At 38.3% G+C, this 62,760-nt stretch overlaps 5 protein-coding genes and 3 long non-coding RNA genes across 11 annotated transcripts in view; 3 read left to right on the top strand and 5 right to left on the bottom strand.

Moving 5' to 3' along the window:
- Nucleotides 1–13,025: 13,025 nt before the first annotated feature.
- On the bottom strand, nt 13,026–35,821 carry LOC133319216 (uncharacterized). Its single transcript, XR_009752900.1, has 3 exons — nt 34,774–35,821; nt 34,529–34,637; nt 13,026–13,174 (listed from the first exon to the last, which is right to left on the bottom strand). It is a non-coding gene; the product is annotated as an uncharacterized LOC133319216 (long non-coding RNA).
- LOC133319229 (uncharacterized) lies at nt 25,456–25,741 on the bottom strand. The gene is made up of 2 exons (XR_009752913.1): nt 25,630–25,741; nt 25,456–25,562 (listed from the first exon to the last, which is right to left on the bottom strand). It is a non-coding gene; the product is annotated as an uncharacterized LOC133319229 (long non-coding RNA).
- On the top strand, nt 29,801–41,084 carry LOC116766197 (delta-sarcoglycan-like). Of its 4 annotated transcripts, XM_061522797.1 has the most exons (7): nt 36,683–36,973; nt 38,061–38,254; nt 39,182–39,471; nt 39,548–39,737; nt 39,840–40,032; nt 40,286–40,409; nt 40,498–41,084. In XM_061522797.1, exons 3-7 carry the CDS (start codon nt 39,223–39,225, stop codon nt 40,681–40,683), a joined length of 942 nt encoding a protein of 313 aa, XP_061378781.1. In that variant the 5' UTR covers nt 36,683–36,973; nt 38,061–38,254; nt 39,182–39,222; the 3' UTR covers nt 40,684–41,084. The 4 variants fall into 4 exon arrangements, with proteins under 4 accessions (XP_032511845.2, XP_061378781.1, XP_061378783.1 ...); XM_032655954.2 differs by lacking the exons at nt 36,683–36,973; nt 38,061–38,254 and adding an exon at nt 29,801–29,822; XM_061522799.1 differs by lacking the exon at nt 38,061–38,254.
- LOC133319215 (uncharacterized) lies at nt 38,479–40,402 on the bottom strand. The gene is made up of 2 exons (XR_009752899.1): nt 40,273–40,402; nt 38,479–40,179 (listed from the first exon to the last, which is right to left on the bottom strand). It is a non-coding gene; the product is annotated as an uncharacterized LOC133319215 (long non-coding RNA).
- A 14,768-nt stretch (nt 41,085–55,852) lies between the features above and the next one.
- On the top strand, nt 55,853–57,818 carry LOC116766518 (DEAD-box helicase Dbp80). The gene is made up of 2 exons (XM_032656398.2): nt 55,853–56,010; nt 56,295–57,818. The coding sequence occupies exon 2, from the start codon at nt 56,308–56,310 to the stop codon at nt 57,706–57,708; it is 1,401 nt and encodes a 466-aa protein (XP_032512289.1). The 5' UTR covers nt 55,853–56,010; nt 56,295–56,307; the 3' UTR covers nt 57,709–57,818.
- LOC116766520 (ER membrane protein complex subunit 10) lies at nt 57,811–59,085 on the bottom strand. Its single transcript, XM_032656402.2, has 5 exons — nt 58,898–59,085; nt 58,635–58,802; nt 58,264–58,538; nt 58,081–58,177; nt 57,811–58,009 (listed from the first exon to the last, which is right to left on the bottom strand). Exons 1-5 carry the CDS (start codon nt 58,943–58,945, stop codon nt 57,926–57,928), a joined length of 672 nt encoding a protein of 223 aa, XP_032512293.1. The 5' UTR covers nt 58,946–59,085; the 3' UTR covers nt 57,811–57,925.
- A 244-nt stretch (nt 59,086–59,329) lies between these two features.
- LOC116766517 (coiled-coil domain-containing protein 22) lies at nt 59,330–61,823 on the top strand. Its single transcript, XM_032656397.2, has 8 exons — nt 59,330–59,584; nt 59,688–59,859; nt 59,941–60,205; nt 60,399–60,676; nt 60,802–61,029; nt 61,124–61,263; nt 61,339–61,504; nt 61,573–61,823. Exons 1-8 carry the CDS (start codon nt 59,535–59,537, stop codon nt 61,789–61,791), a joined length of 1,518 nt encoding a protein of 505 aa, XP_032512288.2. The 5' UTR covers nt 59,330–59,534; the 3' UTR covers nt 61,792–61,823.
- The window catches only part of LOC116766519 (small ribosomal subunit protein mS27), a 1,738-nt gene continuing 798 nt past the window's right edge, over nt 61,821–62,760 (bottom strand). The window contains exons 2-3 of the mRNA XM_032656401.2: nt 62,246–62,760; nt 61,821–62,110 (exon numbers count right to left, since the gene is read on the bottom strand). The exon at nt 62,246–62,760 is cut by the window's right edge and continues 589 nt beyond it. Of these exons, the coding sequence (XP_032512292.2) occupies nt 61,838–62,110; nt 62,246–62,760 (788 nt within the window). The 3' untranslated portion in view covers nt 61,821–61,837. The remainder of the gene's footprint in view (nt 62,111–62,245) is intronic.

Here is a 62,760-nt window from a genome sequence, read left to right as displayed (position 1 = left end):
ACGAGATCACCGTGATTCATTCATGAGACTAATGTGCCAGTTCCAGGCGCCCACTTCCACTGTCATTGGGAACATTACCGTTCACGACCACCCGATGAATCTTTTATTCTTTCTCACTAACGTCGCACCCTCCTACGTCTGCTCTTCCCGTATAGTCCTTAGTTCACATGTACTCGTATGTTAAGTATCAAGCACACGTGTCAGCATAACACCGCGGACGATGGCGTATTCAGAGTAATTAATAAATGAATAACAGTGTATGAAATGTGCCGCATTAATAATAGAAGCAGCAGTTATTCAAGCGCCTTTCATTCCGGCCACGGCGCTTTTGTTTAGCATTCGATGGTAGACGCGGAGGCGCAAATGACGCGGCGCGCGGTATTGTCGCGGCATTAATGAGCCCGCGCGACTCTCGACTTCCTCCGAGTTCCCACTACCCAGCGACGAGCGACGAGCGACGGCCGGCGGACAGCGGAAGAGGAAAATTAAACACCTCCCGAGGCTTGTGTTCATTGTGAAGTAATGAATACGAGCCACGAGAACGTTTATTTTACTGTCTGTGACGCTCTGAATGTCCTATATGTTGAATTAGTGCTGGATGATTTTTTGTTTACAATAATATTTTTATTTTCGGCGCTTGTAGTAATAATTCAACATAATAAAAAAAATCTCAAATTTCGGGCTCAATCTTATTTTTTTTTTCAGTTTTGATTTATTTGAAAACTTGCACTTAAAAGTGAAGTGACTTTTATGATGTGAAATTTTCACCGTCAGTGTAATCGGGGCTCTTGCGGGCTGTACATTTACATTTCTCGTTAATTTTAAACCTATGTGATGTGTTCGCCGCTGCCTCACCTAGCTCGATGGGCATAACTCAGATTTGTTTTTCATTTTCCACTCTCCTGGCAGAAATATAGTCCGGGGGGCATTGCTAAGATTTCAATTTCCTTTCCGGAATTACTTGTGCTCTAATCGAACACGCGTCGAGGGATCCGAGGGGAGTCGCAGCCGCAAATTACTCCCCGTTCTGCGTGCAAATGTTTAAAATGTGTAATTTAGAAATGTTCTTGTTATACTCATAGTAAATACTTAATGCTCGTCAATTATTTATTACTCTGTGGCTTATCGATCGCTCCGTGCAGACATTTTTGGTGCTCACCGCATCCAAACCAATTAATCATTACACATAAAAGGTGTTCAATAGTTTTTAACGAATCTTTTTTAGACAATTTATTTTAACAGTATAATATAAAACGTACCAGGCGATAGAACAGATGTAAGTTTTTATGCATGGTGAAGTCAATAAGTTATGTGTAGGCCTGCCGGCTGGTGGCGGGAGGCGGGCGACGGAGGGCGGGCGGCTGCTGATTGTGCTCACAGACGAAGCCTATTCGATTTCACGGCTCGGCGCGTCTGATATTTATTGTCATCGGTGCATTTGTACGACACGGTGCTATTGAACCGCGATGAAAAATCTCTATAGCCCAGGTTGAACGAAAACATTCCGACTGTCCCGCGTCGAATTCCGTCACTTTTAACAATAAATGCCCCCACCCCGTTGGAGCGACGCGTTGGCTTGTTAACAATAGAAGATGAATGTCAGGCGACGTCGCTCGTCTCGTTAGTAGACGTCGTTAGGAGATGGTAATCATTTGCTGCATCAGACAGCTCGGAGACGAGATGGCGACACTCACAACCATACTCATGTAATGTGGCAGAATATTATCATTGGGATAAGATAAAATTTAAAGCAAAATTACCACTAAACGGAAACTGATAGCAATGACCTCGATGAATATAGGCCATGAAATGTACTTAAATTCTAATATATCCTATACAGTGAAAGGAGATCAGGGACCAGAGGACAGGGAACTGGGGAGAACTTCTATAAAGTCGTTTCCATAGAGGAAATAAATTATGGTTGGATATATTATAAGTTGTCATTGACCGCTGTTGGTAGTGAGCCAAGTCGAGAGACATTCCACTGGTCGAATATTTTCCTGTCTGTGCAAATCAACTATTCTAGATGATTTTTGATTGGAGTTTTTTAAAATACGACATATATGACAAATTTACGTCTTAAAATATAATATCATAATAATAATATATATTTGAAGTTAATTTATGTAATAGTAAACATAGTTCTCCACATTTACTTATTTTACAAAAGCTGGATTTATTTCACGGGGACGCAGCATGGTTGTGTTTAATGATAAATAAAAGTAGGCCCCCGCCCGCCCAGACTACTTCATCTCCATGACGGAGTTGCGATGATTGTAACTTTGAACCAATAGACGTGTGCTTAAACGCTTAGTTAATATTTTAATGGAACAGCGAGCCTGTTCAACTATGATCAACCACGATCAGCCATTCAGGGGGACAGCTGCGTTGCGCTGAGTTACATTACGTCGCATTGCATTCTGTTATGTTGTGTTGCGTTGCAAACTTCTCCCTGATCACAACACGACTCAGTGTTGACACTGCAGGAGCTGTCTGTGATTGCGGCTCAGTTTAGTCATTCCCTTTATCTGTGTATTGAATATATGATACCCGATTAGTCGGATTGTCTTTGTGGTCGCTACACAAATCTACCAAGACACAATCAGAGCTGGAATGGCTGAAATACTTTAGACAATTAGTCCTACTTGCCGAGTAATATCATGTTTATATATTTGAATTTTAATAAATATAGGAGTGTTGTAAGTGAGCTCCTGTCAGCCTTCTCACATCGCGTGAACTACTATTATTAGCAGTCGTAATATATTATAATATCTGTGTTTCGTGAACAGTCTAGCCCAGTGTTCTGTTATATCGTGTGAAGGCCGAGCTCGACCGTTCCCTCACACCCTTATTGCATTATCGTTGCATACTCAGCCAGCTGCGACCGATTAACTTCCCCACTCAGCCGACCTCGCGCTCACCGCCGACTCAAACTCACACTGTACTCACCGACGGACTTGAGGGAGCACTTCATGTGATATCTATAACAATTATTTCATAGTATTGTTTTACTTTCATATTTTTTTCGTGTATTATTTTTATTGATTCAAATAATTAAATAATAACTAGGCGGTGAATGGCTGGTTCCAAGTCACTGGCTCTGTTTCTTCTCCTGTTTAAATGAATGTTATAATGACGTTAACAAACTGTTACGAATTAAATTCCATACAGCGCAGTCATCAGATCTGGAGATTGTTTCTACAAACTTCTAATTATCATATCCAACTGAAACTCTGTCGTTGTAGTAACAAGTGATAACTACTCGTACATACTCTCGGACGGAACGCGCTTGTTAAGATGACTCTATCGTTTAGTTCCGTTCGTGGAGATGTCAAACGGACAGCAATTATATCATTTGTTTAACTATTAATTATCATTAAGATGTGCTCTTACATTTTTAATACCAATTTCACAAAAACCTGATCTAATTCCGACTTAATGTTGAAAACGATACCGGACCGCTTTCGGAAACCTACAAATTGTTTTAATATTAAAGCCGGAACAAATGATCTTGTTTTCTGGCGCTGAGATGCGAACTAATAACGTTACAACGGGCTCTTTGAGAGTTAATTATGCATGCATTCTCGGATCATTACCGGGGCCTGTTAGCTTCTGGCCTGCATTCAAAACATTTCAAGTGAACTAGCGAAAATCGAACAGCCGAGCCCTAGTTATTAATAAGGGAAATAATTGTATCCTTATAAAAGGGCATCGGGAAATAGACAGTCGTATACAAGAAGGTAAGTTGCTCCGCGGCGCTGGGACTAGCCGCATCTTCCCCGAATTAAGGGTAAATGTCTGGAGGTCCCTCGAGACACCCAGAGCCGGCTAATATCAAATTATATCTGAAAAATCACAATTGATCCAGTTCGTGTGTATGTATGTCTGTTTTATTGAAAACGGAGTAAGGAGTATTACGACTGAACATACTCGAAATTATAATAAAATATTATATTTCTAACTAGAAAACTGTGAACGTCTGTATGTCGGGGTAATTTCGTGTAATTATTTATTTTTGTATAAAACGTATTCACCTTGTACGTAAACAAAATTTGAATTCAGAAACCCGGCACCAGAGCTGCTAAGATAAAAGCCGCGGCAATCCCAGCGAGCGCTGAATTTCTTCGGGCGAGTTTGAGAATCGTCTTTGCGCGTCGGCCGGTCATAAAAACGACTCAAATAGGATTTTAACCGCGAGTCCCTCGCTTTAATTAAATTGGATTTGTAGCTAAAGAGATGTACATGGAAAACTGTGTCTATTATATCAGTCGAGTATATCTCGGCAGATAAAAATGAAAAGATCTTTGTTTTATTTTGAAATAAGTGTTGCATAAGAAAACGCGAAACGTGACAGAGGAAGCGACAGCCTGCTCTCTGAGACTCCCGCTCCTCACGACGAACCGAGTGTTCCATGAAGCGAAGTGAAATGAGCAAAAGTAGCTTCAATAGTTAAAACAGTTCATAAAAGAAGTCCTTACTTCTTCCTAAATACTGTGGTCTCAATAAAGCCGGCGGATTGGCGAGGTAACAGCTGTAGAGGGGCTTTGATTATTACTCGCAATGACTTTCATAAGCGCAAAATTACAACTATGAAACGTTTAAAACAATCCAAAAGATTTAAAAAGCTGTGTCACTCTGACACCGGCCACTCTGGCGTAATGATATACAAAATACATTACTTCTCGCTGTAATTTATTGTTAATTAACGTCTCGATATTCAACGGCGGGACCTTCTTTGGTCTCGGGGAACTGACATAACTCAATAATAATCAGTAAATCCATATTCGCCCTGAATTTTTTCGTAATAATTAAATCAACGATCTAATATTGAATAATATTATGTAGTAATTAAAATTCCGAGGTGTCTGTCGGCGGGCCGTAGTCGGGGTAATAAAAGCTCTCGTCCCTTATCCGTCATCCGTCATTCAGCCCTTAGAGATTTCTTCTAGGGGAATAATTTACGTTGATCGTCTATGAGGGGAGCGTAACTGCCTCACTGAAACTTGAAGCTTTCGCTCGGGATGGCTGAGATTCGTGGACCGCGGCGTCTCAACTTTGTCTAATAAATTTCAATAGACAATCGACAAAATCTCCATCTTAATTAAAAACTTCAAAGTGGTACTGTTACTTAACATTTTTAACTCTAATTTTATGTATTTTAAACTATTTATATCAAATTTAATTTATTACGATAAACAATATATGGGAAGCGGTAAAAAAGTTACACTTGTATTAAGAAGTCACTTAAATGACGAACCAGTTCAAGACAAAGTCAGTCGGAGAAAAGACAAAGTCAGTGAATTTTAATTACTATTTTGGTCTGTATTGATTTTTTAACACATACATGCACGTAACGAGGAGCTTTACAACTTTACAACTACAAAATTATGACAATTATGATTTCTTCTAGATATTAGAAAAGCTGAGTTGATATAGAAGAGAATGACATCGTCATAAATAGTTATTTAATTTAATTTAACAGCGCAATATAAAATATACAAACGACGGCGTCACTTGCATTTTATTGAAGGTAAAAAACGAATGTAATCTTGATACTAACACTTCGTTGTTGTTCCCATTTATTACATTATTATAATTAGTTATAACGCACTAGCAGGGCCGGGGCCGGGGCCGGGCCCGGGGCCGGGGCCGGGCCGGGATGTGAGGTGGAATTCATTTCGACTGTTGCATAATATTCGTAACACATGTGCTGGCAATCCTTTTAAATGTAGCAGCAGAGCTTCGCTGATGGCGTTACGTGTCGATGAATGTGAATAAAGCCTTTGACGCCTTTTGCCGCGTTTCCAGCGAGACACTTCAATTCCAGTTAACACGCAATCGCCGCCCGACAACGCTCTCGCTCACAGGCCTGTTTGTTTTAAGCATTTCAAACAAAAATGCTATATATCCCTTAAAAAGTACACAATCTAAACTCTAACGTTATTCTGTATATCAGAGAACTATTGAGCTATGATTATCATGCTGATGGTCGACGGCAGCGCCTCTGTAACGCGTACACTCGTGTATGCATATGGAGGATGGAAATGTTTCCTTTGGATCATTTGGAGTTTATGTTCCACTGAGTGATGAATTCTGCGATACATTGAATGGATCGTCCCTCTCACGGTCATTAGTCTTTTTGAATATAAAATCCAAACCACACCAATATATTTCGGGGGCGGTCTGTTTGACACGGAATTGCGTTATTAAACCACTAAACTGAATGTTTTCATCACGTCTATAGAGTGCGGAGAGTGTGGTCAGTGCAGGTTTGTCGCTAATGCTCATGGAGATCCGCTTTCAGTAGCTCTGTATGTGTTTCACTACGTGTCTGATGCGACCCTCGACACGATCCGATACTCTCAGCAGCTTAAGGCTTCCGATGCTTTACAGGAACGAGGAATACATCCATTAACTGTAGCAGCCGTTCTGTTTTTAGATCACACTGTGACGTTACGAGTGTTCCGAAGCAACTTTAAAAACAGCGACAGTAATATTTATACCACAATTTAATATTAATTTAGTATAAAAGAAAATCTCCCTCTTACAGTCATCGGTCTGGAAAATAACGGATGTACTTAGAAGAAAGGAACCGTGTTTTGAAGAGGCCAGAAAAATAATTAATCATTTCCCTTTTTGTTCAGCGAAAGGTTGAACATGACGCCAGAGCCGGCGTAGACCTTCCGCGGAACATCGGCGACGCGGCTTACAACACTTTGGATTGACAAAGCCTCACATGCACTACGATATTAACAGGGGCACCGACATTGTCTTTTAATACCAAATGGGTACTGAAGTTTTTGTAAACATTAAAGTTGTTTGCGTATTTTTATATATAAAAATATTTATTATCTGTACTTTTTCGACACCAACTGACACATTCAGAAGCATTGTTTATTTATTCTTAATATCTTTTCAGCTAAGAAAAATTACAGGGTCGTGTTTTGAAATGTTTGTGAGCGCATTAAAATATTCCCTCCGAACCGAAAAATTACAAAATCCATATTAACGATTGTTCGCTTCACATGAGTTGAACCACTACTAAGGATTACATTAATTCTGTATAACAAGTGTAGAGCTAGGAAGGAACACAAACCGATCACTCCACCTCATTTATATTATTATATTTTAGTTAAAATATTATTATTACTTTTAGTAAAATGAAACAAGCAGATATAACATCCGTCTGGTGAGTCCTCCCACACAATATAGACAAAGACGTTTTGAAAGCGAGCAGTGTTTAGATAAGACGTTTAAATAATGGATGCTGCGATGCGCGTTAACATTGAGGTAAATCTTATTAGGACTGCGTGAATGAGATAATATCATATTGTTTTGAATCAGACCATCCGCTCCGCGTCGCTCATGCTTCGAAGGAGCCCACCCTCGGGACCAGCCCCGACGAGCTCCACGACGAGTTCACAAAGCGACTTACGGCATTACAATCCCATATACTCTCATTGTATAACGGAATTAAAATATCTGCCAGTAAATAAACCTTTAAGAGCGGAACATGTCAGCGTGGTAGCTCCAGACCACTGAATAATAATACTTCAAGTTATAATGTTATACAGATGTTGTTAATATTGCTGGTTATTAATGTCGGCGACGTTTATTACCTCACCGCCGCAAACAAAACGCTCCAAACAAAACCTTATTTTCCAAAAGCTATAATTTACACTAACACATAAAAGAATGTTGTCTCGTGATGACAACTTCCAACACAAAAGAAAATTTAATATCATAAATTAAGATAATGGAAAACATAGGGACAGTTCCCGTCGATGGCGGCGTTGTATTAAAATGTTCCCGGCGTTAGGACCCAAGGCCCAGGACCCAGGACCCTTTAGGCCCTCTGTCTTTCTGTTTGTGTGTTGTACGGGACGTTTGCTACGAGTGCGTGTCGGTGTTGATTTCCCACGAGACATAACAGACTTCTCCGAACTAGCCGGCTCGTTGGCTTTCAGTGATTGTGAGCGATCTTATTTACAATATATTAAGTACATTTATTTTCAATGTTCCTCTCGATTGTTCCGTTCCGTTCCGTTCCTCTGTTTGCTTCGTTTTGATTTACTCTTCATACAACGAGATCATTTAATATTAATCGCTCAACAGCATTCCTTCCATAATTTAGAACAAATGGCGCAACTCTCTGTAAAACTTGTAAATGATCGGTCCGCTTGTGCTCGCTGTGCGCTCTCTGTGTGTGTTGTGTGTACTGCGTGTGCAGGACTCGCAGGCTAAGCATAACTCACATACAATTGTATGCAACATTTGGAGTAATTTCAACTATTTCTGAGATTTATTGCTTTCTTCAAATAACAATTACATTTCGGTTTAATCATTATAATATATTAAAATTAATTTAACATTTGTCTGATTCATATTTAAAATGAACTAAATTCATCAGAAGACACTTAACATTACTAAAACAACGGGGATACTACAACATCTTAATGTTCACTGTATCACCGTCGTGTCAATGGGTCACTCTATTTTTTAAATATCTAATTTTTCCTCGACACACAAACTCGTACGTAACATTTGTCATATTCGTTGTTTAACGAGTTAATACCTGAGCGTTCATTTTTCTCGTGGCGTGTTCTCGTATCAGTCAACTCCGTCAATTGCCCTAATATCTCGCGACCTTTGACATTCGTCATGACTGGCTCGATATAAACATGATGTATGTCCGCGTCCCTCGTTTACAATCAAACATAAACACACACATTAGGGACGGGGCGATGTGCGATGTGCGTGGTGCGAGTGTCATCACGCCGAGTCTAGTTCAGTACAGGCCGGATGATTGCATTACGTTATATGCGATTGGCTTCATTACTGTTACTTGTTCAAGTAACGCGACATTGTTAGAGCGTCACCGTTGAACATTGAATGTTTTGATTTTTATAAATTTAACTTAGTATTATATTGTTTTATTTACGAAATGTATAAAACCCGAAATTGTTAGTTTCCAGTAGCAGAGGATGTATCGGACGAATTAAAACGTAATCATTTGTCGCGATCGGTCCATCCATCATAACAACAATATCGAAGTTCCTAACACACGTACCTGAATAATTTGTCAAGCGTGTCGACTCTGAGCGTACGACGAACGTTTAACAACTTACAATATTTCTCGACACTCGCGCCACGTTCTTTATTAATGTCGAATGTCCTCTACTATTGTTCAGTGGAGTAAGAATCGCAATAGATTTAGCGATCGACAGTGATGGATGCTCGTGTTGCGATGACTGAACAGTTCCTTTAAACCAAACCGCTCTGTGTTTTATAAATCACTTTTCGCTGTCGTATTTTTACAACAAGAACACCACACAGCGTACAACAGACAGCATAGGAGACCGTTACACTCATACCACGACAAAATGACAATTATTACAGAATGAAAAGGCTCGACACTCAGGACTCACACATGAAATAGTTTAAATAGTCTTATTTGAGACCATTACACAAAACTATTAGATTTAGAGCAAAAACAAAAATGTATGATTTCTTACATGATAATTTAAGGTGTGCCTATAGTAACGGTGTAAGTGGTCCCATAACAAACGTCGAATCGTACACATTAATCAACATAATAAATGCTATCGACCTTCCTTACCTATCCATTACAAGTGTAAACGAATATAAAATGAAAAAAATAATAAGTGGGCTGTCGAAGCAATCAAAGTTATAAGAAGCTTCAAGAATCATTTAACAGAGGTTACTAAATGATACATCACAAAACGAAATGTACTGGTCAATCATCTCACGTGACACGTTACACATCACATATCACACATTACACATGACACCTCATGTATCGTACGCCATATATCACAGATCGCTCAAGACGAACAAAAAAAACACGTGAAACGTTACACATCACATATCACACGAGCAACATCACACATGATATGTCACAAATGACATGTTACACATCAAATATTAAACATCACACATGGCACGCCACGAATCATACATCATGACTCATCAGATGTCACACACCTTACATGACAAGTCACACGTCACGTATCACCAAGCCCTCGTGATATATCATAGGTCGCATGTCAAACATCACACATGACTCATCACACAACACATGCCACATTCACATATGATATATCACACATCACACCGGACACGAAAGGTGACGAATAAGCATGTCTGTCTGTCTATTTACATATTCACCGCCAGCGCTCTAAGACTGAGCCGTCAAATTGAAAATTATTTTTCTGAGCAATAACTTATTCCAGCCGCGATCCTTCATACCGTCCCCATCATCGTCGGCGACGAGGCTCTCACATGAAAATATTATCCTATTAAAAACAAATCTCTAAAATATCTGGCGATGCTGGGAACACTACTCAGTATTCATACATGTATTATGTACCGGATTTCTGTTGCTCTGCATCACCAGCGCATGCATCTTAATCAAAATCCGCACGGAGCCGTTGAATTTTTCGCCAACTGAGTTCCAATATATTTAAACACACATCAAGAACAATTCCTCATTAGACTTTACACATTCCCTGACAGTAGTACAAGGACTTCCAAATATTTCTGATTTTTGCATCGTAACATCTTGTTGTCTAACATAAGTCATTTGTTCCAAGTTTGTAAGAGTGAGTTTGATATAATTTTTTTGTATCACAAACACTTGTAAGTCCGAGGCTCATTTTTGTAGAGTAATTATTTATGTTATTGTTATAGTTTACAGTCGAACGCGTCTCCCGGGATCGGGAGGGGGGGTCGAGGGGGTCGCTGGGTGCCGATGGGGGTCGAGGGGGTGGCAGGTGTAGTGGAAGGCGCTCAAGCTGTTTACCCTGTAAGTATTGCGAAAAGATCGAACTTAATCCCAAGGGGTTGGAACGCTTGGATATGATAGATACTGAAAATTGCATAAAATCCATCAACACGACCACTTATGTTCTGTTACTCCACTCTACACGTAATAAACATTACTTCACTCGGGTTTTAATATTTAGAGAGATCTGTATTTCGATCCTATTACATTGACAGGAAGGAAGAAACGAGTCTTTGACGGCGAAATCCTTAAAACTTATTTCCGCTTTGTTTTTTAATATGATATGTGACGCACACGGATCTCATGAATCTTTCATTTTAATTTGTTTTCTAAAATGGCAAGTGTCTCTGTTAATTGACGTAATCAACCAAACCACATGTGAATAAATATGATCCCAAAAAATCCCTACTGTTTAAATATTAAACATTTTTTGTAAGGGGGCCTCTATCTAAGTTGATTGACACTAAAGCTGATCGTCTCCTACAGGAAGCAGATCGCGTACCTTCGCGGTTACATCTTTTCATCGCAAGAATCATTTTAAAATGACATATCTCTGAACATAAAGTCAGAAACCTGGCTTCAACTTGTTGTTATGTATGTTTCATCTTTGTGTAATAAAATTGTTATTATGATAGTTTGTTGTACAAAAGCGAGGCCATAAAGTGTTAAGTGACTACAATACAGCCGAGGGCAATTATATGATACATGACTAAAGAAACGCGTAAATCATCTTTATTGTTAATAACCTTACACGAGAACCCTTCATCCATTCTTCTTCAAAAGTCAGTTGATAAGGTGATGTTCTAATACTACATGTATACAAATATATTTTCAGGTTTTATCCATTTGACAGACATCCTGAATGTGATCGCAGTGAGAATCGTAGTAAGTAAGAATTGCACAGATTCCTGCCGCAGACTCGCTCACGACTGATTAAACTTAATATTCTTTAAGGTTCTCATGAAATCGTTTCGATATTTTCATCGAAAAACAATCTTCTGTCGGAGTAAACGCAGACGCAGAGTTGACGAGGTCGTATATCATGGCATAACCAGAATAAAACACATTTAAATAAATGAAGCAACTGACTACGTCGTTAATACAGATATTGAACAGTGAGGCACTGGAGAGAGAGTCGTGGACATACATCGACTCTATTAAAACGAAGGCTTGAGATCTATCCCTGAGGTGGTATATCAACCATTGAAGCAGACCAACATGTCAATGAGACGCCCGTCACCCGTGGCTTCTAAAGCCTCATTATGGAATTCGGATAAGTTGGATCGGTAGATCTTTGACTAATATAATCGTGTTGATTCTCAATAACGACCGTTCTTTATTGAGGAAATGTCACATAAAATAAACTCATCTCATTTTCATTCATTCAAGAAACTTTCGGAATGATTTTTGCCTGGTCGGTAGTTTTACACAGCGTTTTTTGTGAAGGTTACACCCTTCTATGTCATTGAATTTCCACTCGTCAGAGCTGAGCTCTTGTTTTGATGAATGTATAATTGACATCGTTATAGTTACTAAATCATTTTAGAAAACTGATCGAAACTCGAAGTTCTTCGTGAGATATTTTTTTTACGCTTAAAAGAATAGCAAAGAGGCATTAAGTTCAACTAAATGTTATTCTACTTTATTCCATGAAACGAGACATTGCTAATGGTTGGCAGCTTTTTGTTTTTTTTTTTAATTAGTTACGATTAACTCTTGCTACTCAGGTTATACGTAGATCTCTTTATGTTCAAGTCGAGTATCCCAAAGGTAATATGTAATGAGTGGTTATCATGAGCCGAGCCTGTAAATACATAAGCAGGCCATAAGCACCAGCTCTTCTGCAGAGTTCAATATATTGAAAACTAATGACTACTATTACTTAAAGTCTGTACCGCTCTATTAAGTGTTATATCTCTGAATAAAATATATGATGTGGAATAAAATATAATAAAAAAATATAATTTTTATAAACTTTATGGCGAAGTAAGGAAAAGTTTTGTTGGACGATAGAACGATACGTAGATACAAATATCAGAATTAAAAATAGTAATCAGTGTAAGGCAGATGTTCTTCTAATCGCCCTCATTATAAACAGCATTATAAACGTAAAACAATTTCAATGGATGGAAAAGAAAGCTATTGAATCCTTTTAAAATGTTGTGAAATTAATTTTACAGCGAGAATAATGGCAAAAGAAAAATCCCAAGCTGACCAGCATTAAAAATATAATAATGATGTCAGTCCGCAAGTTGCTTTGAGTTCAGACACTTTGAGTTCCTGATCACGTTGGACAAGGTGACGGAGGTGACTCGGATACGTCTTCTTCACCTGGTACAAGACTCTAGCAGTGGAAGCAGGCTGGTAACGCTGGAATTATTGATAGTGATTCAACTTCAATACAAAAAGGAATGTGGAAATTGGAGGCCATGATCGTTTTATAATTGTTAAAAAGAAGAATTATAATATTGTTTTAACACTAAATACTAACTTTGAAAAGAAGATCAAAATTCTGGATGAGAACCTTACATATTTTAAATATTAATTTCAAAATATAATATAATAAAGTGAATATTTTGGGTAGCATTTTTTACAGCTGATTGTCACAGGAAATGCCTTTAATTGGTCTTTTACATACACGCATCCGAGTGTGTGAGGTGTCTGTTTCAACCTTAGAGAAGCTTGGATTTTCATGTTATTATTTAAATTTGAAACAAAACTAAAAGGAAAATATTCGACAAACTAACGAGTCAACTCCTATATAAGTGATAATGCAAGCCCAGCTCCAAATCAGAATATAGTTTTATGGAAATATATAAAAAGAAACTTTTGAATGATACAAAAACATAAATAATTTCCTGACACGAGACAGGACACTATAGTTAAGTTGGTGAGGCAACTGAAAAACAAAATGACAGAGGTTACAGGTTGGAATCCTACTCACGATGAGAAATTTTACAAGGATAACTTATAAGGTAACATAAAACAGAAATGGGCTGAATGTACCTGACTAAGAAACCACCGCCACTATAACACTTATAGGGATAAATAGATGATTTTATTGAATTTCTTTGAACTTTAATAATTGTTATTCATACGTTCTTGTAATGTCTGTGTCAAACAGAGGACCTGCTACGGTGTATGATAATGACGACTGACGCAGGGAGAGCCTCCCAGATGCTTGAACTATTTATTCCATTAATAAAACAATTATCTATGGCATCATCAGAGGTTCGTAGCCAACCTAATGCTTGTACTAATAAATCACTTATTCACTTTATTATTATTTATTCACTTTTAAATCTGTTCAATAATTTTGTGTCTTAAATTGATTCCTTAAGCCGTCAGGAAATAATTTTATAAACATGAAATTACACTCCCTGATGAAGTGACTACAAGAAAGTTCTATAGAACATTTTTCTACTTTGTTAAACATGAATCAATTAGTTTAAATACATGAAGATAGTGTCCATGGTGAATTCTACATTTATTTTATTATACCTCAGTGAAGTAACGTAAATTCTCACTTATTTTTCAAAAAAATTTTAACTGAAAATTAAATGACAACAGAATTAATTCCAATTTGATGTTCTCTATGCCGCTATTCGCGACGCACAACGCGGCACTGACCGACAAATATATAACTAACATATATTGGACAAATAATTTCATAAAATTGATTGCCTCTTGTATATAGTTCTACGTGTAATTTTAAACGGGCCCGGCTGTATCGTGGTGTTATAGTAATAAATGAATCGCAGAAAATTAAATTAAATTACCATAACAATCATAAAAACCTAGAAAAGTTTTCCTCGCTCCCCCCCCCCCCTTCCCTACTAAGGAATGTGGACTTGTAAGATTTTAATTGACAAATTTAAGTTTTAATTAATTATAAGAAGTAAAGAAACATCGGTGTGATAAAGGAAGGAAGTTAGAAAATATTAAAAGTTTATTTAGTTTGTGGACCGGCCGGCTTCAAAGAGTTTGGAGCACGTTATTGTATTAGGGATGATCGATACCACCACACACGACCAGAGAGGACGGCGGGCTGTCCGCCGGCCGCCGTGATGGATGGATGGATATCAAAATAACACTCTGCACGGCCATCAGCATCAGGGCAGTACGAAATATGCATGTACGAGTCGTGTTTGAAAATTAACCTCAATAAATTCTATCTTGACATCAGTTTATATTTGTATCAAAAACATGACGTCGTACCTCCCCCACCTAGTAGGGCTATAATGAAATATCATGTCAGTGTCAAGATGTAATGTTGAAGAATGTGGTAATTCCTCTCATCAGCGCCACGGAGGTGATCTGTCGCAGGTCGTGATCGATGACGCGCGGTACGCGTCTCACGTGACTGCCTTCACATCAGAACATTCATATCCGACAATCTCTTCAATATGAATATTTAATGAAACAAAAATTGCAAATGTCGCCCGGTCTCTTAACCGTTCTCATGAATACTAAAGATGCAATTCGTAGATCGTTCCCATTTTCGAAATGGAATCTTCTCCGGCTCGTAACGCTCATGGCGCTAATATACGTCGCCGGCTCCGAGACCTCATCACCGCACGTACTCCATTTAGAGAATCGTGAAATATGCCTCACCGGAATGATACATATCGTCAGAAAACAATTGGAGGGACGTGCCGCGACGATCACGACACGGCCGCGACACGGGCGCTACCCGACGCCCGATGCATACTAAGATGCTCGTACAGGCTCGGTTTCAATTTCACCCTCTCCACCCGCTACAGATATTTCATTTGAAGAACCGCTCACACGTCATGCATTACGCGAGGTGTGATATAGACAGCTTGAATGTTTTGAGTTGCATCGACTAGTCTCTGGATCTTTTGATAGGAAACACGAGGAAACGAACGAAATGTTCAAAGTGACTATGTAATGATTTCGCAGAGTGCACCTCCTTGCCACACGTGTGTGTCCCGGGGCGTCTGTGGCGACTTCTTATTAATACTGAACGATCTTAGTCCGTGACCGTGAGAAACGACGGGCGCATCGCTGGAATAACAAGCGATCACCAACCGACCGTATATAGAGTGCACGATCAATAAACGAAGTACAATTGATTGTCAGTGACACAAAATAAACTAATAAGCATAAATCGAGCTATTCAATTAAAGCGGCTTCAAACCATGACGCGGCGTCGCCGGTACTCCGGTAGTTAGTATTCAAACGTATGCAAATTACAGACGTGCTATGAAATAAATGACGCAACCAACACACGGATCACATCTCGCAGTCCGACGATTGGCATTTATGTAGTAATCGTGTGTGCTGTGTACAGTGTACAGTGTACGGGGTGCAGGGTACAGTAACACGAATAAATATACTGGCAACGGTCATGTACGTACATAATACAACAGCAACAACATTAGATAACGAAGAGCCGACCCGCCCTTGAACTATAATACAAGCAGAGGAATCTTATTAACTAATTAGATCCATCTGTATATGTAATACATTCATACACACAGACATGTTTATAATGGACATTTGTTCATGCACAATGGAGCACATCAGAGTAATCCTCTGTAGGTATGTAGGTCTCGTACGCAGGCTGATATATCTGGAATGGTGTTCGTTTAAAACAGTGGGAATAGTTAGAGCGTGTTCGGTTGCGATAGAGCGGATCTTGTAAATCGGCTAGAGAGCGCCCCACACCGGCCGTCGGGCGCCGGGCGACGGGCGACGGGCTCTGTGTCGGTTCCTAAGCCGCTTGTTATGTGAGCCCCCCGGCCTTCGCCCCCTTCGGCCTCAGCCCTGCGATCCTCCGCCCGCCCGGAGTCAGATGCCACCGATTTCGGCTGTGACTTTATAATTATTATTCCTATAAATAATTAAGAAAGTAATTACGTCCTCAATTACAAGTTTTGTTTTGTGTACGAATAAAATTTTAAGAAAAATTGACGAGTTGTCTACCATATAACAATAAGAGCGAATTAAAAGTGACCCTTAGAATAATCAATTTTCAAACGTACCTTTAAAATTCAAAAACCCTTAGAGAAATATTCCAGCTATAATAAATAAAACCAATTACGATAAAGCCGAGACAAATTGTATGAAATTTTCGCGAGGGCGATGCGGTGTTAAATGAAGTAGGAACTACGTCTGAAATGGAAACTCTAAAAGACAGTCTTAGAAACAACGAAATAATCAGCTTTGGCTCGATTAATAACATGATGGCTGGAGGGCGAAGTCCTCTCGATACGACGAGACAAAGAAATAAATTATTTCCTTCATTTCTTTAACATCTTGCTGTTTTAAATAAAACACCGACTACCCTCCGGACTCACTGACACTCTGCTATGGATTGAATTTAACCAGCCCTTGTATTATTATTTAATTAATAATCGACTGCATTGATGACATGTTTATATGGAAAAAAATGAATAAATTTATTATTAGCCAATGTGTATCATCATCAAGTATGGGCACGAATTAAGTATTACAGTCTCTAACGTGCGACTACTTAAGAGTATTTTAATATCTTTGAGTTAAAATAATGTCCGAGCTGAAGAGCACACGCACACCGCAGAGTGAATAACAACAGAGACATGGAATCTCTTTAAATGTTATAAGCTGAACTTTATAAATACCAAAACTGTATTTACTCAAGATATACAAAACTGTTGTTGTTAAACCTTATAATAACAACGAACACAACAAGCTGGAACTGGCGGTCGTCCATAAACAGGGCCCCCACGACCGGCCGACTCGCTCATTGTCCCACTGACTGGCCAACTGACTGGCTGACAGCCCGACTGGCTGGCAGCTGACTGGCTGGCCGGCTAGTCAACTGGCCGGTGTAATTGTTTTGACGCGACGCCTTATGTACTCGCAAACGTCAAATAGTCAAATGATATTCGCATAACTATCACCGACCGTTGCATCACTCGACCACTGTAACTATAACGTAGAGCGCATTGTGTGCTACGACTGAGACGCGCCTTCGAAGGACTATTTCACTATTTACGTTTCGAAAACAAACAGTCGAGCGACGACAAACAGAGGGCGCGCCCCGGCCTCCGTCATAACATAAAAATGAAGAAGCGTTTCGACCGGGACGGGCACAAACACCCAGCGACAAACAACTCCTACATATAAATCGAATTTCAGCATTAGATACCGTCATAACATCTGTCGTTATTCGACATTCAGCATGCGGCGCTCGGCCCCCGCGCCGCCCCGGTCCCCGGCCGCGGGTCCTCTGCACCGACCGACGGACCTAATGGACGCAGCCGAGCTCAGCACAACCGGTCTGCTCTTATATTCTAAATCGGTCAATAAATTTTAACCGTTTGTACGAAGCGTTGGACGATACAAGACAAAATAAAACAAAAATGTTTCAATTAAATATTACGATGAATCTGTAACATCACAACAAAGTTATTTTTCACAATACTAATAAAAAATGCATAAAGTTTTGAACAGCGACGCACAGACAACGTTTCGTTAGATTTATTCTGCTACATAAAAACTTAATAAAGCTTAGGTAAAGAATTTCTAATTAGAAAATTTACCTCTTCATGACATAGCAATATTTCAGGCCCGTGGAGGTATTTCCAATAAAGGACTTTGCCAACTCATAATTCTTCAAAGTTACGTGTAATGAGATGTGTACGTTACAACATACTCGAAAGATATTATCTGCTTTATATGAGCATGTAAAGCTGACTTCGACTGTATGTGTCATAGTGTACGGTGAGAGGCGAGGACGGTATCTTGTCAATAGTTGTATTCAGTAAATAACAATGATTACAAAGATAAGATCGGGACAGCATCGCATGGAGCGTTGGGTACAACTGCAGCCTGAACTCGATCACATTAAGGATATAATCTGGACAGTGACGGTGGAGCCGTGGTCCCGTACAGCGGCTCAATAACCAACCAGCGACATAAGAGGATCACACTGACCCTAATATTTGCAACATACAAGCTCACTACAACGAATACCTTTTACTAGCATCTATTGAACAACGTCGGCTCTCGCTCCAGATGGGTCTAAACATTCTCTAAATATTTCCAGAACCGTTTGTGATGCATTTGTAAGTATATATAGGTATATTCAGAACAGTACAAATGTATCTTTCGTTATAAGATAATATTTTATTATATTTATTATAATATATCTGTATCTAGAAACAAACCGAAGCCGATGAACGCCATTTAAATAAAAAATACTGAAACTGGAAAACGACTATTCGAACGCAGTAAATGTCTGTAATCTAATTTTATAATATTATTAATGAAATTAATACATACAATTAATTCGCCTTCACCTTCTGTTGTGACCAGTTAGTGGTTAAGTTAAGTTAAAGCTAGATGTTTAAAATGGTAACAGAGCTTTATTATAATACCCATAAACAAAATATGTATTTCCCTTTAAGTTTTTGTATTACTCTTCCAAACCATGCTATCATAATGGGTAACTTAATTATGGTTTTTTCTGCTAACTTTGTTATTAACAGGGTCAGTGTGCTTGAATCGTTTTTTCTCGTCATCTATCTCTCCTTAATGTCCTCGTAAGATTGAAGGTAATGTTATTCTGCAGCGTTATTTTCTTGAATTAAAAAGATGCTTAAAAATATAATAACTATAGTTTCTTCATCAAAAAGATAACGCTGACTCTGGGACTCATACAACCAAACTTGAACACTTTCCAGAATCTATATCACCAGCTCCACAAGCTGAAACTTTTGTTTGAGAGAACATACATTACTTGTCATCAGACGCCGTCGATGCTGTCAGTATTAGCTCATTTAATTTATTCCTATCCGTTTTGTTGTTATTAGTCCATTAATTCATATTCATATCTTTATTATATGAGTATATCTGCACTCTTCCTTTACCTAAAAAAAGAGAGTCCTCGTAAATTCTGGGGCTGTTACTACTTTTTACTAACTTCTGTTTTGAAAGTTTTAAAAAAGCCAATCCATAAACAGTTGAAGCTATTCTTTAACTTTCTATTAAGTTAGTTCCAGCACTTGTCAAAGTTAGAATTATATCAACGGATCATGTCATCTGACAGTGGATAGTATTATGTAGAGAGAGGAGCTTGCATGGTGTAGATGACCGCTTAACGCGCCTTCAGTAGGGGGCAATTAAACCGACACCTGCGTCGCAAGTACTGTTACTGTTGGTACTGTTGAAGCTCGTCTCCCTGCAACACGATGGACCCGGCACCCACCCGCTGAATCCATGGAATGCTGAGAGGTTTTGTCTTTTTCTCACTCTCCTAATTTTTAGTAATATATTTATTACTCTAGACCACAGCCAGTCTTCCATGTTTGTTACGTTCTATTAACATATCTCCAACAAAAACAGAAGGTAACGGAGTTACCTGGCTAACCTTCGGCAGCTCATTTGAAATGATAAATCTATGTCCTCGTGGTGCGACGCCACGTCAGCAGTATTCCAAGGTGGGCTGCTATTTCCATTAATGATTGCTATAATTATTAATTTATTACTTCCCATGTTTCTTCTCTGTATCATATGTATGGAGATGGTGTTCTTCAGCACTCGCTTAAAGAAAATGTGACATCTTGAATGACAATTGTCAATAATGGCCCAATCTCTATAAAATGTGTAGATTTTGGTCTCAAAATTGACCCCTTATCTCAAGCCACAGTTATTGGAAATAGCCTAATGTTAGCTAAAATTAATTGGGAACGTTTTCTTCTCACTATTTCTAAAGGGCCAACGAATCTTTACTACTCTTCAACTAAAGACGAGAGAAACATTGGCCAGGAGCTGTTACAATCATTTAATGTATAAGACTGAAAGGCTTCAGTTCGTTCACTATTCATACCATTAAAGTGTACAATGATTTTCCACTGAAAATACGTATATTTCCAAGGCCTGTATTATGTGCATATAATACATATTAATTTATTTTAAATGTTTGAATACTTTATATTGTTTGTGTCTCATGTTTACAATATTTCACGTCAATATTCTCCTATCGTGAGTTGTCTGTAACAGATCACCATTTGTTAACGAGGCCTTTCTTTTCGCATCACAGCATTTGTAGCTATTAATTTCTTTTCTGGTATATTATTCTTTATTGTGCGATGTCATTGAGCCGTTAAATAAATATTTAAATGATTGAATGAATTAATATGTCGCGCCGACAGCCTTCTCGTATCGAAAATATTCCTTTTCGTGTATTCGTTCATTATAATTGTTTTCAAATTACCCACTTCACCGATGTTAATAATTTTATTAATACATCAGGTGATTAGTTTTTTCCAAGTACCCACAATTGTAATTGTGAATTTACCATATAAAAGTCCAAGCATAATTGTACTGAACTCATTCTACATTGGTCGCTATTAGGAGCCACAGTGGTAGAATCTCTGCTACACAATTCTTGACATTCATTGTAAGAATTTAGTTAGCAAAATAAACAAGTATCATTTTGAGTAAAGACTATCTTTGCTTCAAAATGGAAGCCTGTCCATCGTCATCGGTACTTAACGCCCAGACTCGAAATCCTTTTAAAGGACTAGGGTCTTGGCCAAGGTTCTACGAGGATCCCCTCGCTCTCACATCAGAAGTGGGATGTCTCACGCTACACTTTCAACCGCCGAATCGTCTACAAGAAAACGCCTGGTTCAACATACAACTCCGCACGTTTTTGAATACTCGAGAACCGTTGCACTACAATTTTTGAGATGAAGACGTTGGGGCATCTTGTTTCCTATTGAGGAACGAGTAGGAAGTTCGGATGAAAGTAACTTCCTTTCTTCAAGAAGCTCGAAACATATGGCGAAGAGTTACCAACGACAAATTAAGTCAAAAAATGCCGCTTGTGGAAGCTGCTATTGAAAATACATGTGACAAAAATTAAGCATAGAATTATGAACAACCATTAACCAAGAATTACAATTCAACGGTCTTGCAGGGTGTTTTGGAAAGTTTATTCCCAATTTTTGTATAAAACAACGCCTTAAACCAATCATGGAGGAAATAATTGAAAGGAATTCTAATATTGACACGTTTTCTAGAAGACGAGGTCATCAAGAAAACCATAGATAATCCCATTATCGCACCTCAACAGTTAAGTTGTACCAACTGCTTTCAAGTATAGTTTTATATATGCTTATCATAATTCCCTTCGACATATTGGGTGGAGGAAAACTTCGTTTAAAATAATTCGCACTTTTATAAACAACCGGTTTATCTGTAAAAATGTTTAAAAGTTTATCAGTATCAAGACACCTCAGATTGCATTCCATACCAAATCAGTCTTCGGCATTTGAAGTTATCCGCGTGTACGTTGCTATACCAAAAGACAAACGCATTATCGTGAATATTACTGTCTTTTCCAAATACGTGTTATTATATCGCGCATAGAAAAAAAAAAGCCATTATAGTATTTTGGCAGCTTTAGAGCAAGTGATGCTTTTATTTGGTAATTTATTTGGTACACCAAAAGAAATATAATCGTCGACGGGGATAGCTGTTAGGAGAGCTTTAAACTTTTTGTGATAGTTTTGGAATTAGTATTTACTCCGTATAGCCAGGTATTAGCCGAGCAAATGGATCAGTAAAGCGCGTCAAGTCAATCTTGAAAAATTGTTTAGTGATGATCAAGAAATAGGTCACTTCTGAATGGCATACTGCATTGGATTTTAGCTAATGTTAAAATTGTACAAGTCATAAAACATTAGCATTTCTCCATTATCATCACTGCTCCATATTATCATCGCTGCTCCATATTATCATCACTGCTCCATATTATCATCACAGCTCCATATTATCATCACTGCTCCATATTATCATCGCTGCTCCATATTATCATCACAGCTCCATATTATCATCGCTGCTCCACATTATCATCGCTGCTCCATATATTATCATCGCTGCTCCATATTATCATCACTGCTCCATATTATCATCACTGCTCCATATCATCATCACTGCTCCATATCATCATCACTGATCCATATCAACATCACTGATCCATATCATCATCACTGCTCCATATCATCATCACTGCTCCATATCATCATCACTGCTCCATATCATCATCACTGCTCCATATCATCATCACTGCTCCATATCATCATCACTGCTCCATATCATCATCACTGCTCCATATCATCATCACTGCTCCATATCATCATCACTGCTCGATATTATCATCACTGCTCCATTATCATATCTAAATTTAATTAACGTAGATGGGAATATAACATTAGACCTAGGTCTTGGGGAACCCTACGAGATTTATAAAATATTTGATAATGACCGTTATTTTGCTCAGCATGTTGCAGGAAGAGGAAAACCACGAAAAATTGCTAAAAGCAACTAACCCACACGAACGGATGGCAGTGTCGCATATTGATGAGTGTGATGACAACAAGCTTACGAACACCAACTGAAACAACATCTACCAAATTCTCCAAAACTCTACAGGTTCTCTGACACGTACAGGGCCTCTGTCACGTGTAGTATATGCGCATCTGAATCTGCAAACAGATGTCATAACACGTGTAGTGTATGCACATCACAACATCTACAAAATTCTACAAACCGATGGCATGACACGTAGTTTATGCACATCACATCTACAAAATTCTACAAACCGATGGCATGACACGTGTAGTGTATGCGCATCACATCTACAAAATTCTACAAACCGATGGCATGACACGTGTAGTGTATGCGCATCACATCTACAAACTTCTACAAACCGATGGCATGACACGTGTAGTGTATGCGCATCACATCTACAAACTTCTACAAACCGATCGCATGACACGTGTAGTGTATGCGCATCACATCTACAAAATTCTACAAACCGATGGCATGACACGTGTAGTGTATGCGCATCACATATACAAAATTCTACAAACCGATGGCATGACACGTGTAGTGTATGCGCATCACATCTACAAACTTCTACAAACCGATGGCATGACACGTGTGGTGTATGCACATCACATCTACAAAAATTCTACAAACCGATGGTAAGATACGTGGAGTGTATGCACATATAGACGTCTCCAAAATTCTAGCCCCATCCTTACATCGAAAATCGAAAGAAATTTCTAGAAATATTCAGATTTGATTTCGAAGTCTCAATATATTATGAGAACAAGACGTTGGCGCTGAGCACGCACCAACCGTCAGTATGGCCGTGTCGCGCCGACAGCCTTCTCGTATCGAAAATATTCCTTTTCGTGTATTCGTTCATTATAATTGTTTTCAAATTACCCACTTCACCGATGTTAATAATTTTATTAATACATCAGGTGATTAGTTTTTTCCAAGTACCCACAATTGTAATTGTGAATTTACCATATAAAAGTCCAAGCATAATTGTACTGAACTCATTCTACATTGGTCGCTCTTAGGAGCCACAGTGGTAGAATTTCTGCTACACAATTCTTGACATTCATTGTAAGAATTTAGTTAGCAAAATAAACAAGTATCATTTTGAGTAAAGACTATCTTTGCTTCAAAATGGAAGCCTGTCCATCGTCATCGGTACTTAACGCCCAGACTCGAAATCCTTTTAAAGGACTAGGGTCTTGGCCAAGGTTCTACGAGGATCCCCTCGCTCTCACAAATACATAAAAAATAAATAAATTCATTTCGTTACTTCCGGCTACGTTATTATCCTGTATGAATTAAGGTTTATAATGTTTAAATAGGAAAGTTAGTAAAGCGACTTTGAGTCTGTCTCCACAAATGTACAACTTAAATCTTCGCTGTTTGCTTTCAGACAATCCAAGGATTAACTTTTGTTAGAGAAAATAAGTTAACAGAATTTTTAACATATAATTAATACCTAGGTAACATTGAATATGTTTAGAAAATTAAAAACGGCTTAAAGAAGAAAGTTGCCAATACTTTTATTGTTTACGAAGTAATCTCCCTCTACACGTCGTTGTATTCCGAGACAGACATGTAACAAATGACAAATGAATGCCGTATACTAATGACTACTACATTAGGTTATGAAAAAGTTCTAAAATGAAAATTCAAAAAAAGTTTTCATTATCAATGTTTCGAACTGTCCAGTTCCGAACATTTTCAGTGTTGCCCACGTGAGTGTTATTGATTATTTAAATTATGTGTTATTAAATTAGAGACAACTAGAGACTCTCGTAGCTGATAATTAATTACTTTTACAATATTTTATTTAATATAAAACACGGTGAAACGAAAACGTTTCATATATTCTATGATATATTTCCAAACTACATGACTGATGCATACGAGTACATAGTTTGTCGAGTGCAGTCTGACGTGATTAGAACAGTTTATTGTGTAAGACGAACGACAATATTTATTTCATAACTAAGAAAACTGAACTCTATTCCGTTGAAAAATTTATCATAAAAATATACAAAACATAGTATAGACGCATAAACATTAAATTGTCTCTTAGGAGTCATCTAGTCGAGGTATACTTTGAAATAGATTTAAAGAATTTAAAGCGGATTATTTGAAGTCGGTATTAACATAATATGATTGCGTTCGAAGTGGTCACGTAAAATTTAACGTACCGGCTTCGAGGATCCTCACAGCAGAACACGAGCGAGCGAACGGGAAATAATCCAATCAGAGAGAATGACGCTCCACTGGACGTAGCCGAGGATTTTTAACAATTTTATTCGCTCCATTTGAGATGAGCTCCGAAGTATGATTGTAATATGCAATAGTCATTTTGGCTCCCGACTACTTGTGGCTCCACTCGAGCCGAATTTCGTCGCTCCTGTTAATTGGCTGGATGTGTACACACAAACAAACTAAGTAGTAAGAGAGAGCTGTCGGTGCATTACCAGTAATTCGCCAGTAAGTAGCCCGCGTTCTACAGACGATTCATGACCCGGGGCGAGTCAAACACGTAGTATCTGTAAATAAAGCGAGGAGCCTTTCATATTTATTATTTACGGTCCCTAATAAGTGGGTGGGCGAGGAACCTGCGCCGCCGCCTGCCTTGGACTCGCTCGGAATATTTAACGCTTGTTTGCCAATAATTTAGCATAACTTACTACGGCACTTTGCCCTCATAAACAGATAATATCAACTTTTCAGTATGAATTACATTACAACGGACAATATGTAAACCGCCACCTCCTCTTTTATAAAATAAACCTGCTCTACATATATAAATTTTGTCTCATTTAAGATTTCTCCTTGTATATCAATGTCCTACGCTGTTCATATATCGTCTATTCACACCTGAGACATCTCGTTTTTCGTCAACATTTACAAATCGAATGAAAGAAATGGATAATTGTAAAGATGACATCACAAATATACGATTGCATTGAGTGTTACATTAATTCTAAAGAAATGTAATGATAGTGAGACATGTCACGAGTCGAGAGAGTGCGTGTGGCGCTGTTCATGTTTTAAAAATTTCACATCTTAATTACACCAGAAGGAATGAACGATCGAGTCGGTGAAGAATGCGGTTAAACGATTTGAGGCGTATTAATAAAACGATTAAAGGAACTTCCGAACGGTAATCTGAGAACAAAGCGAGCGGCAGATGGTCGCGATTCACAAACTTTGATGACGGACGTCGCGCGCCCCCCCTCCCCCTCCAGTGCCGAAGTCCCACTGAGAATCAACCGGCAACCACGATTAATACTTTTGTTTTAGCTTACTCGTTTGTAATTTTATTCGTCTTGAACAAGTTTCATCACCTAAAGCTCGAAGCGTCTCGTCTCCGACACAAACTTTATGTAACACTAAGTCAACGATCAAGTTATATATTCTTTTGAGAAATCAACGTTTGTATGTAAATACGAATATCGAGTGCGACAACCATTAGAGGGGGTTCGTGTAATGTGAGGAGCGAGGCTGAACTCCGCCCGCCGCGGGGATGTCAATCGGTGTCCGCCGTTTGATGAGTCGTCAAAATTACTTCCTATGTTGTTAAGTGCAGGAAATTGTGAGTCCTCTGATGAGTCGACACACCTTTCACTATTAAACGATAACTGCTTTCAGGAGTCTCCTCCTTATTGAGACTCAACACAAGCGGAAGCTTCGTTGGGAAGTCAATTTAAATATTCTACTTATTATCAAATGACTCATCAATCCAGGAGCCTATTGACCCTGGGCGTTCTTCTTGCAGACTCGTATGAAAGGTATACTTATTATTTCTCATATCAAAACTGTAAAGTAAATGGAATCCGTTTCATTTAAAAAATCATTTCGGCATCTAAAAATGTACCGCGAAGGAATAAATGAATGCTGGAGCGGCATTACGTTGTTGGAGGCAATATCTCGGCAACAGCAGCTGTGCGGTAATGGCGTCGACAGTTTACGCTCTCCGATTACGACCATCTAAACATTCATTACAAGTAATGTCCGTCATTTATCCGCACTAATCACTATATAATACCCGCTCGAGCTTTAAAAAATGACCAAACTAAGTTACAGCCCCAAAAATATAACTCCAAATATCCACCCCGAGGCGGCCGCTCGTCACTGATTCATATTTATTTTGAAGCTTCTTAAAAATGTCAAACTAAACTACAACAGAGCGGTCGCGGTCTCCGTGTGGCGTGTGGACAGGGCGCGTAGTTTACTGGGACGTTCCGTATTAAGAGATAAAAGTTAAACACAATTATGACACAACTTTTTGTCTCCGCGTTACTAATATCACGTAAGAAAAAATAAAGAAGTTGTAACAAGAAGAATTAGAAATATTTTTAAATATTTCATTTTCTTTATAAAATTTGTCTTAAATAATATCGCTGAAGAAAATTCTATTAAAATGTATGTATATAATTCTATTTAATAATTCATCTAGTGAAGTCAATTCGTTTGGTTCTTTCTTATTGAGTAGGTACGTGTGTAATGTCGGAGGATATCGTTATATTTTGGGGGTGTTCGTAGCCGATATAAATCTTATGTTAATGTTATAGTGATGAACTGAAGCGCTTAAAGCGCCCGTGTGCTAAACGTTTCACGGTTTAATCAAGCCGAGCGATCACGGCAGACAAATAGCGATCTCATCTCCATGCAGAGGAGTTAGAGCCGCCAGCAACATGTCGATTGTTAACAATTACGACTCACGCAGAGGACACACTCCCCTATTCTTATAATTGTGTGAGCTACGAACTGTTCGTCTTAACCCCGATACCTCTTCCATATATGTATGTTTATGTATCATAGGTAAAATGAGTTTCCATCCCCCTAGAGGACTCGGCATTCATAAGTATTACAAGTTATGCAGTAGTTTCATTCGTTAACTCTACGAGGCTTATGCTTTGCGGAGCCGGAGCTTGTGCAGTTACAACACTGCCACTACTTCTTTTATCAAACCACCTGTGGCATCTCTGACATCATCAATATCCCTCGTCGACTGTAAGGCTTTCGTCTCAGTTGTCGAGGCCGGCCACACGATCATAGAAAATCTTATGATACCGAGGTTCATACAGGACGGTGGACACTTGACATCAGGTGGATATGTATAGTATAGTCACACATTGAAATAGTTCCATTAGTCATAAGTTCACCTTTGACATTACATAAAAAATGTTGTTTATTTAGTGCAGTCCAAAGAAAAATTATCATCTTCGAACTAAAAAACGACGTGATTCTTAAAAAAAAGGAAAGCAATGGTTCCTCACACTTTGATCGGGAGACTACCGTGCCCTCGTGATTGACACGTTTTTTATGAACAGTTGAGTTCCATCAAAACCGTTGGAAGTGGTTTTGAAGTCTTGGGGTAAACAGATAAAAAAAAAGTTATGTGTTCAGTTCAGTACTTTTATAACGATATAAAAGTAGAAGGTGTATGGTGTGTGGTAGGAGACATCTTTGACAGGAACTTATGGGCAGTTCCCATGTCTATCTGGAACAAGAAAAGAAAGTGTCTTTATTATTTATGAGCCTCCATTAATCGTCTTATACACAATTAATTAAAAATGTAAAGTTCCTTTTATTTTCATTCGAAGCTAAACTTGCCGCCTCTCCATTTGTAAAGACTTTCCGGTGAGTGCGAGTACAGTGAAACAACTTTTGAGCCTTATTTTCTCGTTCCGAAATTGCAGTGGTTTAAGCGAGATTTCATTTGTATGGAAGCCGGTATAATCTGTAATAATACCGCAGTAGCGCGGCGCGGGCCTTCAAAGACGCCACTCGTCCGCGCCGCCGCTCGCCGCTCGCCGCCTGTAATGAGTTTTTTTTAAATGCGCAACACATTCACACACCCCTACAGCTAAACGCATTTCTAAAGACCATATGTATGAGTGTTCTTTTAATTACTTTTCATAGATATCGGTAATATAGTATTTCTCCATGTTCAACGATTTTCTTGTGACGGTAAGACATGCCCAAACCAGTCTAGGGAATCAAATCCCGCTGAAGCCGTCTTGATTACAGCGACCCATGCCCCGTGCCCCGTGCCCCGTGCCCCGAGCCCCGCTCACAGACTCTCACAATTGGTTGGATTAGGAGGATTTTAAAATGCGATGACGATTTGAATATGAACACCCGGAGCGTCTTTAAAATAAATTAAATTAAAATGCTCAACGTAACGTTGCTCAGAATCGCACCTCTTTAGACAAAATTTATCAGTCCGGTGTTGAGTTACAGAACATCCGTTATTTTAGGTTTTGGGGATCATGCCAGTTACTATAATGTAACGTTAATTAAAATATTTAATTTACTAGGCTGACGGCGGACGTGCGGCATAATGTGGCGTTCGGTCGTGAGATCGAGAGGTCGTGATATATTTTCTTCATCGTAATAATAATAATGATAGTAATAATAATATTCTTTATGGTACACCCCCAAATTAACAACTATTAGGATCGTAATAATGTAGGACGGTGTATAATGCTAGGAACAGTCTGCGTCGTGGCGGAGGAGGCCGGGAGACTGAAGCCGGCGCGAGCGGAAGGAAAGCGTCGCTAATTACTCGCAGCCCGCAGCAAAGACAGCTCGCATCCTGAGAGGGAGAGCCTACGACTCACACTTCACCAATAAACTACTCTCACCATACACACGACCGGTACGTATCATATTTTGCGAGCTTCCATACTCATTTTAGCGCAGCTCGTAATGTAGATGACTCAGTTTCGTGTCATGACAGATTTACAACAGTTCATACTCCTACACAACATGTACTCGTATATGCTACAAGTTTACTAGTGACTATATTTACCTAATAATTACCGAGTGGAATGTTTTGAGGGAAAGAAAAAAAGATTGTAATGTTTATAGTGAATGAAATGAATGATGCGATAAGTCAGTAACTGTTACATTTAGTGAGATATCCGGTTATCGGCGGTGGCGGGTGGTGGAGGGTGGTGGCGTGCGGTGGCGAGGCGGCTCCGCGCCGCGGCGCGAGTAATTCATAATATTGTAATAACGGTACCCAGCAGTTATTCCGTGCTTAAACGTTTTACTGCGGTCATTACCTTCGCGCTGAAAGGATATGCAGACGATAAATTGTAGAGCCTCACCTACCTATACGTACCACGCTATCTTATCCTCGGATCTAACCGCTCGCCGGCGTCTTTATAGCGGAAATAATTTATTAGTGTAATTGATATTTCGGTTCTGATATCGAGGACTTTAATTCGACGCATTGTGGATCCGATTCCATATCTCTCTCCGACGTTTTATAGAGGACTGCGGCTAGCTCACGTCAGCGGATATCCCGATGTGTTCATAAAGAAAACTCGCCTTTTCTTCGGCAATAAAGAGACCATTTAATCGAAGCTTATCTGCCGGAAGCATTCATTAGATGATTGCACCCTCCGACGGACTGTTCCAGCTCCGCCCACTCGGGGTGATGTTTATCGAACACAGATATGAAAATCTCTTTAAGTGCCTTGTAAACTCTACTCATAGTGCCTTTAAGTAATTATTTGTTCACAGAGGACTCGCCCTGCCCCCTTCCGCTTCCATGGCGATATAATCTGTAACAAATCTATTACACATTAATTTTAAATTTTATAAGGACTTCGGGCCTTTAAGTAATTGTTTCGATAAAAGCGTATTATTTGTAACAGTTTCAACTGAAACGAATGTTTGTTAGAAAATATTTTTGAGTATTCCTTATTTAAATCAATAATACAGTAACTTTAAAAGGGAACAAATGAAATAATTTTCCATGCGAAGTTAGAATACATGACTAGCCGTGAGCGTCAGTGAGAGTCACAATCGGCGGAGTCCGAAGCCGACCAAAGTTCGAGCACCCACTCGTTGCACCCTTAAATAAACTCCAAAATAAATATGAAATAAAACATCAGCTTTGGTAATTTTAAACCTTTTCATTATATAACTATTTAACTATGGCGGGTATATTTTTTAAGGTTATAATTTAATCGAGTTTAGTATGAAAGCGATATTCTAGTTAGTTTTTTTTGTAATTTCTTGATCCGCTTTTTACCGAGATAAAAAAAATGCGCGGTGATGATATAAAAGAGGCGTTATTTCTTTTCAGTCACGTCTATCCTTTACTCTGAACAGTTAAACAGTTATGTGTTTGTATTTTTAAAAAACAACAAAATTCTAATAAATATATCCAACATCAGCCCTAGTTACGGTGATGGTCGCCTCTCCTCCTCTCCTAAGTTGAGTCAGAAGTTGGTGTTGCATTAAAGTTGGTGATGCGGCCGCGGGCGACTGACGGAGCCTCTCACATATATTATAATATTATTAAAGAAAAAGAAACTTTTTCAATAATATTCAAGTTCAAAAGTGTCAACAAATAAAACATAAGTTTTGAGTTGAGCCTCGTGTAAGTCAACTCTCACCGTCTCAATGTTTCTTGTCACCTGTTTTCATGCGTCTTTTCTAATCATCAAGTATCTCCTAACACTATATTGTTTTCATTTTTTTTTTGTTTTCTGTCATCCAGATTAATGTCGCTTTTCTTCCAATAAAGTTGAACAGATCAAAGTCGACGAGCCAATTGCTCTTATTACCACACTAATGAAATCGTTGGCATATTTTTAATAAACATTAACTTTTCATCATTATCATATCGTATCTTTGTATTGAAAGTCGTTTCCCAGCACCTTCATATGGTGTTATTGTGATGAACAAATCAAAACATTATTATATTGACAATAGTCATGTAAGTGTTATGTGGAAGTGTTTCGGAGATGAGGTGAGGTGAGGTGAGCTGAGGTGAGGTGAGCGGTGGTGAGGGGTTGTGAGGGGTAGTGGCTGCGCCGGCAGGTGGCTTGAATTACCGCATTTGTTACACGTTTACAGCGAACTGTATCAATATTTCATACGGATTTAAACAAGGATCGCGCGCCGCAGCACTCGGCCGGCACGCCGACCCTGCACACAACACCACCCAAAAATATTATCGACATCGCATGCATCAGTACTATGAACACTCTATGTGTGTGTGTGTGTGGGTGTGTGAGTGTGAGTACAATAGAAAACATAAAACACGGATATACACATTCCTAGAGGACGAAATGAAAGTTCTCTAGACTTGTCGCAGTAGCTGAATGCTAATTGGAACCTGTTTATTTGCCGAGGCTTAGAATACATTTATTTTGTTTATTTATTTCTGTAATACGAACGGCATTGATACGTTCTATCTAATCTAATGTATATCTTCGCCCTCTGTTTGTAAAGTTGATCTACATTCACTAGTATATATACTGTCACTGAACTTGCAATCACAACCGCCGAGCTGAGTGAAGTGTTCGGGGAAAGCGATCTGTGTCATTTGTAATAAATTAATTACTCACGAGCGTTATAAGTGTAGCGACAGACACCTGTTACAGCGACAAGAATCTTTGTAATTATAAATCAGTGCGGGGCGACCAACGCTTACTTTCATACGAGAGAAATTTTCAATTTTGAAATGTCACAGAAAATGAAATTGTCTCCGGACATGCGACCTCCTGATTTCAGACACCTTTTATAATAAACAAGGTCTCACAAGTCAGTCTCAGGATTTATATCCGACGATGCGAGTTCAACACATTAAATATATTACGTTCAATGTTGTGACGTAACGTAACGTAACGCGAATGTGATGTGTCACACACGTCATGTTCTATAATTGAGATAATTTCAATTATAGTCATATTCTCGAAGAAGATAACTTTAAAAGGCTTCGAGATTACTAAAGTCTAGTTTTCTATATGTCTTCACAAACAATGAGTGCGGCCTCCACCACGGGAAAGTTAATTATATTTTTAACGAGAACGACAAAATATCATGAAATTAGTTTATAACAAATATTAGGCTGTATATTTTCTCGTCAAATGTTAACCTGATATGAAGTCAACAACCGTCTCCAAACGACAAGTGATACTTTTTAGATATCATTACGAGACAGACAGACCGCTGCGTTGAAGCTCGTCGTGATGACGTCATGTATTAATTGGTTGTATTTCAACAGAAACGTTCAGTCGTTTACATGAACGTGTCAGAGAATCCTTAACTGCGTCACTATCATAAGGATTTGTTCTTGTATACATCGAGAGGGAGAGAACTAGACGCGGTTCTGTTGTTCTCTGCCTTATTTTTCTATAGCGTTTAAAGATTTAGATTCTTCATGAAAATTATCTAACATTAATTAATTATACAGCAAAGATCCCAACACTCTGGGTTAGACTTGAACGAAAACATTTCGTCACAAATAAAATGAGTTTTTCTTTGTAGATAGTTAATATAATAGAATAGTTGAGATTTTATATTGAAATGTGGGAAGAAATTATAATACAAGTTGAAAGGAGACGCCGTAACAGAGTGTGTCGAAGAGGGATGTACTCGCACCTACGTGACAAATTTAAAGTTTTTGGGCTTCGGACATATTAAGATATATAGAGGACCAGCTGCGGGGATCCAGCCTCACTAAATATACACAACAGCAACATGGACGGCTTAAATATATAAGTATTTGGAATTTAAAGCTTTATGTGTTAATTATAAAGAAACAATAACATTCAGTTTAAAATTAACAATTATTTTTCATTGATTTTATTTATTTTCCGGACGTATATTTCGTTGGCGAATTGGATTCGTTTGAATATTCATACCTTCTCATTAATATCACAAATCAGTAATTGGTGTTAATTATGACTAATTACTGTGACATTCATCAACCGCAGGTCCGGAGCAGAACGAAACGGTTTCGTTGAATTATGAATACGTTGATTTTTGTCATCAGTGACGCTGACAGAGATCACGGACGATTTTCGCCTAAAGATTTTTCTTAAATCGATTGGTTTAGTGTGTGAGAGTGCGGCACATTATGCAGCCTCACGGCTTCCGTCCGTGATCGGGGGCCGGTCTCCTGACACCTCGACGACTCAACCTCCGACACCCGGCAGTGCCTGAATTAAACGAGAAACACACTCCAGCACTCAACGACTAATGACGTCACCGAGGGGGACGTTATAAAACGTGTCTCACGAAAAATATACATTTCAGTCCGGAACAACATTCTAATGTATAGCATTCCAATGCTACCTTCGCTGTGTGACAAAGTACGTGCAGTCTTGAACCCAAACAAAATTAAAATATCACCTTACAGGAACCGAAATATACTTTAAAACTTAACTGATACTAATGAAACTAGCGATCTTAGTGAACCTCTCCGATAAATATACATTGAAACAATACATTCAACGAACGGTGTAAACTGTTTCATAGAGAGGATAACAGCGGTCCGTGTGAGGTGTGACAGATACACACAGACACACACAGACACACACAGGCCGGGCGGCACCTCACAACAGACTGTTCCATCCGGTGATGATCTGAACTCAAGGTTTTCTTTTCCTGTCCTGGTGTGTTTGCTTCTCGGTTTGTGTTTATAGTCACTGTGACTGAGGAGGATCCCCTTTGTAAAATTAAACTCATTTTTATATTTATTCAATATCAACAAAAAAATATATTTTCATTAAAAGATTACACAGAAACAGATAAACGTATAATTTTAATGTAATGTAATTAGCACTTCGAACGGCTTTACTTACTTTACTGAACAACATTTCCATCCACGGAATGTAAACGTCGCTTTTCTTTTAATCATGAAATATTCCAACTCTCTATTTGTATGTCCAAATAAACAAACACGAAGCCGCAACATCGAAATCCGTGAAAACGATGTTTTAATAAAACAACTTATTTATGTTTGAATGTCACAGCTAGGCGAAAAATGGGAATCAGTGCGATCTTAAGTCCGTCTACGACTTACTATTACCGATAGTTTCTTCACTTTCCTAGCCAGCGATCGCATGGTGTATACCCACCCGTGTGTCTGTATGTCCGTGTGTATCGCGTTATCTCCAGCGACTGGTTCACTAGCTCAATATAACATTATTACTAATTCATAGAGAGGAAAGCTATCCGGCGTTGTCTCTGCAGTAACGACAGCAACGACACACAGTTGACAATACTGACGACTGCCACAAACATATGAAGGTCGTAAAAAATATTAGAATAAGAATAGCTTGAATACAAAACAAAACATTCAGGAACTCAAACGATTTAAAGAAATATGAACAGTAGACATTCTCTAAATTGAGTCACGAGCAACGTGAGGTCAACTATGACAGGGACGAGCACACGAACAGCAACACTACGGCTATTTTAACTCGGCTCCGGTTCCGTCTACTCGCGTTTTATTAAAACCTTAATATAGATTTCATTTTCCGCTAACTCTTATTAAAATTTAGTTTCGCCAAACAACTTTTATTAACGAACGGACAAAAATTTAATAAAGACCCGGCAGATATTTCAAAGTAATAAGCTGCGGCTCATCACGGACTAATTAAATATTAATAGCACGGCTCGGAGGTGGCGCTAAATGATAGCGTTAACTGGAATTCATAATAGAGAGCCGGGCTCAGCTGCATGTAGAACACGGGCGAGTTATGTCCCGCCCGAGACAGCGGCTCTTTAAAAATGCAGCACTTCAAAACGAAGCGTGTTGCACGGCGCGCCGCCGACGCTGGCGCACGAGCCCTCAGTCATCACGGAGAGCTGGAGGCGGCCGGTCCGCGACTGACTCACAGGCCGGGACTCCCTGCTGACTGTGACTAGAGGACGCGCCCCGCGGATGTGTCCCGCCAGTGTCTATATCAACATGTGGAATATTTATTTTTACACATCGACGTTGGATCGATCGCAGCGCGAATTATAAAGCGGAGTAGCATCTCGTAAAAGCGACGGGTTTAGACGCCGTCGATATTTTATTTATGTTAACGGCTCAGTAACATCCGTTCCAGTTCTATTTCGACCCTGCACCTTCCCGTACCTTACTATTCGTTCTTGTACCTCGTTGTACTGCGAGAGGAAGGGAGCTCACACAGTAGCCACCCGCGCGGGAGTCGCTCGGACACCTCGCCCTCTGATATCGTATTCTGAAGCACGCTCGTTTGCTGCGCGTCAGATATTTCCAGAGAGTTTTCTAGCACCTACGAATTCGTCTAGTCTCAGGGACACCCCTCCCCGCTACAGCCGTCTGCTTCGTAGTTCACTGAGAGTTCTAAAAGGGTACACAAACAGTACACTGTGATACAATTACTCGATTTAAATAGGTCAAAGTGAAGGTTTACAGTGACGCCGCTCCGCCACTAATGATAAATTAGTTTCAAATTCGCTATGTTTATAAATATTCCTCGGCTGCAAGAAAACTATGTCAATGGTGATATTAAAAGTTTAAAGAAATTGATATCGAGTGAAAATTGTCGGATTTAACTAAAGGCGCATCGTACGTTTGAAGTGTCGGCCATTGTATGACGTGAACAGCGTCAACAACAAAGGCCAGGCACGGAGCCGACTGACCGACATACACCGACAGAGAGCTCCTGGAACCTTACTCAAAGTAAGTTCACAGACACACGACCCACACGACCCGTTAAGGTATTATAAAATAACACTTGGTCCCTGTTATAAGATTTCCAAGACTGAAATATTTTAAGACGAGTACTATTTTAAGTACTGTTAATAAAGAGCAAACTCTATTGAATCTAAAACCATTCGAAATAGAATCGGTCGCCTCTCTTCCGAAATAGAACAGAAGCCGGAAACAACTTCACCATTAGAGTTGTGGAAGCCGTTCACCTGACGCTGGAAGGGAGGAGATCCGATATTAAGGTGGTGCCGGGCACGCTTACTAATAATACATTAACGTAGTTTGCATAATGGACATCGACTCTGTTTAGTCATCAGGTACGTTTCATATTCAGTTCGCCAGTCGCAGAGAGCAATTATAATAATTAGCTATTACAGTACCGAGTTTGTTGTCACATTCTTTTCAAGAGAAATTATGATTTACATTAATGTAGGTCAGGTCACGTTTGACGTTTTATAACATTCAACATCACTACCACATTCAGAAATATTTATATATCTATATATGTATATGTATATATTGATTTGTTGTTTATAAATAAACTAGCAGGTACATAGATATAACATTAACTTATGAATAAAGAGGAAACATCGTCGGCTGTTATTCATTTTTACCCGTTCCACATAAATATGCAAGCCTCTTAAATATTCACGACACGAAAAGTGCATTACAGCCACCGATATTAATTCACAGTTTGCAGATAAATAAAAAACTTGATATCTTCATAAAACGGCCGTCAACTGCGCGCCGTAACCTGCCCAGACGGACACGCTCCGAGAGCTGAACGACCCCCGGAGGCCATCGGTGGCCAGAGATCAGAATACAATCCGCAAATAAAGACTAGCTCTTCAAAAAATTAAGCTCTGTGTGACCTCTTTGTCCAAGACTTTATTTGTGCTGATGATTTAAATAAAACACTAAAATCATCAATATCAATAAATTATTAATTTATTTTCAAAAACCATTGAAAACATTCTCGTCTCGACCAATTTAGTATTTATTATATAAAAATTGAAACTTACTAAACAATATTTCTTATCAATACCGACAGTAACAGATCTCACTACAAAATATATTTTTTACCGCCAACGTACGCCTTTTACTTTCTACGTACTTTAACATAGCTATAAAGATAGATATACTGTGTTTAATTTCAAATTAATGTTTCACTGTTATATATTTTTGTAAAGTAAATACCAAAAGGGGTATTCTGTTAAATGGGATCTTTTAAATAGAATTTCGTCCGCCTTGTACAATATTATTAACGGTGCTTGGTGTATTTGAGCAGAGTTTTTCAAAGGGCAGGTTGCGAGCATTCATTAGTCCTTGTTCGTTTACCGCGGCGCGCTCTTCATTAGTACAACTCTCTCGCTTTAAGTTTTCTTTATTTACAATTGTTTTTAGGAGCAGACTTTTCAGTAACAGGTCGTATCGTCTAAAGGTTGCACGGCGTTACTTACATATAACAGTACGTGGAGTTGTGACACTTTAACGACTGAATTGATATTATGTGGTCTCTCAAACACGACACAAAAACAATGCGTTTTATAGAAATCAAGAAGATGTGAATTGAGTGAACACCGCCAGCGACTGGACGGGTAATGTGTATAACATCATATTCTTCAATATTTTATTTTATCGTCTACTCCATATTTCTCGCGCGACTTACTTACCTTTGGTCGGAGAAACAAAATATATTATTAATCTACGTATTATCGCGTTGATGAACCCGCCTTAACAGAAAACCAAAATGTCATTATAAAACAGACTTTTATACAAATCACTTCGGAAATCGTGTCGAAATTTAAGACAAACATACACGCACAGTAAGAATAGTATAATTTTTGTATTAATTTAATTGATAAAACAATGTTCGTATATTAATTTAAGAATCAACTCTTCAAATAGCACAGCACTGGATCAACGACTGCACGTCCAATTAATCACTTCATTATTGTTTTAAAAATTCTTCAGATAAAAGTTGGGTTAAACATTTTGCAAAACAAAGTTCATATATTACAGTTACATGTCATGAATGTTGTGACTCTCGACCCTCGACCCTCGACCCTCGACGCTCGCCGCTCATCCCTCGACAGCGAACGTTCTCGTTCAGAACGCGGCTCCGCTCTGAGCTTCGCCTATCGGTTTTCCATAACTTACTATTTGTACAATCCGTTACAAATAAAACCAACACATATCTATAAACTGCTCGCAATGTCTCGATACCGAATACGTTTCTAAATCGCCTCCATATATTAAAAAATTCTGAAAACTATTTCTCCATGCTTCAGAGTTCCTTTTTTGTTTTTCTTTTGTCATCGAGAAAACAAAGCAGTAGTGTTTTATTCCATTAATAGTATTCGAGTTATTTGGTATTCGTTGTCCAATATTTTCGAAAGTTCAGTCAAATTATTTTACAAATTTTATAAGAACCGTTCCTCAGTGTAATATTAGTTTAGTATTAGACTTTCGTTACTTTTAGTTGAATAAATTTTTGTTATCCAAAACAAACCATTTATTTTCAGCCAATCTATCATCTCAGACAGATTAAATAGGCGAACCCAAAATGAAGGTTGAGGATGCCAACAGTGAAGGTATCCGGGGTTGGGGCTGTACACCCCCCGGGGAGCCCCCGCCGGCTACAGTGACCACCTCCGCCACCGTTACCACTACACCGCCCGCCTGTCTACCGCCGTTCGTCACACGAGGATGGAGACGAAACGCGCTCTATGGAATCATAGTGTTCCTCATCATACTCGTATTTCTTAATATCGCCTTGACATTGTGGATTATAAGTACCTTGAAACTGAGCGCGGTGAGTTCATTTCGATGTTTTGTGTGTGCAGTGAAAGCTCGTCAACAATGTTTATTAATCATCCGAATGTTTCCAGAGAGGTATAGGACCGATCACTATCATCAAGGAGGGGATCCGGTTGGATGGACAGGCTTGGGTCCTTGACAATCTGATCGCGTCCACGCTGTCTTCACAAACGGGTCAACCGCTCAGCCTGCACTCATACCGCAATTTCACTATCATAGTGTCCGATGAAAACCACAAGGAAGCAGCAAAACTATTCCTGAGTTAGTACAATGTCACTAAAAGTTTTCTTAATAATATTGATGAACAGTCGGTCCATAACAGTCGATGACGGATAATGTGTCTGTCTGTATGTATTGCGATAGAACGAGACAGCCTGGAATGCAGTGGTCGTTCGTTCCACGTGCGAGACGCTCGCGGCGAGGAGGTGTTCCACGCGTCTCGAGAGGAGGTGCGCGTCTTCTCGGAGACTCTGTCAGTGAGTGGAGCGGGCGGGCTGGCAGTGAGGGGAGCTCTGCAGACGCCGGTAGTACGAGCACCGCCGGCTGCAGACTTACAGTCAGTCGCCATAAACTTTTGGTCGTCACCTCGGCTCAAGACCCTATCTCTGTCTCTTCGTTTGAACCCATACGTCCTTTATGTGTTTCTCATTCCCAAATTCAAATCTTCGTAAAATAATGGAGTCTCACGATAAATTTTTAATTTCTGTGAAAAATAAAAACATATTTTACAAAAGAAGTATCCAAAATGTAAGATATTTAAGGAATCAATTAGTATAACGTAAGACATTAAACTCACATTATTACGTTAGGTTGGAATCATTGACGAGGCGACTCGACCTGCGAGCCCCGCAGTCCATCCACCTCGAGAGTAGAGCGGGGAGTATCGACATAACATCACACAGCGACATTCAATTAGACTCAGTCGTCGGAGCTGTGAGTTACTAACATGATGTCATTGCACACTGTACGAATATAGTCCACACATCGATGTTTTTATTGATTTCTTGCTTTAATTGTACAGATTAAGATCGACGCTCCTAACATCATAATAAGCAATTTAAAAGAAGCCAAAATCGCAGACAATCCCGCTAAGAATATGAGAAAAAAGGTGTACCAGCTGTGCGCCTGCGGCTCGGGGAAGCTGTTCCTGGCACCCTCGGACGGGAGGTGTAGTGTGGAGGAAGAAGACCAAGAACTCTGTAGATGATAACGAACACCACGTACTCGTACATAGAGACGAACCATTCCTATCACACGGATAAAAATTTATTAAATAAGGAAGAGGACTTTATACAGCTCTAGTTTTGATAGAATAGAAGAGATATTATCGAAATAGAAACATATTGAATATGTGAATAGTTCAGAGCGCATCCCACGTGTCGCGTTGTTATTACAGTAACTATACGTTTAGTACATTGTATTTTAGATCCGCTGCACGTCAGTGAGTGATGAATTGACAACGAATTATATAAAACAGCACGAGGCACGACCTGTATATACATTGTTAGTAGCTGCTACAAAAACAATATAACGTAGAAAGGAATTTACATAGCCAGGAATTTTAATAATTTTATTTGTTATATTAAGAATTATATTATTAATTATCTACAGTTTTATTTCTTTTCCCACCACCACGGACAGCTATTCGAAAAGCCTGTAGTTTGTTGAAAGTATAAGAACATCGATGATGCTAGGAATTACATTTTTATAACTTCATTAAATAATATTCCTAACTTAACATAATGGATTCCTCCGCACGAACAACAAGGATCTGTGCGTCCATTGTGCATTGTATATAATGATTTCAATACAGTTTGATGCATAGCGAAGTGGTGAGGTGAGCCAGGGGCTGCAGTGTATTGTCCTTGTTTGTCCCAGGCCGGAGGCTGCGTAATCAATCTTGGCGGTGTGTGACGTCAGCAGGCTGCGACCGCTACTTGTTCGCTCCACTAATTACTCGCTCGCCCTAATTGTAACCGCAACAGGCTTTTTTAACCGTCGCAGCTGGTAAACATTAGGACTCCGTCACTTCTGAGGTTTCATTGTTAACGACAGATTAATGTTGTAACCTTTTATTTGTAAAATTTCTCATAAACAGGAAATAATTCCGAGAACGTTTAAAGTCGCTCGTTATATCTTCCAGCGGGCTGCATACGTTCGAGGGTACCTACTGTAAAACACCCTCCAGTTATATTCTATTTGTTCGCCCCATTCTTCGTCGAACATAAAAAGCCGTGTCGACTTTTGTTTCTCTACACATTTTTAGTCTCCATAAACAACGACAAGCGACTGTCAAATATTTGAACCCTTCTTGATTTGTGTCCACGGAACTGAGTGATTCGAACGAGATCTTATTTGTAAAGTATATCACGTAAACAACGAAAGCAAATAAATAAGTAATGTGTTATAACATACGCCGTCGTAAAGCTTTACTGCAGTTAGTTTCCTAAATCTTTACATTAATAAATCAGAGTAACCCTCGGCGTCATCGAATATTAAACGGTCTCTTATTCCTTCTCCGTATTACTCTCGTCAGCCATCGACACAACTTTAACTTTTATGATTCTCCCGGCGCAGTTAGTAAACGACATCTTCATCACCCTGCTGTCCTCCCTTCGTTTTATTTCGGCTTCCAACACGAACAATTCACACCATTCATCAATTCGTTCAACTTTAATACTTTTCATAATGACAAATAAAATAAAAATAGGAATCCAAGCGTTGCAAACTTTATGTAATATGAGACGTTTTTTAGCAAAACGTTCCGAAAGCTGGAAGTCGACTTGTCCACATTATGTAGATTAGTCACAGGTGTTTGTTATGGTGGCCACCGAGCAAAAGTTACCAAACGACCTGCACTACTTCAACCGAATGTCCTCTCACGATAAAAACAGAAGAACAAAATATAAAACAATTAGCTTTTAAAGAACATCTGCTGATTTAAGCACCCTACATAAACTACACGACGCGACGCTGCGCTGCTACTCTGTACACACTAAACTGGCTCATACGTGCGACGTCGCTGGATAATGGATGAATATAAAAGACATTGCTTCTTTAAAAAAAATGATTATTAAGTAAAGGCAACTCAACACTTTTGCTAAATAAAACATTACTGCGCCTTTAACTTGATTGGAACCCCTATCACTTATTTGATCGATAATTATCTGAATATTTGTTATGTTGAATCACCTTTAAATATAATCTTATTGAAAACACATGAAAAGCTACCAACTATAATCTATAATAATTAACTCGTACATTTTTATAATTAAACTGCATTATGATTCCCGTAACGTTTAAACAAAAAGGCCTCGTATAAAGCGTTCTGTAATTAAAAGCTGTGAAATGTTAACATAATTCAGAGTCAGTGAAGTAAGAAATTGTAAATAAATAACAGAATGACAAATGAATAAATTTCGGTGAACGGAATGACAAATAACTCTATTAGAGACACCTGACTCTGGAACAACTCTATGAGGGCCATTAACGAAATACTGCGTCATCAATTAAGACATTACGAACATAACATATAACACCGCGACAGTTGTAGGCGACAAAAACTGTCTCGTATTCCATTTGAATCGGCTCTGGAACCCTTGAAACCCTTGTCTCGTATAGATAGCTGATCCGAGGCAGATCTTTCGGTTTGGTTTCAGTTCAGCGAGCGAAGGGCCGCGCTACATCGCACTGTGGACGGTCACACACTTATTATTATTTTTCGTATTGTTCCTGTATGCTGTATGTTTTCTCTGTCAAAGAGACGTCTTCTCGTTCGACGTAATAAAGGCCCACCTTCATTATTGTTAAATTACACTTCTTTTGTGAACATTTACTTTTTATTTGACTCCTATATTAAGGTGTCTAAGGAGATGAAAGGGGGTTTTTTTGTTACTTATTTCTCCTATTAATCCCAGATTCATTTGTTGTGGAAAATGTTCACAATGTCGATAATAATTTCGTATCAAAATCCACCGGAGAAGTTTTTCTGTGATTAATTACAATATAATGTGTTGTAAAGAAATTGCTTTGCGACGCGATTCAAAGTAATCATTTAAAATATGCCAAATAAGTGAAACAGTGTTCTTTCAATACGACACACGGACTTTACTGTTGGTACAAATTAACATCGAAGCATTAATGTGCTGATACTTTACTTGAAATTCAAATATGAAAGCAAAGCAATCGGAGAGCGACCTCTCATTCTACATGTTCAGTGTAGATTAAATATTTGTAACTAAAAGGACCGGCGTGTGTGGAAATACTTTAATGTGTCACTTAATTTTAATTTATTATTTTTGTCACAGTTGAGAGAGCGGTGTACAGTTAATGGTCATTAGGATTTATGAGCATGAAAGAGTCAGATTGTCATATTGTTCGTGTGTTGGTTCATCGCGTCTGTACGGATTTTATTATTTTAATATGTCATGACGCTGACGGCCATATGTATGACACCGTACTGTACGGTACTGTACTGTTCTGTTCTAATAATTATTTTTTTGTTTACTGCTCGAATGAAGGTGTATAGTATAAATATAAGTGTTTGAATAAAAATGACAAACCGTCAATCAAAGACTTATTAAATTTTTTGAGGTTCTTAGCCGAAAGTTTCCATCCGAGTTTGTGCAGACGCGGACCGCTCGGACCCAGGTGACGGCGACTCCATTGACGAAGACAAATGTTGGTCGCGATGTAATTACCTCGGAACATCATCTAGAGGACATTACGTTATGTAACGAAAACAAAATACAAGCAGAATAGATCGACGCACCCGCCGGCCTAGCCTTTGAAAAGAATCGTCGGTTGAATATGAGCGTGACCTTCAGCGACTGGCTGCTATAATGGTAACACCAAATGTCTCATTTAAATGTTAGTGAGCCCAGGCACTGTGGTATGTGGTAGGTGGTAGGTGGTGGGTGGTGGGTGGTGGGTGGTGGTATGTTTCACCCGCCACACCACGCTACAGTCGGTACTGTAATAACATTTACACAGGGGAAATTCGAACGTCGAACTATTTGCACATTTTGCCCCAAAATGGAATTTCTTTGTGATCTTCCAAACAGCCGATAAATATTCTATGAACGATTGACAAAGACGAAAAAGTATCGAGCATTTTAAACGAACTTTAATATTCAAAGTTCATGTTTGTTATATTATAACGCGTCGGCTGATACACTGCGGAGCGCGGAGCTACTGTCGACATTACACAGTAGGTAGAGACGTCCTACAGGTCACCTACTACCGAGTATGTGGTGTCGTCCTAATGATAATAACAAGTGTAAGAAAGCTCAATCACTGAAACAATATCTTTTAATAATATTTAATCGATAGTTTTTATTTTTGAACGTCCCCCTTCGCTGTGTCAATATCGGCGACATGATGTTTTATGTGAGGGCGCGCGGGAAGCCTCGTTCGCGCGCCTCTGAACACTCATTGAAACAGATCCCTAGTATTGTCCTTTTATGAAGGTACTCCATAAATGTTTGATGGTATCATCTCGAGAAATCTCAGTCTCCATTTGCCGAGGGTCTGCAGTCAAATAAAACGGAATCTCAAATATTATTCTTTCACATTGTCCCTGTTCCCTTCTCATGTAAACTTTTATTTTTATGTTCTTACGTATTCTTATCGCTTCAGAGACACTCCGCAAGGATTCGCTCTCGTGTCGATACACACAGTCCTATAACTATTACTCTATCAATATTTTTATGAAACTATTCAATACGTAGTTGTATCTTTGGACACTTTATTTCTGTAACATTTTTATCAGCCCTTCATATTATTTACATGAAATGTGGCATCTGTGAAAACAGAAGTCGGGGGGGGATGTGCGCTGTGTCCACTACATGATAAAGCCGAGGGGCGGAACAAATTCATTTGCCAGATCCTAGCTTCCGTTCCGACCCCACGGGATGTTTTCCTGTTTCAGATTTAGAACATCACCTACATCGTAAAATGTGAAATTATTCACAAGTCATAATAGACATGTAGGAACATATAGGAACATGACTGGACCGAGTTCATCATCGGCGTGAGGTCGCGATGTACGTTCGTCAAATATTTAATCACCGAGGTGACTGCGGCGACGGCGCCTCTCTCCGCGCCTCGCTCCGGTACACCTCGTATTAGTATGCCGCGCCACAATAACCGAACACGAATCACAAAAGATTTCCGGAGCGCGACTCTCACAAGGGATGAAAGCCAACATTGTGTAATCAGAAGGGCCGCAACACGACCGCAGCCTCCACCCCCTCCACCCCCGCCACCCCCGCCGAGCCCGCCGCCCGCGCCGCCCCCGCCTCGTGTCGAACACGGCTTCATCAACAGAAGCCCTTTCTAGTCGATGACATTCGTTCGTTGTCAAAGCTCATTTCATCCCGACCCGGTTCCCCTGACCTTCATTACGCTTCTAACATCTTCGTTTAGTCTACAGAGACGGATCTACGATTCCGATTTAGAAACTCGACACGAATTCTAAAATAAACAGAGGGATGCGACGCTTTTAGAAGCTTTTAAAATAAAACCATTTCCTAGTATGATCCCTCGTAAATATTCTCACCTGCATTCATCGCAGCTACAATTATTTTGGTGGAGTCCGCGTCGCCGCCATGGACGTGTCACGTATAATGAGATGCCCACCTGCGACCGTTTATATTTAGACGTCCATTACATCGGACTAACGACACATCGGCCGCCACCGCGACGTCAATCATCCCTTTATCAGGATGCGCGATAACTGTGTTATAAAATAAGAGCCGCGAGTAGCTCTGTATTGTAGGTAGGTCGGTAGGTAGGTCGGTAGGTAAGTCGGTAGGGAGCTATGTATGTGGGTAGGTGACGGTTCACGGTCGTCTCTCAGCGGGAGTGCTGCAATAGTTTCACGTTTGAATTTCTTGAACAAACGTTATTACTCTTCCAATGGCACAACGTTCGCTGAAACAATTCACAATAGCGAGAACTCCGATGTCAAAGGTAAAGATTGGCACATTTCGATTTGGGACTTTGAAGGCACATGCGCCGCCGAAAATATATTACATTGAATGAAAACAATTATAGTGCCGTCCTCCGTATGACGAAAACAAAACATGGGGCCTCTAAAGTAATATGAGTGAACTCGTTGACTTAAAATAAAAAGGCACATTTCGCACATTATTTTAGAATCAATATTACCGAACGTACATTCCTTTGGGTAGTGATTGTATTTCAGTCCGAGCGAACAAGTTTTCCTTATTGATCTGTGCGGACATGATATTTTTCCGTCCATTGATATTTGAAGTATGTACTGACTTACACGTGCACATATGTTAAGAGTTGATATCTCCTAAGAGAAGATACTTTAACAATCAATTCTCTGTCTATGTTTACAACAAACTAAGAGCGAGTCGCTGTTATACTGAACGTAAGATGACGCAAAACATCAATGTATGCACGGCTCGTATGAAAGAAAGAAATAGTTCCCGTGATGACTGTCCGCGTGTTTATTGAAATATATTATAATAATATAACATGGCACCCGTCGGACTCGGTACACACAACTAGTCCTTCCGTTTAATATTTTATTGATTTTACTTGTGAACGTGTCATCGCTCTGCTGATTTCAATGTTTCAGTGATTGTATGTCACATCATTTTAAACATATACATATTTAGTTCTCCTTTTCATTTTGTATTGTAAGAATGAATTATATTGATGCGCTATAAAAGACAAGCGTCCTTTGAATAACAGGTTGTAGAGAAACAAAACGGATTCTTAAAGTTAATCATCGTCTCCAGCAGTGGGAACGCGTTCACAGTAACTATTACATGCAGTGTTAACTCCACAGAGCTGATAGTAATTTTTCGTTGTCATCGATTTCTAATAGAATTTTTAGTGACAAAACAACAAAAAAAACCATCGTATCGTTGAAAAGAAAAATCACTTTAAATTTTTATAACCGTTTTTCAGAATAGTAATAATGTCTTTGTTTACAGAAGAAAGGAGAAAAGTAAGGAGTTTCTTAGTAGTTAGTATTTACTCACTAGTTAGTGACGTAAATCACAATATATATAACTTATCTCCATGTCGACAGTCAAATAAAGTTTTGATCTGTTAATGTGTCGCTTCACCAGCGCCTAAGACCTTACTGGGATTCGCGTCGACCAGGTGCGACAACTAGTCGGAGCTAATGCGCGTGACGCTCGTCTCATTACGTCGTGTTGACACGACAAATGCCCCTTTTACATATTCTCACAGAGATTTCGAAGATTGAGCCATGAAATTGAAAACGATCCCTTTGAAGAAATTTATTCCAGGCACGAACAGCTCAGCCCCCGCTCCAATACCGACCACGCTTACTCCTTTATTTTTATCACATTATTGAAAGGATTTTAATTTATATAAAAGAGCTCCAATTTTCATATTAAACTGCTTTTTTTAAGTAACCATTCGGGCGATGCCCACCTCTAAGCGAATTTTAATAAAAGATTTTTAACACATCCCGAGAGAAGAATTTGAAAGAAAGAGCTCGCTCATTGAAAACTCCCAACTAGCGTTTAAGTTTAAATTACAATGAAATCATAAATCCGAATTGAGAGGAATAACTTTGCGAGACTTTGTTGTTTTGCTGACTCCGCTAGAACTCTTTCGTGTACGAATCCTAGGTACGAAAAACTTAATTACAATGACGCCTCGCTCCACAGAATTAGCCGGCTCGTCTTCGGCAGGTCCCGAGGCCGCGGTCGTTCACCCCATCACCTTAAAACGACACAAATCATTAAATATGAGATCGTTGTACCCGAATAGCCCAATTTATTCAGCGCTGAAACAAGTCCTCCAGCCGTTTATCGTAACATGCCAACCGCAGTTCTCTATTATCTCTACGAACAAATTTGTTTAAAATTTTCTCACCCCTTTTTAAAATTTAAAACACACACGCACTCGACCGAAACGGGAACTTTTTATAAAACGAGCAGAAAACAAAACTTTCCACAGCGAGTCGTTTTTTATCGTTCTACAGCGATCTGTAACAGAGGCCAGTCCGGGAGAACACGCTCGTATAATATAACCTTCGTTTAATGGTGGCTTTCGATTCTATGAGATATTTGTGGCGAGGAGCTCCTTGTATGAAGAGCGAAGACCTAACGCAATCCATCATGTCATTATGCAAGGAAAGGGCGAACTTTATGCCCGTAATAACGAGATGTCCGACTCGGAGAGCGAGCGAGACAGCGGACAGGAGCGAGTTTCTTTATTGTACCGTGTTTTATGTGAACTATTAACCTTTTAATACGCGAGCTAGCCGTGGAATATGACAACCATATTGGAAATGGATTTCCGGCCCGGACATTATATACATTAGGTCGTTCGAGAATGTCAACACTTTAACGTATTTAGTACAATGTTGTGGGATCGGGATCGCAAGCGAGATGACTTTGATTTGTTTTTCATGAATGTGGGCGGAGGAGGTGCCGCCGGCAGCTCCCCGAGCTGATCATGACGCTGCTGATGACTCATGCAGGTAATGAAGACGTGTACCGGAGGGTCGCGTACATGAACTCACTTAGATCACTTGGACTACGTTTGACTTTATGCATGAGGTTTCTTATAGGTATATTTATAGAATATATAATATTATATAATAGTTATATATATATATATATCTATATATATGGCATATAAAAAATACAAAGAATAAAATATGGGACAGTTGGGAGTGAACGAGGCGGTATACAAAAGAAACTAAGATTCATTTTATCTACTACGTATAATTAAAAAAATTCTTTGAATCTCGTCTTTTAATTATCTACTATGGAATAAAAAATAATAACACTCAATTCAAATTCCTAATGAGAGACAAAATTATAGAATTAAAGGAAGGGTTTGTAATGACCATAACAGTTTCCGTCACAGAACAGGCTCTGAGGCCACCGGTTCTGAGTGGGGCAATACAAATGTAGTGTGACTTGTTCGTGGCGAGCGGAGGCCGGAGGGCGGGCAGGATTCAATAAAATAAACATTGGTTTAAGATTTTGTACTTCTCTTATAAATACATATTGTTGGTAGGTCCTTATTGAAGGTGACGTGATGACACTAAATTATATTACCACGTTTAAAAAACCGACGAATTAAAAAGGATCAAAAACTATATACACACAGACACACTCGTATCCATGTCTATATAATACAGTATAACATTATCAAACGGTGCGATGTACGTGACCGCGGAAACTAACAGAATGTTTTCATCAAAGTACTATTGTGATACGACAATGATAGCAATCGCTGCCTCTCACCACCTCTCAACATCTCTCAGGAGCTCTCACGACCTCTGGCGGCGCCCTCTCACCTCTCACCTCACAAACCTACAATTTAAGTGGAGGACTCGTACTTCTTGAATGTTCATACAATGTATTGAATTGTTTCAAAACACTAATGCTTCCAATTCCATCAACATATAAAGTGTATTATATAATGTAGAGTAGTATATAAGGCACGTGATATTGTTAAGTATCGATGGACAATATCGTTTGCCTGACGAGAAGAAATTTCATTAAGCGGCGCATGTTCAATTATCCAGTGTATGGGATGGATGGAGGGGACGCGGGGCGACGGACGGCGCGGCCGACTGATAACAACTACACTATTGACCGATAAATGGAGCCAGATAACAGGACATGTCGCATCTGGGCTGCTTCAGAGATATGTATATATTATAATACGAGTAGGTATCGACGGCCCACACGACGGCCCACACGTGGACCCACACGGTGACCGTTTATATGACAAACTATTCATTGAACCGGTTGCGTGTTGACCGAGCCGAGTATCCTTCATTCAACATGACATTGAATTTGACAGATTTGTTCGCTACATTACTTCACTTCAAGCGTTAGTGTATTCAATGTCTGTCACAAAAAGTATAAAATTATAAATTACAAATTACAATATGAATTATGAAAATAAAATTATAACTTACAATATAACAGTTACGTTTATTTACAATAATCACTAAACACGGAAAGCGTGTAACAAATAGTGTTGTTCCTTGTCATAAACGGACAAGGGCTTTTAGTTTTTCATCGCATTATCCGACAGGTCTCTTCATCTGGTCCCTGCTCGCGCTTCATGTGCGTCCGAGGGGCCATTGAGGTACCATCGAGGAGTTAACTTATTAGATGTACAGAAAATGCATTTAATAATGTTACATAAATATAATTAATCAATGTGTCTTATATTTCACAATTTTCTTATAAAGGTTGTGTCTAATTTGTTATAATTAAAATTTTAATAGTTTTCGTCTTCTACTAAGAGCGAGACTGAACATGTTTGACCCAGCCCGATCCCTGTATTATGACACATTCTGTTATCCTATCATAAGTATATTGAATCTCTCCTGACCAATTAGTAATTAGTGTCTCAGTATCAGCCGTGAGTATGATGATCTCGGAGCCGCCCTGACTCTGCGTCTCTGATATGTGCGGGTAAACCCGATAATCCTCCGAAGTTTCCTTGTGCTCAAAGTGAACGTATTGGAGCGGAATGTTCCACGTCAGAGGTAAAAGCAAGTATTCATGTTTAATTTCGCTCCCTATGAGGGTCCTAAAAAATCTTTTATCTGAACCCAAATTCCTTGCAAAGAATTGTTTAAGAACGTAAGGATTTTATTAAACGGTATTTCATTTTTTTAGTAAATCTTCGACATTCTTCTTTCCTCATATATTATGTTACACAAATGTGATTTAATATTTTAAAAGTATATCTCACAAATAAATAAAAATGTAATATGTTTTTAAATTGAAGATGAAAAACATGAAATTAAGCTATTCAAATATATCCGGTATTCTATTTAGGATGGAAATAGTAATAGCTACGAGAATAAGTTCCCGAGGCCAGCCATTATTATTACTCACTGCTTTTCAATGGTTATCATTATCTTTTCAACACGCTTTTTTTAGCTTGGGTTGCATGTATGTGTGTGTGTGTGTGTGTGTGTGTGTGTGTGTGTGTGTGTGTGTGTGTGTGTGTGTGTGTGTGTGTGTGTGTGTGCGTGTGTGTGTGCGTGTGTGTGCGTGCGTGCGTTTGTATGTATGTATGTATGTAACGGAATCTTTGAGCTTAATTTACACTGGTTTCTAGAAGTCTGAATAATTTGAAATTTTGCATACGCATCAAGGACAGATGCCAATGCTATAATTTGATAACAGTTTTCCATTATCCTCGTCAGGGCCGCCAGGATTAACGAATTCTTTTTAGATCCTCTGTAGTGGAGTGAGAGACATAGAGCTAGTGCTGCAATCTGCGCATGTCTGCACTTAAATAATAGTTTAAAAGGACTAAAAAAACAAGCTTTTATAGCTAACCGAACTAAAAAATGGAAAATAAGTTTCAAAAACAAAGAAATTATATTACAGTAGTAGCAGTTCAAACAATCATTCATAGTTAATGACCTCAAATTAAATTATAAGAAAATTTAAGTTATTAACAGAATTATTTAATTGTACTGAACAAGAACGATAATGTTTACATTGACGTAGGTATAAGTGATCCTTCGAGATGACGAAATCAATACACGTGTTAATATTAATACCATACAATCGATTGTTTTGTGAGATTAAGATAAAATACTAACTTGCAACATCCTATTTTCTTTAATTTCCTTGATAACAAAGCCTCGAGGTACGCGAAGGTAACACCGATAAGCGTTATTAATCGCAACAATATAAGGCAATGTCTTAAACTTGGCATTCTTTTGCAACTTTTAAGAATAAAAGTATTAAAGTTTAATTGAATAATAAAAAGTTATAATTACAAAAGTATACTTAGGTGCGTGACTCGCTCCCGACGCCAACTAATACAAGAGATTACCACTCGGGCCGAACTCACATTCTGTCCGCTCTCTAATCCTGCTCACGGACCTAACGACGAACAACCAAAGTAGATTTTATTGCATTTACACTTCCTAAACTACTAATTAACTCTATATGGAAACGGTTACCGCGGCAGGAACTACTCTACGGTACTCTTATTAATTAGAGTTGAACTATATGCTTCCGATTGATGGAAGACACGAGAACTATAAGCATAGCGGCTTCAATAAATGTACGTCATAGTTTGTTCACATCCATGTACCTGTATTTATCATTCCATGTATATTATCTATGTAACATTGGGTGTCTTCTATTGATACCTGTGTCTGTAAGATTCTGACTTGTAATAGACATTCAAGAAAAACATTATTTATTTAAGTACTATTTTATTATACTGTTGTAACATTCAAACTGTGGTGTGTGCAATGAATGTTTGTAAGTTAAAATTCGGCTGAAAATAATTTTTAATAACGTTTTTCACTCAATGGACCGATTCAATAAAGTTGAGGCCTATTAGTCCGTCATCTCCGTTATAGTTATGTGACATACTATGAACTGTGTTTAATGTTACTAATGTTGACGACATTCATCAATTACATTTCAATTGAACAAAAACACTCTTAATGGCTACAAATTTCTTATCTTGATTATGAGCCGGTAGATCACGGATCCTCACACAGTAGTAAACGACAATCGAGTCTTTCATATTATGAACCACAATGAACTGTTTCATTCATCTGAATGACGACTTAATATTTAAAACGAAAAATTAATAAGGTCTGAAGTAACCCCCTCACACTGTTCTGTGCTCGTCTCCGCGACACTGTCAGAACGCGTCTGGTGTCGATACAGTGAGCTTAACACCGGTTAGCACCAGCCCGCAGTGTAGTATTGACGTGGATTATTTAATAGGAAACGGGAGACGCTTCGTATGTAATGTGACGATGCAAACTTATAGTAAGTGAACAGATTATATGAATTAACTAGCTTTGACCGCCACTCCGTCCGCGTGAACATCAGAGTTGTTCTCTGCCACTCACTACGGCCACTGAACCCGAACTGCATTTCATGGTTCCACTCTTGTAGTTTTGGGGTCGGGATCGGGATTCGGGATTCGGGATAAAAGGTAGCAAATGTCTTCCTCCAAGGTTCCATATATGATATATCGCTATAGCAAAATTCATCAAAATAGGTTCAGCGGTTTAGGCGTTAAAACGTCACAGACAGACAGAGTTACCTTCGCATTTTTAATATAAGTAGGGATACTAATCTAATTGTAAGATCTTAATTGAAATTAAAATATTTTATAATTTCAATGACAATTTTCTTCACAATGAAATACTAAAGTTATTATGTTGATAAAACTCTTTGGCAAATCATTCATTATTAAGTAACAATTCTAAGCGTCTTATAAACATGATAACTTCTAAACGAAATGTCGGAATGGGATGAAACAGAAATTATTTAAGTTTTAAATAAATGTCCCTGAAAAGATAATGCTTAATTTGGATAAGGATTAATATTACGACACACATTTAACGTAGTATCTTACATCACACATTTCACAATAATTTTTTTAACACAACAACGGACATTGTGACGAAACTATGATACACAGATAAATACTCCCGCAGACATTTTTCTAGATCTTAATGGGACCTACAAACCTGCAGTACAGTATTTTGTTGTATTGGTCAAAGTTTTTGCAGCGCGTGTATTCATAGGTTTTCGATATTACACGTTGGGTTACAAAGTATCAATTTTCTTACGGATCGCTAATTTTTTTTAAATAAAATAAAGTCTAAAGCCTTTCTTGACATATGGACCATCTTATACAAAAATATTTTCCTAATTTGAAATAGTAGTTCCTGATATTAGCGCGTTTAAACAAACAAACTCTTGGGCTGTGTAATATTAGTATAGATGAACAGTGCAACGTTTCTTTCTGTAGGTACATACATGGACATACATACTAATAATATAGCGTTATTGCAGTTTGTTTGTCAGTCTGTAAGCATTCTGGATAGCGAGCCTTTGTCATTTTAATTACAAATTCTTTCGCTCTGGCTCCATCTACCTGGCGTCAGGCGCGTCGTGTCGGTATGTATATCATCTAGTAAGCCTACGAGTCGCGCGCTTAGTCCTCTTCGTTACTTTAAGTATTCGCTTTTAATCAATAGTTCCCAACCAACGAAACAAATAAAGATGGTAGTGCGAACGAGTTATATGAACATAGGTATCGTAGAGGTTTTTAATTTTAAATCTAGCTAACCTAAAATTCAATGTGTCGGACGCGAGCGAGGAGTCACCCTCGTGAGGAATCTTAATAAAAAAAATTATTATATGCATTTGAAAAGTGAGGTTACTGTTTAAACTAATTTCTAGCCCTTTTTCTATTGAATTTCTTAGAATTATTTTCGTCTAGAAAACTTTTACCAAAAAAGAAATTTTAATTCTTAACTACTTACTAATGACTACCTGACTTCGAGAACCCGAAGTATTGCAATGAACTCATCACTAATATTCTTAGAATACTATCAACTTTCATTACCTACTTTTGTTTTTGTAACAGACGTCACATCCGCCGATATCATTATTTACAATAACCAAACTTTGTTCTGATGAAAAGTGTCTCGCGATCCAAATAGTTACCAAAATTTGTCGAAAAAACTTGTACCGATAATTTTATTCCAAAAAGCACCTGGTATTTAAAAAATGTTTTATTAAATTAATATGTCAAGTTTGAAGACAGTAACTTAAGTTAGTTTGGTGTTTACGAATAACAACATTCACCGAAACGACCTGACTCCAACACCACACTACATACCGATCTGGTGATCCGAAGAAAATCTTCAAAGATCTATTCAATAACAGGAAGCGTTAAAGATCCAATCCTTAAACTGATTACTAATAAATAAAATCTAATTTGTAAATAATCTATTAATAGCAACTTAAAATGATATGTCATGTTTCTTTGAAACATTAGTTTTTAAAAGTATGGAAACAGTGTTTAAATAGAGATATGTTAATAAAGAAATTCAACAAGCATTTAAAAAATAGATGTCAAGGATCGCTGCTTCACCCTATGGCACAAGTATCTACTGGTCAACTTGCTAGTTTTATGTTTGTTAAGTACCTTTTATTTATTTTTTACTGAGTAAAATAGGTTAGGTTAGCAACTGACAGCGACATCTATAGTCTGCAACACAGGACTTCATGCAAAATATGACCATCATAGGAAGTGATGGATTTTTTAATAAATTGTAACTCTATAATATTCTGAAGTCTAACTTAAACCGCAGGAAAATTTTATTAAAATCCTTTCAATAGAAAAACAAAAATGAATAAACACGTCCATATATTTTCCAAACGTTGCACATGACATACCATGACACCAAGTTAAGCTTAAGCTTTCAATGACAAAACCTCTGGAAGCCCTTTCTTGTCGACTAACAAGTAACAAATAGAATTGGAACTGACTTGTAATAGACCACATATTGCAACCATAGACCTACATTGTTTCATTAATCTGTGGTGTGTAGACTGGATCTGCATTCTGTAGCTAAGACCCGACAGCCGACAGCCGACAGCCGACAGCCACCTGACATTGAAGAAGTTACAGCGTTCCATGTTTGTGAATTATTTGTTCTTCTTTGTATTCTTTTACTGACTCGGAAGTCACTTATTCTGTAAGTTTTTTATAAATAGATTATAATCGATGTAAAAATTTGTCAACTACATTATTAATTTACCGAATCAACGTTATAATTTTTATTTACTGTCTTACACTAAAATATTTGGATATTTTAAACCTTGTGTAGTAGTTTTCTTATTTGTGAAAGTTTTGTTCCTTTGAGTGAAGATGTAATATATATTTTATTGTAATTAAGTATTTAAAATGTCATCATTGTTCTGCAGCGTCTTTAATTACTTGATTAAACAAATCAATCATTATGTTTATATTTCATTTTAGATACACAATCAAAATGGCAAGTCAATGGGGACAGAAAGCGGAAGAATTAGAAATATCGAATAAAGTTGCTGGTTTGGGTCTAGGAAAGAAATCGGAGAGTCAAAAGACAGACTCGGATGACACTCTCGATGCACCGAACCCGGCCGAGGCGTCGCTGCTCATGAAAATAATCAGACAAGGTCTAGTAGAATCCAAATTAGATATTGAAATCCAACGAAAGGATCCCAATTCCCCTTTGTATTCAGTCAAAACTTTCGAAGCCTTACATTTAAAACCAAATTTACTGAAAGGTGTTTATGATATGGGATTCAATGCACCATCCAAAATCCAGGAAACTGCTTTGCCCACACTCTTAGCTGACCCACCCCAAAATATGATTGCACAATCTCAGTCGGGAACAGGAAAGACAGCTGCATTCGTGTTGGCAATGCTGAGCAGAGTTGATCCAACTAAAAATTATCCTCAAGTGTTGTGTCTCAGCCCCACTTATGAATTAGCGATTCAAACCGGAGAAGTGGCCGCCAGAATGGCTAAATTTTGTCCAGAAATTAAAATGAAATATGCAATTAGGGGTGAAGAACTGCCAAAAGGAACGAAGATCAATAGCCACATTCTCATAGGAACTCCAGGCAAAATGTTAGATTGGGGAGTTAAATTTGGAATGTTTGACTTAAATAAAATCAAAGTATTTGTTCTGGACGAGGCGGATGTGATGATCGACCGGCAAGGCCATCAAGACCAGTGTATTCGTATACACAAATGTCTGCCTCAAACCTGTCAGATGATGTTTTTCTCTGCCACCTATGACAGTGCTGTCATGGGATTTGCTGAAGCCATCGTGCCCAATCCTATCATAATAAGATTGTTGAGAGAAGAAGAATCATTAGATAATATTAAACAATATTATGTTAAGTGCAAAAATGCAGAGGACAAATACAGAGCTATTTGTAATATCTATGGAGTGATCACTGTCGGACAAGCAATTATATTCTGTCACACGAGAAAAACGGCCAGCTGGTTGTCTGAAAAGATGTCTAGAGATGGCCATTCTGTAGCTGTGCTCTCTGGAGAGTTAACGGTGGATCAGAGGATAGCAGTTCTCGACCGTTTCAGAGGAGGTGTGGAAAAAGTGTTGATAACTACCAATGTCCTCTCTCGAGGAATAGACGTGGAGCAAGTGACTTTAGTGGTCAACTTTGATATGCCAATGGATATAAACAAGAAGGCTGACTGTGAAACTTACTTGCACAGAATCGGTCGCACTGGAAGATTCGGTAAAGCCGGTATAGCTATTAATTTGGTTGACTCACCGCAGGCAATGGAAATATGCCTCGACATTGAAGCCCATTTTGGGAAAAAGATTAATTTGTTAGACATTGAGGATGCCGAGGAAATCGAAAAAATTGGTGCATAATTTTGTTGATATCCTGTACATTTATATCTGCTTCTTCATATAAGGATACTTTTACAATTAAGAGTTATTATCAGCATAGGTTTAAGCTTCTTAATAAAACACTTTGATCATTCAAGTTTTTAATTTCAGAACAATTACACCACAGATTACACTCACACAAATATTCATACCGCAGACAACATAACCGTTGCAGGAACTATGAAACACAATGAAATGTTTATCTAGATGGTTGGGAAGCTGGCTCAGGATTAGCAGCTCCAGAGATCATGACGAAAATTAGAATTGGCACTATATACATCCACTGCAAAAAAAAAAAAATTTATATAGAAAAATTCGACATTAGCCTCAATAAAACAGAAATATTGAACTTACATATTTAGCATAGAACGGTCTGTTGTCTTTCAGGTCACCTTTTTCCTTGGCCTCTCTCTCTCGCTCCATTTTCTGTATGTATGTAGCTGTGTCAGGTCTGGAACAGGGAGTTTGTTGTGATACGTCCATCACTAAGGAATCATACTCTTAATACAATTTCTGGATCAATATCAATGAACTTACACTGGAGCTTGATCCACATGGTTGACATAAAATTTAGAATTTATTTCATATTCAGCATCCGTGGCTTCCAGAACATTCCCGTTTGAGGTATTTGTGACTTGGAACGTGACGGCCATGACCTCACCGTTAGGTAAGACCCATGCATTGATCACATCTGACAAACCACTCCCTAAGAAATACTTGGCTTTTACAGATGACAAAAATTCTACTTCTTTCGAATCGGACGTCGTGACCAATGTGCGTATAGTATAGAAGCCGTCTAAGTCAGCTAAATCCTGAAATGGGATTAATTAATTTCAACCACCAATAATGTACATCAAAAACTCTCAAATTGACCAATAACGTAAATCAAACATCTTCTGTATCTTTACCTTTAGCTCCGAGATATGCTTTTTATTAAAATTAACTTGTTCTATAACCGCCGTTCCAGTCCTGATGCTTCTGAGTGATATGCTGCCCCGAGGACAGTACTTCTCGGTCTTACAATTTAATGTATGTTCCATTTTTATTTGTAGCCAGCCATCATAATCGAGGCAAGACTGTAACAGTCAACAATTTTCACATTAATATTAATCAAAGCTTTTCATCAATATTTTTACTTTTAAGGACTTCTATTGTGCCGAACCGTACTAACCGCAACGTAAAAAAGACTGAGACAATAAATAACAATTGTATGTCTCATTGCAATTAATATTAATATATAGAGATTTAAAAAAAGACAGAGTTCTTTGATGAATCGTCGCTTATTTACTGTAAAGATACCAAAAAACCTTTTTTTCACTCAATAAAATTTCATTTAGGTTCTGTCAACTGATTAACATCTGTCAAATTACAACACAGATTATATATATTTATTGTTTAACTTGTTTGTAACTTGTGTATAACTTGTTTGTATTTTAAAGAAACGAATAAATTTATTAAAAGATTATATCACTAACTCAAAACCAAGCAAACACTGGCAATTGAAGTAAATACAACAATTTTCTATAAACAAAAATGTTAGAGAAGGCTACATTTGCCTGGCTGTCCTCTACTCCCGTGTATAAAAAACATTGTTATACACTGACTTGTCAGTTGTCAATACTCAAAAGACTGATTAAGCGGACTTCCAAGTTCCATATATATGGGTATTGGGCGTATACCTGCTTGGATTGTATGAAATGAAAAAAAATACTTATCAAATAACAGTAGAAACAGAAGAGATGTAACATATTAACAAATAATACCTAAATAAACTTTTGGATGAAAATATTCATACACAATAATCAGTCATGGAAGAAGTGGATTCCATAATAATACATTTTCTTCGGCGATTAAATATGTGTGTATAATTTAAAAAATCATTAAAATCAGTTACATAATAATGAACTAGTGTTTATTATGAACGTGTTTCTTCGTTTCTAATATTGTTTTCTGCTTTCAAGAGATATCAATGAAGACATTAAAAACATTTGTGATCTCCCTGTCGAAATAATAGTCGAGTCAGCGGCAAAATGTATTAATACGATCAATAGCAGCCTCAAGGCCCCAAGTAGATTACCACCTGGGGTCTCCCAACGAATAGAGGTAGCAGCTCAAATGGCGTCAATATGTAAGGTAAGTCAAGGATTGATTCAGTTTGATACATAATACTGTTAATTACAATTTTAAACATAGTGATTCACATGTTTCCTGCAGGATTTGGGTTACCAGAATGATGTCGGTTACCAAACATTCCTATATCACAACGAAACGGAACTCCGACAAGTGTTCATGTTTTTGATAGAGAAGTTGCCCAGTGAGGATACAAAACCAACCGCTGAAATAAAACCCAAAGACCAGAAACACCGACTGCTACAAAATATAAGCAATAAAATATCTGAGGACCTCACTGCTGTATGGATACCACCATGCTGTAAACCTACTAACAAAAGTATTCTTGGGGATTTTGTATACAAACAAGGTTGGCACACTACTTGTCTACTGATTCTCTTCAAACAAACATTCATAGATATATTTTTAATAGTCCACCAATGCTTTCTTTGTATATTTCCATGAAACTTCAGTGTTCCCGAGGTAGTCTATAAACTGACCGTCACTAAAATAATGAAATATTTCTCCTCCATTTGAGTCTAAAGAAGCCTCATGTCTTTCAGCTCGGTCTGAGGTCAATACATATCCAGAAGATATTTTGAACAAACTTACAAAGATTCAACAATTAAAGGATATTAATAAAATGGATGAAACAACAGTAATTCAATCAGAAACGAGAATGAGTCATTCAACAAGCACTTCTGAGATTCCTTTCTCAGGTCAAAAATCATATAAATTGGATAAAACTGTCAAAGAATTGAAAGAAACGGCCTCGTTGTTGAGACAAAAGTATGAAGCCCTCACCAAGGAAAGAAGTGATATGGACTCGGAACTATTACAAGTAAGAATAATGTCTTCATTCAAGTAGTTGTTTGAGGCTTAATTTTGGGAATGGGATAAACACAGGGCTTAAATTAAACAAGTGTGAGATGTAATAAAACATTCAATAACCTTTTCTTAATTCAGATTCAAAATAATTGTGTTCGTTACGAAGCAGACCTCAGAAACATACAAAATATTTTAATTAGTGCCGGGGTCACCGACCTCGATTCGATGGAAGATGGCGGAAATATAATGGAAAAGGTACATCAGAATATAACCAGCCTGCACCGTGAAAGTGAAGATCTGACTTCAGATAATCTATCATTGACAATGGAAATAGACAGGTTAAGGAACAGTAAGAAACTTAAAGAGGTGAGTAAATAATGAGTACATTAATGAATGTGAGAGCAGGAGATGTCACATGGATATGTCTATACATGTAGGACCAACTGTTAACTGTTTTTAGTCTGACAGAAGTAAGTGTAGAACAATATTGATAAACCTCAAAGAAACTGCAAAGGCAATCAAAGAAGAATGTGAGAAAAAAGAGGAATTAAGAAACCAACTTAAAACTAAATATGAGAGACTAAAAGGCGGCAACAAAAGGTAAGGAATCTTTAACTTAAGAGAGACATGCTCATGAGCAGGAGTTATAGTAATACTAATGTGATGTGATTTCAGACACATTTATACCAAAAGGATCTTGGAGATCATCGGAAATGTTGACAAACAGAACGCCGAGATAAACAAAATATTAGAGGACACAAGACAACTGCAGAAAGAAATTAACACTGTCGAAGGACAACTCGACAGGTGTTTCTCCATTGCAGATGAAACACTTTTCAAAGTACATAAGAATACACACGTCACTGAGATAGCAAATATATCAAGTTATTCATAATCTGGTTTTTGTAGGATGCAAAGAGAGACGACCAGGCCAAGAAGGCCTACAAGCTGCTGGCGCTGTTACATTCTGAATGTAATACTATAGTGTCCCTGGTCAATGAGACGGGAGTCCTGTCCCGGGAGATCATAGACCTCGAAGATAACATCAAAGCTGAGAAATCCAAAAGAACTGAGGATATACTGCAGAAAATACATCTGGACCTGTCAAAACTACAGAAGGAAACTTGATCATGCTTCAAATAAATGTTTGATCTGAGTTACATGTTTATTAACTTTATTTCCTCTTTGGCAATATTTCTGGTGGAATATAATCTTCATTGCTCTTGTGTTTGCTCCCCTTGTTTGCGGTCCACGGATCCTGTAGCTTTTCCTTCTCTTCTATCTGTAAGTCGATCTGCTCCTCGTTGTCAAAGAACCACAACCTCTGTTCCTCCGACACCAACTGCTTCTGTTTCTCCTCAAACATTTTGATGTGTCTCGTTCTGTCCAACCGTTTTGTTTGTTCTTCCAACTTTTCCTCTCTTATCCTTTCCCAATTTTTAAATAACTGAAAACACATTTCTTTATTACATCACTGTGAATCATGCAACCACAATATTGAAATAAAAATAATAATAAACTCATCTAGAGAAAGCTACATGTTTAATTTAAAATGTAATAGAAGTCTGTTGTCAGTGCTAACCTCTTTTTGTGCCAAGACATCCTTATTCTGTGTCTTATTGATACAATTTTCTATGGCTATCTTCATTGAGTCTTCTAATTCAGCATCGCTCAGGGGTGCACTGCTCAGTAAGTGAACACAATTTTGTAGAATAACTTTGTTATCTTCTTCTGCTTTATCTGACTCTTTCTTCAAGATTTCTATTACTTCCTTATAAACTTTAGTGGACTCCATTTTACCAATTTCTTTACACAGTTCCAACAATCTATTATATTTCTTGTAGAACAGCCATCCAATGACTTGCAGATTATTACTTAAATTATCTGAGCTTGCTTTCGATATCCATGCTAAAGTTTTTCCTGATAGCAGATGTAAATCAGTTAAATCAAAGTGATCATCAAAATATGGATTTCTTAGGAATTTAATTCTGATTTTGATCTCCTCTTTCTTCTTTTTGTTGTCCTCTTCCTGCTCTACACTAGTGGGTTTTGTTTCATCACACTCTGATATATATTTGTAGCAAGCATACTGACAGA

The sequence above is a fragment of the Danaus plexippus genome, chromosome 15 (genome assembly GCF_018135715.1).
Source record: "Danaus plexippus chromosome 15, MEX_DaPlex, whole genome shotgun sequence".
Classification (NCBI taxonomy): domain Eukaryota; kingdom Metazoa; phylum Arthropoda; class Insecta; order Lepidoptera; family Nymphalidae; genus Danaus; species Danaus plexippus.
The sequence above is the reverse complement of the archived record's forward strand: the minus strand, read 5'-3'. Positions and strand labels throughout refer to the sequence as shown.

What these genes read in the sequence shown, in the direction of transcription:
- LOC116766520 (XM_032656402.2), bottom strand. Translation starts at nt 58,945, where the DNA reads ATGAGACATACAATTGTTATTTATTGTCTCAGTCTTTTTTACGTTGCG. An exon ending in AGCATATCTCGGAGCTAAAG is followed by an intron (nt 58,539 to 58,634) that starts GTAAAGATACAG and finishes ATCCCATTTCAG; the next exon opens with GATTTAGCTGACTTAGACGG. An exon ending in GACCGTTCTATGCTAAATAT is followed by an intron (nt 58,010 to 58,080) that starts GTAAGTTCAATA and finishes TTTTTTTTGCAG; the next exon opens with TGGATGTATATAGTGCCAAT.
- LOC116766517 (XM_032656397.2), top strand. Translation starts at nt 59,535, where the DNA reads ATGGAAGAAGTGGATTCCATAATAATACATTTTCTTCGGCGATTAAAT. An exon ending in AAATGGCGTCAATATGTAAG is followed by an intron (nt 59,860 to 59,940) that starts GTAAGTCAAGGA and finishes TGTTTCCTGCAG; the next exon opens with GATTTGGGTTACCAGAATGA. An exon ending in GGATTTTGTATACAAACAAG is followed by an intron (nt 60,206 to 60,398) that starts GTTGGCACACTA and finishes CATGTCTTTCAG; the next exon opens with CTCGGTCTGAGGTCAATACA.
- LOC116766518 (XM_032656398.2), top strand. Translation starts at nt 56,308, where the DNA reads ATGGCAAGTCAATGGGGACAGAAAGCGGAAGAATTAGAAATATCGAAT.
- LOC116766197 (XM_032655954.2), top strand. Translation starts at nt 39,223, where the DNA reads ATGAAGGTTGAGGATGCCAACAGTGAAGGTATCCGGGGTTGGGGCTGT. An exon ending in GTACCTTGAAACTGAGCGCG is followed by an intron (nt 39,472 to 39,547) that starts GTGAGTTCATTT and finishes GAATGTTTCCAG; the next exon opens with AGAGGTATAGGACCGATCAC. An exon ending in CCGCCGGCTGCAGACTTACA is followed by an intron (nt 40,033 to 40,285) that starts GTCAGTCGCCAT and finishes TTATTACGTTAG; the next exon opens with GTTGGAATCATTGACGAGGC.